Consider the following 72,089-nt stretch of genomic DNA (forward strand, 5'->3'; position numbering starts at 1 on the left):
CCTGGGCGATGATGCACTGCTGGATAGATACCATGTGGATGACATCATAGATACGACAAATTGTGAGCTACACTTTAAAATGAAGAACATATCCATGAAGGTGGCGGACGGCATTGCTCATACAAATCCCCTTGAAACAACCTTCCACTGCAATCCGATTCCAGCTGGCTATGCTCGTGTCGTGGTTGATGAAGTGGTGGCACAATATTCGGGGCTAGAGCTTGACATTTCTGGAGGTGACGACGAGCGCACACTGGGAGAGGCCATACATCGTATCATTCTATGAAGAACGGCTTGCATCATCTTTCCAAGATCACTAACACCGCGTCAGCCGACTCCTCCTCCAAGTCCACCATCGCATCAGTAGACTCCAGCTCCTCCAAGTCAGCCACCGCCTCAGCAGACTCCTGCTCCTCCAAGTCCGCCAATGCGTCAGCCCACTCCTCCTCCAAGTCCAGCACCGCGTCAGCCCACTCCTCCTCCTCCAAGTCCGGCACCGCATTAGCCCAGTCCTCCTCCTCCAAGTCGGGCACCGCGCCAGCCGTCTCCGCCGCCTAAGCAACAGCGGAAGAGAGGCGCCGCATCTACGGCGGCTAGCGGTACAACATGAGGCAAGAAATACAGATTTGGTCCAAGCCTCAAGCCTCTTCCGAGGTTGCGTTAGGCCTTGTACAATGCAAGGTGCTTAGGGGGAGTGCTTAGCATAATAAACCAAGCTTTTTGTAAATACCAGTGCTTATCTCTATATGAGGGGTGCTTATTTAAGCGTCTATCCTATGCAAATAGGCACCGGTGCTTCAGAAAGGCCCGTTTATTTCTCTAAGCATCTCCCCTAAGCACGTTGCATTGTACAAGGCCTTACAACCTGACTGGGGAGGAAAACGAAGACGAATGTAGGGCCCAAGTGAAGGCCCATTTTCAACCGAAACCACCATCGTCGCCAAAGGAGATAGTACCTGAGCATGTCATTGACCACTTTATTCGTATGGCTCAACCACCAGCTCCCAAGCATATTGACTCAGACTATGAGCACCAAATCAAGAAGTCATATCAAGCACAAAAAAGGAGTCGAGCTCGAGCTCCAGCCAAGCAGCTGCCAAAAAAGCGAGAAAACGGTTCCCCAGCTGGGAGAACAGGCGGTGCAATCGATCGCCTCGCTCATTGTACCAACACATGTGAGTAGCGACGCCGATCAGCTGGTAATAACTAACGATCTTAGAAGGATGGCTGAAGAGGCCGGTGTCACTGTTTATCAACTCCTAGAGATCGAGCCCATGGAAAAGTTTAAAAAGTAGGAACTAAAACGGAAATATGCCCGCGGCGAACCTCTGGTCATGCCTGAGGAGATCAAGCTTCTATCAACGAGAATGTATGAATTGCATGAATGGTACATGAAAAAAGCCAAGACTACCGATCGAGAGTCCCTCATGGTGAAAATTGAGGCAGAGCATTACTTCCATGAAAAAGCTCTGTGGGTTGAGTTTCAAGAACTGTTTTAGTTATTCAATCAAGACGCACTCGACAAAGCTATCGTCAGTTGCTATTGTGTGTAAGTGATTTCTTTCTGGAATTTAAGTCTCTAGCTAGCTGTAGTGCTCGTTGATCATTACCTGTAATTATCCTTATGCAGAATGAAGATCTATGAAATGAAAAAAATGGACGCTATGGCATTGGGTTCATTGACCCAGATACCATTAATGAAGAGACATGGTCACGTGAATATAATCGACCATACACAGAGAAAGCCTTGCTAGAGTTCTTGGTGTGACTAAAAACCCAACGAGACATACTACTTCCTTACGACTTCGGGTGAGTGACACTGTCTTGTACTACAAATTCTGTTTTTGCTTACTAGATGTTAATAAGTGTAGTTGATGAGTTATGCACATGCCCGCTTAATTATACAAACGTGTGCGCATGCAGTTATCACTGGATCCTGCTAATCATTGAAGTTGACGAGGGAAAGTTCAAGTACTGGACTCACTACTTAAAGAGGTTAATGACTACGCAATCGTGAGGGGGATGGTCGACGGGTAATTTCAATCATTGTCGAACTATATGTCGGCCTCTTTAGTTTGTCATTTCCTGATATCAACTAATTAATAACTCCTTCACTACAAGAAATATGTCAGCTTGTGACCTTCTATTAGTGAACCTGGAAGAATTGGTCATAAATCTACGACCATTTGAGACCATTTGGTCAAAAGTTGTTCGGGGGGCTCCAAACCCTAAACCATAACGACTATTTTGGTCAGAAATGTCGTAATTTCCTTACATGAAAAGGTCGTAAAGAAAACAACACTAGTCAGTTGCCTTATTTCTAGCTGATAACGACCAATATAGATGGTCATAGCCTTGTAAATTCTGGTGCATTGCTATGACTAGGCACCACCTCATCAGTTTTGCCTATGTGTCATGTCTATGTGTCAATTTTTGACCTAGGTTGTGAAGCAGTCTATATTTCTGTCATTCCCAAAATTCCCCCAAAAAATGGGCATTCTTTACTATCCAAATCATTGCCTCGTGACAATATTCAGCTCCATTTTCCTAGTAAATCTTCCTCGGCAAATTTCCAAAGTTTCTGTTTAGCTAGAACCGTTGTGAAGGAAGTACTAGCTAGGCATATCCTAATGAGCTGAATTTTTGTCACGTCTTCTATATTCCCAAATCATAGCTCTCCACAAAATTTGAGCCCCACCTAATAATCCATGTGATCTCACCATCCAATCTTTTTTCTGATAATATTTTCAGTATGTGAAGCAACTATATTTTATGTTAATTTATAATTGCTGAAAATTTACCACGACATGACCCTGCTCATAGAACCTCCCTCCACCAAATTTTAGCTCATTTAATCTAGCCAATTTCCCTTAGCATTTTTCCCAATTTTTTGTTCGGTGGAGAGCACCGTGAAGGAAGTACCATTTTTATTCATCCAAATGGTATGAAATTTTTACAGTGCCTTCATATGCCTAAATTATCCCCCTCCTCCAAATTCCAGATCAATCCATTAATTCATTTGAGTCTAGCTTCAACATTTATATTTCTGTCCATTGTGGTACTTTGCAAAGCAAGTAACACCTAGGCTCCTCCATTTGAGCTGCAAATTTTCCAAGACAGTGTCCTTAGTAGATGATCATCCTCGGCCAAAACTCAGGCGAATTGGCCATGTGCATTTTCCACACCACTAATCAAACACTTGGATGCTAATTCATGTTTGAGCTCAGTTCAGTCTACTCGTGAGATTCTTCTATTTCCTTCTTCTTCCTCACACCTACCGAGGGAGTGCCCAACCAAATAGACATGCCTAGGCCGCCCAGAATGCGTGGCAAAGCCACAATGACGCGGTGACCGCGCGGCGGGCATGCGAGTTTACGCGCTCTAGAGTTGGGGCCCTCGTCCACCGTACAACCTCGACGTATCGCCACCAAACCATGTATTTCTGATTAAATAGTACTTATGTAGCTAGAAATGTTTTTTGGAAAAAATAAAGAGCAAACTATAAGGCAGCTGCAGTTAAAACTTGACCCGCTTCCAACTAGATCGGCAGAAATTTGTCTTTTTCACGAGAGGTGAACGAAAACTTTTGACACCCAACTATTTGGTCAATTGTACATTAAATATGTCTTAATATTTTATAAAATTGATTTGGTCCAATTTTGCAACAAATATATGGTAGCTCCTTCACAAATAAACTCATTTTGGGCATTCAAAAAATGGAAAATCAATTTTTTGTCCAAAGAAAATGAAAACTTCCTTAGCCAACATTGTTTGTCATTCCAAGATGCACCCTTGTGCACAATATGAGATCATTTGGACAAACTATGCCATGAACGTGGCCATAAGATTGACCATTTGGCTTGAAAGCCATGAATCTTCACACATAATAGCTCATTTCTGAGAACACTTTTTTAAAATAATTACCGAAATACAAGTTTATTCTTTTTCTTGGTAACTTGGTCAGATATAATGACACAATGCAAAGGTTTTCCAAATTTTTGATTTTTTTGAATTTTTCATGCCCATTTCAAAATGCGGTCAAAACGGCGAGCATGACCGTTCTGAGCTAGTGGTTGAATCATGAAAACAAATTTGGTGTTTCTCTGATTAAATAGATACTTATTGACCTAAAAATGATTTTTGGAAAAAATAAATAACAAACTATAAGGCAGCTGCAGTTCAAATTCGACCCACTTTCAGTTGGATCGGCGGGAATTTATCCTTTTCATGAGAGGTGGATCAAAGCTTCTGACACCCAACCATTTGGTCAATTGTACATTAAATATGGCCTAATATTTTAGAAAAATTATCTGGGCAAATTTTTGCAACAAATATATTGTAGGTCCTTCACAAAAAACTCATTTTGGGCACTCGTAAAATGGAAAATGAAATTTTCGTTCAAAGAAAATGAAAACTTCCTTAGCCAACATTATTTGCCATTACAAGATGCACCTTATGAGATCATTTTAACAAACAATGTCATGAATGCTACCATAACATTGATCATTTGGCTTGAAAGCCATTGATCTTCATACATGATAGTTCGTTTCTGAGAACACTTTTTTAAAATAATTACCATATTATAAGTTTATTATTTTTCCTGGTAACTATGTCACATATAAAGACACAATGTGAAGGTTTTACATTTTTCTGATTTCTTTTGAATTTTCTATGCCCGTCCCAAAATGCGGTCAAAACGGCGGGCATGCCCGTTCGTAGCTAGGGGTTGAATCTTGCAAATTTTTCGAAGTATCTCTGATGAAATAGATAATTATGTACCTAGGAATGATTTTTGGAAAAATTAAATAGCAATCTATCAAACAGCTGTAGTACAAATTTGACCTGCCTCCAGCTGAATCAAAGGAAATTTGTCTTTTTGTCTAGAGGTGAATGAAAAGATTTTGTTAACCAACCGTTTGATCAATTGGACATAAAATGTGGTCTAATAATAATTTCTAAAAATGGTGTGGTGCCATTTTGCAACTAATATTTGGTAGGTCGTTTAAGAAAAACCATCTTTGACACTTGGAAAATAGGAAATGTTTTTCATGTAAAAAACTTATCTTTAATAGATTACGACCAATTTAGATGGTCATAAGGTCTTCAAATTGTTTACTGCCTTCTAATTGGTCCATGGGCATCCCGGATCCAACGGCAGCCCTCACCCCTCACGGTCTCACCCACTTAACCCTAACACAACCCGTCTCACCCCTCACCCTCTCGCCCCCCTCTCTCCTACGCACCCACAGCCGCAGCCCCCAACCATCTCCCTCACTCAGATCTCGATCCGCCGCCGCCCCCAACCCCACCTCCACCGCCACCGTCGACGACCATCACAGTAGACGAGGTCGAGGCTGACCCAAGATCGAGCCATGCACAGACTCGCGATGGGCGCAGCGGGGATTCTCAGGCAACCCCACGCCAATCGAGACCTCGATCTGAATCGAGCAGGCGCTCTCCACCGGCGGGGCTTGGGCTGGCCGGTGTCCCCCGTCGACGTCCTCCTCCCTACCGCTCCCGACAACTAGTTCCCCTGCCACCTCCCTTTCCCGCCGACCCGTGCTCGGCCACCACAGCCGCGGCCTGCTCTGGAACCGCTCCATGAGCCACGTCGCATCGCGGCTCAGCTCCGCCACCGTCGGGGGCCCCGCCCCTGACCACGACCACCACCCCATCCATCCACCCATCTTCCCCCAAGTTTCCTTTCGGGAAGTAGTAGCAGGGGAGCAGGAGCAGAAGGCGATGGCGGACGTGCAGATGGGCAGCGGCACGGAGACGGAGACCTTCGCGTTCCAGGCGGAGATCAACCAGCTGCTCTTGCTCATCATCAACACCTTCTACTCCAACAAGGAGATCTTCCTCCGCGATCTCATCTCCAACTCATCAGATGTACTTATGTTCCTTCCTCCTCCTCTGTTCCTTCCTATGTTTCCTTTGCTTCTCCACATTGTTTGTTCGTCGGATCAGAGATAGATGATTTGGTTGCTTGATTCTCTCACACGTGAATGCTGCTTGCTTTGCTTGCAGGCGCTTGACAAGATCTGGTTCGAGAGCCTCACGGACAAGAGTCAGGTATCTATCTATCTATGCCGCCTCCCCTCATCTTGTTCGCTGAATCTTCACGTGCAATCATTGCAAACATTTCTGAATGTGTGAATTTTGATTTCGTTGCTGAATCCCTGAATGAATGTCTGAATTTTCAACGACAACTAATCCAGAGTTTCAGACTGAATCTCCATTTGCCTCTGCTCTGATGACAACATATCTCTGATGATTGTTTTGAAGTGGCAGACCATGCGAACAACCTGGGCACCATCGTGGGCTCGGGCACCAAGGAGTTCATGGAGGCTCTGCAGGGCCGGGGCCGTGGCTGCGCCAGCAGGTAACCAAATTGGCTTCCCTATGATTATTATTGTTGTAGCACCGGTTTTAGTGTAAATAGGTTGTTGGACTGATGAACAAAAGTCACGAGACCCTACAGCCTGATGACTATGTAGAAGCAGAGTGGTTGGATTCATGTGTACTAGTAGTATCTAAACCCTGCAGACTAAATCATTAGGCACATTGTACTACACACACTAGTTAATGTTATGTCTTTTTGAGAACATTTTGTATCTATTGTCTAGTTCTATCGGGTGATACTCGATTAGGGCCCCATGTGTTTGAACAACTAGTCAAGTAACATGGGTCCCCAGAACTGTATATTCTCTTCATTTAACTTTATCTTGCTTGTAACACTCGAAATGCTTGAAGCGTAACTAATCGTAAGTTCCTACATCAACAGGAGTGAAGCAAGCGCTGATATCTTTGTCGGATACAACAGACTTGGCTAATCTCGGAAACAACCTTCAGAGCTTGGGGTAACTCTTTCGTGCATCACCATTGGGAATCATCACCATTCTCCAGCTCAGATTAACCATTGTTTTTCTTCCTCTGTTCTAGTTACTTATGTAGGGTCTGATGAAGATTTTTGCACCTGTAGGTTCTCTATCATCTCCACTGGTGGTACAGCGTCAAGCTTGGAAGCAGCTGGAGTGAATGTGAGAAAAGTTGAATAGCTTACACATTTTCCTGAAATGGTATGGCTTAATTTGTTTTTTAGCTGGTGCAGCATTTCTTGAAATGATTTTTATTCTAAGCATTTTTGTCATAGTCAATAAGCTAGTTCATGAATCAAATTTGTTAATGAAATGTTGCTGTAGCATGCTATAGTTAATTACTCATGGGCGAATAGGGCCACACGCACGGCCACGCCACTGCTGGAATCATCTCATTTTCGTCCCTCAAATTATTTGGTAGCAGAGTTTGAAATCCAGGGCGGGCTGGCTGGCTGGATTTGAGTTGTAACCGTAACCGTAGCAGAATTTAGCAACGTTAGCTTAGGTAAAGATTTGGTTGATGAATGCCTGGGAGTATCACTGCTTGTTCCATGCTGCATTTCAGAATTGTTCATTTTTGTGTTATGACAACTTTATTGCATCCTGCCGAAGCCTTTTAAAATCATGTACCACACAATTAGATCGGTATTTGATTACTGTTACAAGAGTATTCTTGCCACTGATTGACTACTCCAGCTACTTTTGGTCTAGTTGGGCATTATTTAGAGTTCATATATGTGCTTGTCACTCCATTGGTTATAGTGATTCCCTCTGTTTCCTTATATGTTCTTGTAGTTTGGTTGCTTTCCTGTTCATGCATGTTTGTACATCTATATATAGTTTTGCTGTGAATTTGTCGTGCATGTATTGAAATGCAGAAAGTGTTGAATACATGTTCGCTCTCAGCTGGGATATTGAATTGTACATAATTATGTGATTTATTCATGTCTACTTCTTATCTTATTAAGTGATTATCTTTATGTCCTTGCTACCAGTAGGATGGTCAATAGCTTGTTTTGTAGTTTATATATTCCTGTACAGTTTGCTTTGCCCTTCATATCTGACTACGTATTGTAGAATCTCTACTTTATGCAAATAGCTTCCTGTAGCATTGTTCTACTATCTGTGTGATGCTGAACATTATGCTCTTAATCTGTTGCCATATCCTCACCAAATGCACAGTTTATTTCATTAGACCTACTCTTAAACAAAGTCTTAACTTGTATCAATTTTTCTTAACAATAAGCATAGAAATCCCGACTCTTATGTTATATGATCAGCTTACTCCTGCTTCAACAACTGTACTAATTCCTGACTGTTGTATGTAAGGAGTAAAATAGTTTACTTGAGTGATATCCACTGGTTCACCATCTTAAAGCACCTTTTTAGCATTATGGGCTGCTAATAGTATTTTAGACTTACCATATCCTCTCTGGCGCGATGGCAAGAGCGCATGATAGACTACTAATAGGACAAGTATCTGCAACGTTTAGCGTCAAAGATGATGCTTACCAGATGTTCTACTGCAGCCCCATCAATATCATCGACATGAAGTTAGGTATCTACTAGTCCTGAAATTGATGGCCTGAAGCTTGATGCATGTATGATGTGACACACACATCAGGATATCTGAATAACTTTGACATGTTTGCTCTGTTATCTAGCACTGGGTTGATACTTGTCATTTGCCCTTTCCAAATATATCTCAGTTTTGCTGTTATGAGAATGTTATATGCATGGTTTCTTATTAGATTTCAAATTCTGCAGCTATGTTTCATGGTTAGGAGAATGTTATATGCATGGCTTCACTTGATTATGTTCCCTAACTTTTCTGATTTATAATCCGCAGATTTTGGCCTTCATTCATCAAAAGTTGGTGTACAAGGAACTCCAGGAGAAGAATCTTGAAGTAAATAATTTATATAGATAAGGATCTTATGTTGTCGTGGTGGCTGCTGCTGTGACCGAAGATCAAAAGAAGCCTGGAGATGTGCATCATAGTTTTAGTTGATGTTGCCACCATGTTTTGGTGCATGTGTATTTGATTGTATGTACACTTGATGGATCGTGCAGTCGTGTATGTGTTGTTGTGAGTTTCATTTAGTGATTTCTGGATTTGATCATTTAATTGAGAGAAGTATTGATTGTTTGCTGTTGAAATGTGTAAAATTGAAATATGTGATTGAAAATGACTGAATGTTCTATTGGATCGAATAATATTTGGGATCTAAAAAGGCAATGGCCCAAACAATAGTGCGGGGAATATTGTGCAATGATGAAAAAATGGTACAAAAAGGCTTAATGAAATGGACTGCAAAATGGATGAGGCCTAGAAATAAAGAGGCTGAATTGTTGGGCCAGACCCATGTAGGTGATCATAATTGATAGGAAAAATAATAATAAATGGGCTGAATTGTTGGGTTGGCCCATGTAAAACACCCAATTGGACCGGGCTGATTCTAATCCACCACCTTTACATTTGGTCGCAAATTTGTCACGTCGGCTTGTCATGTCGGATCCGACGTGGCCTGAGCAGACAGCCAACGACCAAAACAAAAGATCGTTGAACCAACGACCTTTTGTTTTGGTCGTTGCCTTCTACGACAATATCACAGAGAAGGTCGTTAATTTCATTAAAGACGCTTAGTTTTTGACCATCTATTTTTTGTCACAAAAAGGTCGCAAATAAAAAACAACAACCATTCAGCGACCAATAGTGATGGTCGCAAGTTGACATATTTCTTGTAGTGCTTTATTCATTTTCTTTGCCGGCGGGCAGGGCTTGGGAAAAGTTCATCAAAAAGGTTCCAGGCCAATGGAAACAAAAGCTAAAATGGGTGCGACCAAAGGTAATTAATTAAGTAGCTAGTACTAGCTAGCTACCATCTCTTTAATTCTAGTTTCAATATATACCATTATCATGTTTGATTAATTATTATGTAATTGAATTCTATTCTCGTAAAGGCCCTGAAGTAGGCGCCGGGGAGTGATTTATGTGCATACTACGTTTGCGAGAACATTCACATGATGACGTCCGAAAAGAGCAGAACTGATAAAGAGCAATGGGTACGTTTGCCAGAACACTATTCACAATTTTTACATCATTATCTAATATATATACACACAACTAATACATGCATATTGATCTCCTTCAAAGATGAAGGAGATGCGGGATAAGCGCCTACCAACGAATCGCGTACGAGCAATTCAAGAGGAAATAGTGGGATTTTTGCTCGACCAGGTCATAGATCCCATAGGAGAATTCCATTACCCGTTGTAATGCCTCCATGTAATGATCTGCAAATTGTAGGAGAAATTGTATGTGTGTGTGTGTGTGCGCGCGCGCGTGAATGGTCGTGAGAGAAATTCGATGATATATATATGATCGGTTCTACGAGAAATTCTATTTATATATATATGCATAACATGTACAATATGTAGTACCGTAAAATATGTTTGAAATGAAAAAAAAACACAAAATTAGAAGGAAAAATCAAATCATAATAACATAAACCCTAAACCTTTTAGTCCCGGTTGGTGTTACCAACCGAGACTAAAAGTCTCCCAGCCCCCGGCGCGGGCTCTCGTGCCACGTGGTGTGCCTTTGGTCCCGGTTTGTGTTGAACCGGGACTAAAGGGGGGGATCTTTAGTCCCCACCCTTTAGTGCCGGTTCCAGAACCGGCACTAAAGGGCCTTACGAACCGGGACTATAGCCCGTTTATGCACTACTGCCCGCAGTCCTGCTTATAGCGAGGATTCGGGTTCATCGATGTTGCCCTCTGGTCCCGACACTTTTGACGACCCCGACTTCATCGAGTTCATGAAAGGGCCCAACGAGCCCGTGAAGACTCCTGAGCCGGAGGTGGAGGAGGACGGCGACGACAAAGACGAGGACGAAGGTGATGGCAACGACCAACCAACGGTCAGCCGCAAGCATCCTTACCCAGACAATGGCCCAGAGGAGGCATCAAAGAAGAAATGCCGAGTACCCTAGGTAGCCTAAATTTGAGGGTCCGGTTTCTGGTACCCTAGTTTAGACATCACTATTTTTGTTGTAGTATGACATAATTGTTATTCATATATCAACGAATGCATACAATGGTTCTATGTTTATATCTGTGGCTAGTACTTTTGAGGAAAAGCTACGAGTATAAGTTGTAGGGCCCTCCGAAGAACCGAGTTGTGAGCGCAGAAGATATAACATAGACATAAAAACTCAATAGTAACTTATCGAAACACTTAAGATTTAACGGTGAGATAAACAGACCACATGTCCACCATACGCATATCAAACAAACAGGTCACGTCGTCTTTGCAGCTCGAGCTTGTCGGCAATGCTTTGTGGCCTGCTTCAGTTTGGAGTTCCCTATCGATGGAGACGGGCTTATTCTCAGCTCGCCTTCCAAAAGGGAAGGGTTCTTCGCATCTTGCTCTCCTCGCGGGTTGGAAAGGGTCATATCTAGAAACATAAAACAAACAAAAGAAGATTTGCCGAGATCTAAATCACAGGGGCTGGGAAAGATTGTCTTTGACGAGCTTGTGGCTATCAAGCTCGCCAAAGCAATGTTTTCTACGTGTTTTATTGTTCTTTGTTCTTTCTTTCCTTTTTATTTCTCCTTTTATTTTCTAATATGTTATAGGCAATGTGTTTGCTACCCTCTTATTTCTCTTTTATTTTCTATTAAACCACATGTCAAATTCATGCAATTATTTTTTTCCAGGACGACAGAGGATACACATAGTTTGTTGACTGTCAAGAGTATATTTTCCTTTACTCACGTTAAAATGTTGTGACTATAGGTAATCTATGAACCTTGCGATAGCAAGCTACATTTTCGGTATGACTATAAGTTCTTTTAGGTTTTGTTTATTTATGTTTTACATGCCTAATTCCTTGATCTGACTTTGTAGTGCATTTGTGAACACATAAATGCGGGTGAGGTTTTATGGTCGATAAACCAACTGGACCATAGGTAAAAATATCTCCAACGTTAAGTTCTGATGTACTGTGTCAAATTTTTATTGTGGTTGAGATGCTTTTTACTTTCAGTGAACTTTTATAATAGATTTGAGCATTTTCACAAAAAGAAGTATTGTACGTGTTTTGTTCCAAGTCCTAAGAGCATCTCCAGCCGCGTCCCCAACAGGCCCCCCAAGGCGATTTTTTTGCGCCGGCGGACGAAAATCGGCCCAGTCGCGCCCTTAGGAGTCCGTTTTTCGCCGGGTTGGGCCGAAATAACAGCCGGCACACCCGAGCCGAACCTGGCGCGCTGGGGGCGCCGGCACAAGCGAAAAGGGGCGTGGGGCCGCTCCATCGGCGAGAGGAGAGCCTTTTCCCGCCGTTTCCCCCCCCGGCTTCCCTCTCATTCTCTCCATTCCTCCCGCCAATCTCCTCCTCCCCTCCCAGCCGGCCGCCATGCCGCCGAAGAAGTACGTGGCCCCTCGCGCCGCGACGCGTGCGACCGCCGCCATCACCTAGTCGAAGCAGAGGAAGCCGAGGGCGCCGCCGTCCAAGCCCCCGGGCATGTCCAACGCCGACTGGAGAGCGGAAGTTCGGTGCCGGGAGGCTGTCACCACCGACAGGCGGAACAGGGCGAACGCCAAGAAGGCCCGGCAGATCGCGGCGCGGCTCGCGGCTGCGGCGGCGGCGGAGCAGGCGGAGCGCTCGGCCGAACAAGCCGAGGCGGCTCGCGTGGGGATGATGAATCCACCCGGCGGCCACGCCCCGTACGCGCCCTGGAGCCAGCAAAGCGTCGGTTCTCCGGCCGGCTTCTCATCGTCGCCGCAACCCTGGGGCTGCACGCCGTCGCCGGGCTATGCCGACGGTGACGCGCACGGCGGGTTCAACCCAAACATCACCTTCCCCCATGGTCACCCGGCCCAGCGGACGCCCTCGCCCGCCTTCGCCGGCGTGCAGTACCCTCCGTACACCTACTCCCCACCGGCCTACGCATCCTCCCCGACGCCCCCTCTCCTCCGTGGCGCACTGCCCTTCTTCCAAGGCTCCACGTCGAATCTCGGCGACACCGACGCGACCGAGGCCGACATGGACGACATCATCACGGCCGTCTCGGCCGCCACCGCCGCGTCCCCCGGGTTTACTACCCAGGACGACACAATGGACCTCAACGGCGACATGGACGGCGAGCTCGACTAGGACGAGGAGGAGCCGGAGCTGGAGGAGGAGGAGGAGCCAGCGGCTGCTCCGGCGAGGAAATGGCCAGGACCGGCAAGCCGCGCATCAAGTGGGCGTCCAAGGAGGACGAGTGCCTCGCCGAAGCGTGGAAAGTCGTCTGCCTCGACCCGATCACTGGCACAAACCAGAGCTCGACCTACTCCGGACCAACGTCGTCGCGAAGAAGAGGAACACTGACCTGGCTTTCCTCATGGGCGAGGCGGACATGCTCCAGAGCAACGACGAGAAGCTCAAGGCGTGGTGCTTGGCGGAGCGCTGCCTCATCCTGAACCAGCTGTCGTCGACGGCGCCGCCAACTCTCACGCCCACGCCGACGCCGCTGACAAGCCCGAGCGATGATGCCTCCACGATGCCCAGCAGCACAGAAGCCGTGCCAACGCCGCCCAGCACAGAAGCAGCTCCGATACCGCCAAGCCCGCACACGCCGACTCCACCGTGTGATGCCGTCCCCGCCGTGTTATGTGTTGCCCACGCGCCCTTTCTTTTTTGTACGCCGAACTGTGGCAAGGTGATGATCGCCGAACTGGGCCGCTGATCGTCGGAACTTATGGCTTTTTTTGTGAGCGGGAATGACCAAGTTTGAATTTGCCGCGACTTGGGGGGCGGCGCCTGGGGCCGTGGCTGGGAGCTAGATCGCCCCCAGGGGCCAATCTAGCGCCGGTTTGCCCCTAGGCGGCTCTTTTTCGGCACCCTGGGGGGCCAACGGCTGGAGATGCTCTAATATCCTATCTCATTTCCATTCTGCTTCATAACGTGCTTTTTCTATAAACAATTTACTCCGTACTGCCCGATAACAAGACCAATCTTTCGTTCCTCTTTGCTCACAAGCTCTTGCAGATCCGCCGTTTAAATATGCTAGAAATTGAGATATTGGGCAGGCATGTTGAGAACGAGGCTGAGGAGATGTTGGAACTGCGCTGCAGTCTCAAGCGCATAGCCACCATGGTCAGAATAGTGCTGGTCTGGACGCTGGAGGTCACGCGGATGTGTCGTGGATTAGAGATGGTGCCGAGGCTGCGACACAATTAACCACAAAGTTGGTATGTGTTTGGGTCTGATTTGATCTGCAATGGTGCAGAACCTGGAGTATTTTATCCCGTGTGGCTGTGTGTTTGTCAGATAATGTGTTAAGAGCTTTAACGACTGTTTAGTTTTGACGAAATGGTATTAGAGGTTAACTAAGAAGACCCAGGGTGTGATCTTCTTGTGTGGAGAAAATTATCCTGCCGTTGTTATCACGATATTTTCTGTGTTGTGCATCTGCCCATGGTTGTACTTGTACCTATTGCTACACCCTATGTTACAGCAAGTGTGTGGAAGTAGCCTCTGCTACAACTTACAAGTTGACTTGCAGTACTGATCTACTCTAGTGCTTACATTCAGTTCGGATTTGTTGGGGTGTATATCGCTGAAGTCAGTTCGTTTCTGAAAAGAAAACAGATGGTGATAATAATCCTCTCATGTTACATATGGAGTATATGACCATCAGAATTCAGAGCCATGAGCCAGAAGGATATAACCATCAGAACCATGAGCAAAAAGATCTTGAACTGTTTACTGTTTCTTTTCCCAACCATTTGCATGCAGTACTTGTGACCAAGGAACTGTATTTGCATGCAGTACTTGTGACCAAGGAACTGTTTACTGTTTGGTATGTAGTATGGTCATCCTGAAGGATGGAATGGAGCTTGATTGTGTTTATCTTGTGTTCCTTGGTCTGACAGTGATTGCTGCAGCTGTTTGTTGGATAAGGTGACGAGATCCTAAAAAAACAGCTCAGTTGATAAGCACTTGTTTACTTCCTCGAAATTGCTGTGCAGACGAAACTGCACACACGATGTGTAGCCGACAGTCAAGTCCAACCGTAGAACAGTGCTGCTGCTGTGCATCACATGGCTTGAATTTAGCATCGTCCACAAATCGTCTGCGTGGCATCGTGTGTATAGCAGCGTTCTTACTTCCTTGCTACTCCCTCCATGTACTAACAAGGCCACCTCGTATTTTTATGTCTAACTAGTAGTGTGACCTATGTGCGGCTAGTATAAAGATATCCCCTCTGATTTTGACTCGCTCTTGGGCACATTATTTCAAGGACTTTCTACTTTATGGATTTGTTTGGACAAAATTATAAATAATATGGTCACAGAAAATAATCCGTGAGGAAAATGAAATGTACATTTTATTTGGACAATCGAAATAATCTATGGTAACGCTAATGTCAGAGTTGTTTGAAAGCACCCATTGTTGTCGGTGTATGCATTTATGTTTCGTCACCAATATGTCGTTAGATAACTAAAGCATGAACAAAATTCCAATGCTTTCAAAATAGAATTTTCCACCCAGGATTATATTAGTTTAAACCTTGTGTTTCTTTCATCCACTGCCACATCATTTGTGATATTAATTAGAGAATGCCTATTTAGATTTGTGTGTTCTTCATGTATCTCAATGCTTCACACAGGATCATCTTTCCCGAATGTATGGGGAAATACAAAAAAAGTTCACGAAATTTAAAAAAAATGTTCCTCAAATTTGGAAAATATTCTCAGATTCAAAATTTGTTCATCTTTTCAAATAAATGTTCATTGAGTTTAAATTTTCTTCATCAAATACAAAAAAGTTTCATCAAAATTCAAAGTGTTCATAAAAAATTAAAATTTTCTCATCAAAATCCAAAAAAAATTACAAATTGTGAACATTTTATGAATTTGTGAACATTTTTAAAATTTGTGAAGAATTGTCTGGCATTTAGTGAACATTTTCGAAATTCTCAACTTTCTTAAAATTCCAAACTAAAATAAAGAAGCAAGCTAAAACCGAAAGGAAACAAAAAAATAAAAATAAACGAAAAAAAGGAGCCACGCCCCATGCCTGGGCCGGCGCAAGGTCGCCCCTGGGAGCGAGGGGCTGCGCGCAGGTTACTATATGGGAGGTCCCAATATTTTGATAGGCGTCAAGCCATAAAAGGAAATTCACCACGCCTTTTTTACCAACGAATGGACAAGAACTAAAATATTTATATTTTTAATTCGAATAATCAATCTCAACAGACTGCCATGTAGAGTTTTTGTCAGTGGAAGACGTCGCAGCTGAGGGAAATTGGCTGTATGTTCCTCTCAGGCTGGCAGTATGCTTCTGTCAGGTTATATAAGTACCTAACGCTCATTTTATTTGCCGCTCCAAGTACTGGAGTACTTGACAGAAGCTCAGTCTCAAAGGCATTTTCCTAAGTATGTCTTTAACAAATAGAATTGACAATGTTGTTTCACCAACAAATGTAGAACTGGAAGACCGGCGTTTGGCACAGCGAGAAATAACCTGAGCAGGCTACTGTTGAGGTTGGTTATTCAGAAATAAAATGAAAGAATTCTTGTGGACATATTCAGAAGGTAGAATAAAAATGATATGTAGTTTTGGAACACCGCATTAGATCTAGGTAACAATTAAATATATGAATCACAAACAACACTGAAGCATGCTACTATATGTTCTTCTGTGCAAAAGCTTAACTGATTGTACAGAATTAGCTCACACAGAAAGCAAGATAGCAACAACAGAGTACAACTGTATCGCGTGCAACAACCCAAAGGAGTACAAAACATTTCTGGGTGGTTTGATCCCACATCTCATTCTCCTACAAAAGTAGCTCACAAAAAAATGCCAGCAAAGGAAATATAATCCGACATCTCATTCCCCTGAGACAGTTGATCTTGTACAACAACAGTAACAAAAATGAGTAACTTATAAGGAAACAAACAATTTATTAGTAAAATATAATCTGACATCTCATTCCCCTGAGACATTTGAACAAACATGTGATGGATAACCTTACTCTCCAGATGGCAACCTCCTCGGAACATCAATCTCTGACAGGAAGCAAGCTACCTCAACCCTGTGAGTATTTAACATTCCCAACATATGTAAGATTGCTTGGCAAGGACTAACTAATGTTCTGCAAAAATAATATAATCATCTTCTTAAAAAGGCACTGTACACAGTATTGATTGAAGGAACTCATGACAGCAAATTTTAACTACACTTGAGTACTAGTTTAGTCAAACACCAATCATTTTCCCAGGAATATTGAAAAAACAAAGGCAAGAACCACCAGCTTTGGAAATGAAATTGTTGAAACTAAATTTAAAAAGAAAAGATAAAGGCATATAGCTATCCGCAAGCAGGATATGAATAAACAGTACAGTCAAGAAAAGGGAAATAAATCACTGGCCTTAGAATGAGAACTTGGTGAACTCTGGTATGAATTTGTAGGTCTCTTTGCGTCGTTTTCTTTAGCACAATCTGAGCACAGGAAATTATCTAACTTTTTGGCCTACTCAATGATCATTCCCATACAGGTTGGATGGAACCTGCACATGTTCAAAGGTACAAACTAAATAAACATGTGAATTAAGAAGGTCAACAGTAGCAGAAATACTGAGAATTTGAAAAGAGGGAACGACTCGCTAATTTTACCAACAGTTACCACCATCTTATTAACTTAGTAATCTTTAGAAATGTAAAACATTCTTTTGTGAAAGAACAATAAGCATGCAATGAAGGGAAACATATTACCAATTGAAAGATTTTATCAGCAAGCAAAAGTCTCATTTAAATTTTGAAGCAAGCAGACAAACTCTGTGAATATTAAAGTTTAAAGCAGCCTTTGTTGGGTTGTTAGTGCTTGGAACCTCATTATTAGATCTCTGAAAGAACTTGGAAAATAATGTATCCAATAAGCAAAAATATCATATTTGCGCTTTACCAGAAGTCGTTTTCGATATAGAAAATTAAGCGCCTCTAGAAGATTTTGTAAAAAATATCTATCCACTGGCCAGTGCACTTTGGGATTACAGGGAGCCCATTAGTATCTTATGATCTTACTACCTACAACAAAATACAACAATCCGTAAGAAATTGCAACCAGCATGAAACTGAACCTCAAATATGATACAACAAAATGTAGCAGAGGTGGCTGCAAACACATAACTAGTGGTGTTTTCTTTGACATGGCCTCGCCTCAATGTAGATCTGACCGTGGAAACCTCTTGTGCCTCGCCAGCGATGGTTGTCTGCAGCTTCTACCACTGACTCTCAGGTCTGCAGCGGGGTAATTTATTAGACCAAATCTCATAGAAGAAAACCAATAATTCATTTATAGATCCCGCTGACTAGATATCATTGATCAATATGAAAAATATAGGGAAGTAAATTAGGAGCACATTATAACAATCTATATACTATAACATGAAGAATCATAGATAGGGGGAGCAAGAAGGCTGCATTTCTTCCAAAAGTAGTAGAACAAAACAAAAGAAACGTTATGAAGGTGAGTTTTACCTTTAATTGATTCGAACCATGCTACAGGAACGAAGGTCAGATGAACTTCTATTGCTTCTTCCACTCCCTATTCCAGAAACTGCAAGGAGAGAGAGAGAGAGAGAGAGAGAGAGAGAGAGAGAGAGCAACGAGGCTACCTAGTGACCCTCTCATACTGTAGGAGTTAAATTTCTTTCCTTACTTTTCCCAATAACACCAATCACCCATGTATTGTCCTCCACGACCCATCCCACCATGTCTTCCCATACTAATGTTGTAGACCCTAGGCCGTCGTCACCTGCAGTTTCAGGAGGTCGCGCCTCATTACCATGTACGGGAGGCCAGCGCCCCGCAGCTCCAGGAGGCGCAATATTTGAGACGTCCGCTGTTGCGGGTCATGGTCTCCGCACCTTTTGCTACATACAGGACCTCATCGCCGGACTTCACCGCGGAACCTTAGCCCCGGCAACCCGTTCCACCGACTGGCTTCTCTAGGGCACCATGCGTGCCCTATACACTGCTCTTCCATGCTCTGCTGCTCTCTAAGACTGTTCTGTAAAAGAAAAGAGTAGAACAAAGAAACAGGTACAATGACTTCATTGGACATAGTATCTTGTTGTCCGGTGATTTCTTAGGGTGTTACCTACACTGACCCTACCTCATACATGTGTCGTTTGCTGGTGCAGTGTTCCTCCACCTGAGGTTGCTCCCCCAATTGTTTTTACAGGCAGTGGTGGTGGCTCCATAGTGACAACTTGCACGATCTTTATAGATGGTGATGGTCGCTGTACACAGACTCGCCTCATGGCTTTCATCGATAGTGTTGGTGCACATCACTCCCACGCGGTTGGTGTTTGTGTGCTTACGACGTTGTCTCCTCTATCGACTTCTACCACTGGTATTTGTCGTGCTACACCGCCGCCTCTTTGGGGCTCACATAGGTGGTGGTGGTGGCGGCCACTCCTCTTTTGGTGATTCTACGTCGACCACTTCAGCGGTATCCTTCACCGCGCAAGAGCTTGGACAACTTCGACACCTACTTAAGCTTTTGGTTTTTCATCGCCCGGTGCTTTTGTACAGTCGGGTATATTTCCATGGATCCTTTGAATTGGAGCATATTTTCATATAACTCATGATTCTTCCAGTTTGTCCTCTATTCAAACCTCTAGCTTCTCCTGTTCATGTTCTTACTGTTGATGGTACTTCCCTCCCATTCGATAGTTGAGACACTTTGTCTTGTCATGTTCTTTCTTTTGCTCACCTTCCTTGACTTACCATGTAACTCATTTTAGGTGGTTAGATTGTTGACTGGTTGTAGATTAGGACCGTCACACGGGTGCTCTACTTGGTGCCAATCTCTTCGCCTTTGTTACCTCGACTACCAGCTCTCTATCGCATCATTGTCTTGGTCACTTCTGTCTCTCGTCCCTCATCCTTTGGTTCAACGTGGATATGTCTCCGGCATTGGGTCTTTAGACTGCCAGGTTGTCTGCTTGGTAAACAGTTCCGTTATTGCATCCTCATAGCAAGACGGTTTCTCAACACCCGTTCGATCTTGTTCACTCTGATGTTTGGGATCCAACTCCATTTGCCTCGAAAAGAGGCCATTCTTTACTATAATATCTTTATAGATGATTCCTCCGTAAGTTTGCCGCCATGACTGCCCATGATTGTGTCTTCCCTGCCATGCCACCATGCTTGACCCAGTTTTCCACTCATATTTGTGTCTTCCATGTAGATTCTGCTCATAACTGTACCTCTCATTTGTTGCGTGGATTCCTTGTTGAGCAGGACAAACTTGCTCTGCTGTGCTCATGCTCAGAATGGTGTTGACGAGCACAAGCATCATCACTTTCTTGAGGCAGCTCGTGAATTGATGATCGTCGCGGCTCTTCCGCCTCACTTTTGGGTTGAGGTTGTTCCTACTTCCACCTATCTCATCAAAATTCAACCTTCCTCTGCTTTGCAGGGTGACATTTCTATCGAGCATCATTTTGGTTGTTCTCATGACTCGGTGCTTCGTTTGTTTGGTTGTCGTTGCTATGTTTTGCCACCCCCCCCCCCCCCCCCCCCCCCGAACGCACCAAACTGACTGCTCAGTCAGTTGAATGTCTTCACAATGACGAGCACAACGGCTATCAATGTTGGGATTCTGTGGGTCGTCGAATACGCATTTCTCGGGATGTGACTTTTGATGAGTCTCGTCCTTCTCTATCCACGCCCATCCTCCCATTTAGGATATTCCTTTCCTCACTTTTCCTGATACAACTATCACTCATGTGTTGCCCTCGTCCACCCATCCCATCATGTCGTCCCATACTACTCTTGTAGACGCCATGCCATCGTCACATGTGGCTTCCGCACCTCATTTGTTACCTTAGGCAACCTCACCACGCTCATCCCATGTGGCTCCTCCGGTGATTCCCCCTCGTCCTCTTATATTTACCACATTGGTCGTCCACTTGTTGTGGATTCTTCTGATGCACCATCTCCCTTGACAACCATGCCTCCTATTGGCCACGCATCGCCTCCAGCTCAACCTACTATGGCTTCTGCACTCACCCGCTTCCCCCTATTGTATACTATGGTTATTCTGGCATCATTCTTCTCGAGATGAATGCTCATGACGGTGTTGTTCACCTCGAACTGCAACATGCGATGGCATAAGAGATTGCTGCTCGTGAGTGCATCAATACATGGGATCTCATTTCGCTTCCTCCTCATGCTCGTCTGTCACTTGTAAGTGGGTCTACAATGTTAAGGCTGGTGGTTCTCCCAAACATTACATGGCTCGTTGTGTGGCCCGTGGTTTTCAACAAAAATATGGCCATGACTACGATGGCAGAGTGCCATGCCATGCCATGGTCGTGACTACGATGGCACCTCACTCCACAACAACCATGCCATGCCATCACAAGTAGCAGATCCATGTGTAGACATCGGATCTACCCACAATCGTCCACTGTCATGGCCAACACACGGGCATATGCCCTCTTCCTGTCTTCCTCGCTTCCTTATCGCCATCCCTTCTTCGCTCGGCTCTAGGTCCAAAGACTGACGGCAATGACAGTCCACTCTCGGCAGTGTTTTCACCCTTCCCCCACACCTCCCGCGTACTCTCCATTGCCTGCCAGAACGGCAAGGCATCCTTCACATGTTTGCAAGTTGCTTTGTGTGCTGCCTTGTTCCTACATCCTGTGCTCCCATGCAGGTTGCCCAAATAGCCACAAGCTCAGGCACCACCACTGGCGGAGCAAGAGCACAAGCAGTCGGCACCATCTCCGTCTTACGCGAGGACGCATAGCGCCCAGGAGCACGACGCTACCTGTCGCCAAGGCCAGGGACGACCAACAAGGGAACATGAAATGCGGAACCAAGTCCGTGACACAAAACCCATAAACAGGGGAAGAACGCTATGTCAGATCGACTAGAAATGGAGAGTGCATGAGAGTTACGGGGATGCAATGAAAACACTGTCAAGAGCAACACGCACTTGCCATCCTGTCTTTTCTTCACATGAACTTGCAAATAGGGAGGTATGAGGAAGCAATGAAAATGATGTCAGGAGCAGCACGCCCTCGTCATCCTCTGTCTTTTTCACTTGAACTTGCAAATAGGAACCCTGAGCTGAGATGCTCGTCCTAGTTTTCCCTCGTAGTATTCTATATAAGACTTGTCACTTTCTTTCCCCTGGCGCCAAGGGCAGGTCCTTGACTGACGCGGGGTTGCCTGGAATCATAACATCTTGCGAGGTGGCTTCGTACCAAAGTCATAACCAAGGAAGGGTCAAAATCATCTTTCGTTCCACGACCACCTTGGCACCTACTAGCCCAGCTACCTCAGGCCAAAATGCCAAAATAAGAGTAAGGCTTCTTGTTATTAGAAATGTCCAAAAATTATCATATAAGTGTGCTGCCATGAGGTTGAGCACTGAACTCATTTCTAGGCTGGAAGCACATCTTTCCATGGATCCTTGATATTGGAGAGTCTTTTCATATGACTCATGCTTCTTCCAGTTTGTCCTCCACTCAAACCTTTAGACTCTCATGTTCATGTTCTTATTGTTGATGGTACTTCCCCTCCCATTCGATAGTCTAGGCACTATTAGCACTTCGTTGTCATGTTCCTTGACTTACCATGTAGCTCATTTCAAGTGTAAGATTGTTGACTCAGGAGTAGTCATCCTCATCTTTGGCTCTTGTTTAGATTAGGATCGTCACACGTGTGCTCTACTTTGTGTTGGCCCTCAGCGCAGTGACTCCCAGGTCCTCCAGGAGCTTGAATGGCTTCACCTGCCTTGCTGCCACCACCGCTACTCTCTTCACCTATGTTTCCTCGGTTGTCGGCTCTATGTGGCATCATTGTGGGTCACTTGTATGGCTCTCATCCCTCGTCCTTAGTTCAATGTGGTTTTCTTGGATCTATCTCAGGTGTTGTGTCTTTAAACTATCGGGTTTGTCAGCTTGGTAAACAGGTTCGGTTACTTTATACTCATAGCGAGGCGGTGTCTCAACATCCTTTCAATCTTGTTCACTCTGATGTTTGGGGTCCAGCTTCCTTCGCCTCGAAAGGAGGCCATCGCTACTATATTATGTTTATAGATGATTACTCTTGACACACATGGATATATTTCGTATCTTCTTGTAGTGAGATCTTATCGGTGAGAAGTTTATCACCATGGTTCATACCCAGTTTTCCACTCCCATCAATGTCTTCCGTGTAGATCCTGCTCGTGAGTATATCTCTCATTTGTTGTGGGATTCCTCGCTGAGCAGGGCGCACTTGGTCAGTTCTCTTCTCCTAGTGCTCATGCTCAAAATGGTGTTGATGAGCGCAACCATCGTCACTTTCTTGAGGTAGCTCGTGCGTCGATGATCGCCGCCTCTCTTCCACCTCACTTTTGGGTTGAGATTGTTCCTACTTCCACCCATCTCATCAATATTCACCCTTCCTCTGCTCTGCAAGGTGACATTTCTCTCGAGTGTCTTTTTAGTTGTTCTTGTGACTACTCAACGCTTCATTTGTTTGGTTGCGGTTGCTACCTTTTCTTCGTCTGTTTCCTTGGCTACCGACTCTCTGTGGCATCATCGTCGGTCAATTGTATGGCTCTCGTCCCTCACCTCTCAACGTGATTTTCTTGTATCTATCTCGGGTGTTGTCTTTAAACTGTCAAGTTTGTCGGCTTGGTAAACACGATTACTTCATCCTCATAGTGAGACGATCTCTCAACGTCCTTTTGATCTTGTGAACCTTTTGATCTTGTTCTCTCAAGCGTCTTTTTAGTCATTCTCATGGCTACTCAACGCTTCTTTTGTTTGGTTGCAGTTGCTACCTTTTCTTTTTGCCCCCCCCCCCTCCCGTGAACGCACCAAACTGGTTGCTCAGTCTATTGAATATCACTTGTTAGGATCCTTCTCATGGGATGCTCATTTCTCAGGATGTGGCTTTTGATGAGTCTCATCCTTTCCATCCATGTCCATCCTCCCATTGACGATATTTCTTTCCTCACTTTTGCAGATACGACTATCACCCACGCATTGTCCTTATCCACCCATCCCACCGTGTCTTCCCGTACTAATATTCTAGACTCCATACCATTATCACATGTGGCTTCCTCACCTCGTTCTAACCCTGAGGCTACCTCAAACCTCGCTCATCCTGTGAGGCTTCTCCGGTAATTCCCCCTCATCCTCTTCTTACCACATTGGTTGTCCACATGTTGTGGATTCCTCTAATTCGCCATCTCCCTCAACTACCAAACCTCCTTCTATTGGTAACGCATTGCCTCCAACTCAACCTACTATGGCTTCCGTGCTCGCCCGCTTTCCTCTATTGAACGCTATGGTTATTCTGGCACCACTCTTCTCGAACGACTTCTTACTTTGACGCTGTCAAAAATGCCTTTCTTAATTGAATGAAGTGACATAAAATGAGTGTCCACAGCACCCGCACCGGCCCTCCATGTAGTATGAATAATTTGTATATTTGGAATTTCATCATCATGGAAACAAGGCCACACAACAACTAAACTAGCAGGAGTAGGAAGGCATCCTTGGTATAAAACAATACCAACATGAATTGAGGATGGAAGTGCATATCATGGATGGTACACAGACCACATATATGCAGTCAGAATATCATGGAGGCAGGCCGGGAATAAATAAAGTGGTGATACTACATCTTGAAACGAACAAGACTGCTCCATGTGTGTAGTGGGAAACTACATACATATATATGCATATATATTTGGGTGTGCTGCCTAGTTGTTGAGTGCGAAGAAGAAGAAGTGTTTCAGACTTTGAGTGGGATGGGAATCAACATGAACATGAGCTATATATATTCTATCAATTCCTGCTCAAAGACATATATATTCAGCAAGTTTCTATCAGGCAGGCTAGTGGCAGCAAGGCAGAGAAACAAACAAACAGTAGCACCATCGTTATGCGAGGGCGTACTGTAGCAGCCTAACCAGATATAGCCATGGCACGATGGCCACACCGAACTCAGAGCAACCACTGGAGGTGAGGAGAGGAACTCACCGTAGCTGTTTCTGTAGCCGCGGCCACCATCTCACGGAAGCAACGCCAAGGTGCCTGGTGCGATGAACCCCTTATCGTCTGCATCGGTGATGGTGTTATACCGAATCGAATCCTGCTGCACAAGAAGGGCAAGAGAAATAACAAATAATCTTGAGGTCAAATCGAAAAACAAAACAAGAAGTGATGAACTTGAGCTTGAAGAAAACATGGGGTGACCTAGTTCCGCACACGCACACGCGCGCACACACACAGGGCTAGAGGTGAACACAGACCACCTACATCGGAAGAGAATTGCTAATAATCTGAGAGATGCGGTGTATTCAATTATTTATTATTTATTTATAGAAGCAAGCTCAAACTGGGCTTGTAGTCAGTGGCGCACCTGCATGTAGAAGATACTATGGGCATGGCGGCCAGAGTTGTGGATGTGGAACGAGTTGTCGCCATGGCCTGTCGCAAGTGGCCGAGGAGTCATTACAACAATATTGAAAAAACAAAACAGTATGGGGCACGCTATTAACAACTAAAGTCAGAAGAAAGTTTGTTTGTTGAATCTAATGATATGTTCATTTTTCTTGTAGGGTATGGAATTTGCGACTACTTTTGACTAAACATTTCATAACTTGACGGGCAAAGCATTAATGACCCATCGGCGAACAGGAAAATATAGCAACATATATTCATTATTCACCTTCAGGATCAGCAAAGTTTCCAGATGTTTTCTCGAAATAATCACAACAAAATCAAACCCGCGAACACCAATAGATCTAAATCATCTCTATTCTCAAGCAATGCTGCAAAGGTCTCTAATTTTTCTCTCCCAAGTAACGACCGAATAGATAGAAACCCACAAGACGTAGAGTTTCCAATTCACCTCTCAAACACATTACTATTATAACTAGGAAATTCCCCCTGTGTTGCAACGGGGGCATAAATATTCTAGCGGTGCAACATTGACTGTGTCAAACATATATCTTTGGGAGGATCAACATGCACATCAGATGACTAATTTTAAAGAAACGAACCAGCCTTTTTGTAATTTCAGTACAAACAAGGTAAATTTCAGTACAACACTAACAGGGTACATTCAAGTCCAAGAAGTCCAAGTATCTTGACAAAATTTCAGTAGTAGTCAAATTTCAGTGCAAGGGGATGTTTCAATAGCTCCAGAAAAGTTCAGTACAGGTGAAAAATTCAATATCCTCAGAGAAGTGCTTGCATGAATATGAACCAAAAATAGTCCTAGATCAGGAAAGGTACATCATGTTATAATCCACATTAAAGGTTATATGTCATGAACTCATGATTCCACGGTCACACAAGAAAGTAAACAAACCATTTCTTTGTCACCATTTGTAAAACTGTTTAGAAACTATTCCTAGCCAGGAACAAAGTATGCCTAGCAAGCCAGGAGCAAAAACATTTATTATGCAGACAAATGAAATTCAGAGAACGTCAAAGAATCTAGCTTAGAGTACAGCAGCAAAGACTTGTGTCAAATGCCTCCAACACAAGGCGAACATTCTGTATAACTCAAGAAATTTACCTTTCTGGCTTCATCTCTTTGTCCAAATAAAATCTGCAATTCCTTTCTTTCAAAATCTACCAGACTGCAGAAGAGGCAAGATCAATCTTCTTATATGCAATAATCTCAAACTAATAAGTTCTTGCTCAAGACATATAAATCTTGCCAATAAAGCATGCGGCATCAGTATAATTCTCCAGGAGCTGATAAAAGGAGAAGCATACACATAGAAAATAATTTATCTATTTGTGTGGGGCACTGTGGTATAATTATTCAGGAACTGATAGCAGGAGAAGCATACTTGGAGAAATTAATTTATCTATTTGTGTGGAGCATGCTAAAACATACAGGATAGGCAGGTTCTTGTGGATACCATGATATGAAAAGGCAGTCAGAGAGTTTTTAATATTCCATGGCAAGGCAATGATTTATGATGTACTCTCTCGGTCTCCTCTCCCCACGGATATATGCTACTGTGACAACAAGCATTGCATAAAACAGCTCTGCCTAGTGCATACACAGTCGGTGTCTAATTGCTTCTCTCATATTCTTCAATTACACAAGACAGCAAATCGAAAAGATAACTTTAGCAGAGTCTAGCTACACATATTTGAAGTAGAACATATAGAACAATGACAAATGATGGTGTGCACAACAGAAGACCAAATTACCTGTATTAGATCGAACAGAGCACGCTGAACACTGGCTTCTTTCTCTGGCCAGAGTAATTATTTTGGGACTGGTACTGCTTAATTTGGATGCAGCTTATGCAGATATGTTGGCAGTGAGACAAATCTGCAGTTCAGAAGAGCAAGGTAAATTCTGAAGTTCAGTGCCCTGTTCAGAACAGAAAGACAAATCAAATCTGCTTAATTTGGATGTTCCTCCTTTCCAAATCTGCAATTTCTTTCTTTCAAATCTACCAGACTGCTTAATTAATTTACAAACAAAGACACTTCCGGATGTCTCAAAAGCTTACAGATTTATAGGGAAGAATGCACCTGGCAAGTTGTTGGCAATGCCGTTGATGTGCCACTGCGAAGAAAGGAGGCGGGGAAACAAAACCCTAGAAAACATGTTGCTTGTGCCGCTTGTCGTGGAAGAGATGTGAAGCTCAAGGTGCGGCCTGTGCCGCTGCCGTCGAAGAGACGGGGGCTCACCGGCTGAGGAACAGAGCACCCTGAGCGAGCGTTGGACGAGGAAAGGGGCTTGCGCCATTGGTGGCCGTGGAAGAGGAGCGACGAATCCACTGGAGGGGCGACAGATCAGGCCTACTGCCGTCGATCTCTACCCGTGGCAGCGTTGTCGATCCTTTGAAGCCGCCATCGGCCTTGGACACCCGGCCAGATCAACCGCCTGGGCGCGTCGAGCTCTGTCGCAGCCACGCGCCGAAGATCACCGACGCGCCCCTTGTTGCTGGAATCCGAAATTCCTCGCCGGCAGATTGAGGTGGAGTAGGAGGCTGAGAGGGGAGGCGGGACGGCGGGAGCAGCGGCGTTCATCTCTGCTCGCTCGCCAGCCGCCGGAGGAGTTGCTAGGGCGGGCGGCCGAAGGGGGGAGCGGCGCCGCGGCGGTGGATTCGATTTGGGGTCGGTTTCGTTGCGCGTTTCGGCCTGCCGTCGGGTGACTCCTGGGCCGTCGGTGACTCTTGGGCCGTCGTTTCTCCGGGTTTTTTTTTTAAATCGTTTCTCCGTTTCTAGTGGTTGCCTGGTTGGGGCCCGCTGTTGCAGGGGCTCAAAAGTAAGTTGTGCGCACCCCCTAAAAAAAAGTAAGTTGTGTGCGTGTTTTCCATCTTAAAGAATACTATAGCAAATCATAATTATATTTTGTCATCTTCAACAACATAATCATATATTCATAGTAATAGGGGTTAGAATTCCACCTACAGAAAATATTAATGTCTAAAATATTGTATTATACAATGAAGAGTGTCAATAGGAGTAACAACATGTCTACATAAAATAAAATAAATATTTATAATGCTTTTACGTTAAAAATGGCGCCTTCACAAAATATACAAATGTTAATAGGAAAGGTTATATCATCCACTCTATTTCAGTAATATTTATTTCTTAAAGCATGATATATGAAGTTTATTTGATGAAAATGTTCACTCATATATAGAATAATGCTAAATTACTATATGGCATTACAATTTTATATTAGAAAAAAATAAGCCAATAAGGATGATGCTAAATTTTCTTCATACAAATCAAATAATATGTGTCGTTATTAAACTATCTAAAGTTCTGGCACGTGCATCGAGCGGGTCACTTTGCTAGTAATTATATAATAGTGCAATTGTTGCACATATTGTATAGGATTTATGTACACACTTTTACACTTGCATAACATCCTAAGAATACTCATTTTAAAAAAAAAACTAATAATCAAAAAGAAAAAGCAAAAGCAAAAACGAATTAGAACAGAAAAAATGATAGACAAAAAAGAAAGATAGGGGAAGGCTGGGTCGTCAGATGGGTTGATGGGCTTCAGCCTATTAAGGATTGACTGACCCAAAAGAGAGGTCAGTCAAATTCCTAGCCCAGATCAGACACACCACAAATATAGAAAAAAGAAGTTCCTCAAAAAATAGAAAAAAGAAAGCACAAATCTTCAAGCAACAATCAATGTCGATATGCTGGCTTGTTAAGTGTGGAAACTGCGACACCTCTCTACTCACATCGATATGCGTGTGGCTGCTTTTACTGGATGTCATATTTTATGTACGGAACTAAAATGTTGGTGCTCGACACCCATAGAATGGAGTTCTCCATTGCTAAAACCGCACCTGATGGTTTTGCTATGGCCATGGTGGAGGCTGGGCAAGGCGGGCCTGGGGTGTTCATGCTTCATTATGGGGGATCCAAGCTCAATTATAGCATTAGGCAAAACGATGGTGCGAGTTTGAGCCAGTGGCTAGAGGAGAAAACAATCTCATTGGGTTATGGGTGCTACATCATAGGTTCAACGGAGAGGTACTTCCTCTTGTATCAGCTGCGAAGCCCGTTGCCCCGATCGAGGCGTTTTCATGCTGGACGTCCGAACATTTCAGCTTGAGAGACTGTCTGGTCAACGGTTGGGCCGCACATATAGTAACTTCCCACTGTCGTTGTTGTCGTCACCGACAGTATCAGGCGGTAAGCTTTCTATCACATCCAGGTTATATGATTTTTATGACATGCTTGTTGATTCCTGACAGTGCATTATTGGGATTGCAACTTTTCTTTAAGCGACTTGGTACTTAACTTTTATGTGCTTTTGGCAAGGTTAGCTCAGTAGCATAATTGTTATTTGCTTGTTTGTCCATTCTAATTGCCATTTAAAACTTTTTAAACAAGTAAAAGAAAGGAAGGATCTTACACGCTATGATTAGCATTCTTGAGGGGTCGTGAAATCATAAAGAAAACTGGATTGTAGCAATTATTTTCGAGAAATGGTTTTTATGATTAATTTGATGGAGATGGTATAAAAGTGTAAAATCATTTTAACCTTTGGATTGTTTCACCTTTGAAACATTCATTCTAGTCAGCGGGACTTTACACCTACACATTTACCTTATGACGTTGGTTTGGAATAAATCCGCATAATTGGTATGTTTGCAGGTAAAATGCCGAGCCACACTGTTTTTGATCTCCTATATATGATGGTGATGATATGAGTAAAACTGGAATGATGTCGATTAGTTTATGAAGGAATTATTCCAAATTTGTTTGCTCAAGAGACACGGCATTCATATAGCAAGAAGAGCTTGCCATCTTATGCCAAAAAAGGGAACCAACCTGTGCTCAATATAAATTGGTAGCATTGCATCCACATTTTGTAGACAGTTCAAACTTTCACTTGTCTATTCTCAATCCTTCAAAGCACATGCCATATGCAACCAATCAATTTTGTAGGATGGCAGATGGCGCACATAGTTTGTTGATTGTTGCTACCGAGATCCCTGAGTTTTTTTTCCTTCACTGGCTGAAGCTAGGAATTTGTTATTCCATATTAGCTAATTTGTGTTGAAATGGGACACAGAGCTTATTGGAAAGTAGTTCATCACAGAAATCCGTTCATGTGACTCCTACACCAATTAGTGAGGAAGCTAATGATGATGATCATGTAACTTCAGATCAAGTTACTACCGAACCTCGTAGGTCAACCAGAGTGAGATCCGCACCAGAGTGGTATGGTAATCCTGTTCTGTAGGTCATGTTACTTGACCATGACGAACCTACGAACTATGAGGAAGCGATGATGAGCCCAGATTCCGCGAAATGGCTTGAGGCCATGAAATCTGAGATGGGATCCATGTATGAGAACAAAGTGTGGACTTTGGTTGACTTGCCCGATGATCGGCAAGCCATAGAAAATAAATGGATCTTCAAGAGGAAGACGGACGCTGATAGTAGTGTTACAATCTACAAAGCTAGACTTGTCGAAAAAGGTTTTTGACAAAGTTCAAGGTGTTGACTACGATGAGATTTTCTCACTCGTAGCGATGCTTAAGTCTGTCCGAATCATGTTAGCAAATTGCCACATTTTATGAAATCTGGCAAATGGATGTCAAAACTACATTCCTTAATGGATTTCTTAAAGAAGAGTTGTATATGATGCAACCAGAAGGTTTTGTCGATCCTAAAGGTGCTAACAAAATGTGCAAGCTCCAGCAATCCATCTATGGACTGGTGCAAGCATCTCGGAGTTGGACTATACGCTTTGATGAGTTGATCAAAGCATATAGTTTTATACAGACTTGCGGTGAAGCCTGTATTTACAAGAAAGTGAGTGGGAGCACTACAACATTTCTGATAAGTATATGTGAATGACATATTGTTGATCGGAAATAATGTAGAATTTTCTGAAAGCATAAAGGAGTATTTGAAAGGTGTTTTTCAGAGAAAGACCTCGGTGAAGCTGCTTACATATTGAGCATCAAGATCTATAGAGATAGATCAAGACGCTTGATAAGTTTTTTCAATGAGTACATACCTTGACAAGATTTTGAAGTAGTTCAAAATGGAACAGTCAAAGAAAGAGTTATTGCCTGTGTTGCAAGGTGTGAAATTGAGTAATACTCAAAGCCCGACCACGGCAGAAGATAGAAAGAGAATGAAAGTCATTCCCTATGCCTCAGCCATAGGTTCTATAAAGTATGCCATGCTGTGTACCAGATCTATTGTATACCCTACACTAAGTTTGGCAAGGGAGTATAATAGTGATCTAGTAGTAGATCACTGGACAACGGTCAAAATTATCCTTAGTGGAATAAGGATATGTTTCTCGATTATGGAGGTGACAAAAGGTTTGTCGTAAAGAGTTACGTCGATGCAAGCTTTGACACCGATCTAGATGACTCTAAGTCTCGATCTAGATACATATTGAAAGTGGGAGCAATTAGCTAGAGTAGCTCCGTGGAGAGCATTATTGACATAGAAATTTGCAAAATACATACGGATCTGAATATGGCAGACCCGTTGACTAAACTTCTCTCACAAGCAAAACATGATCACACCTTAGTACTCTTTGGGTGTTAATCACATGGCGATGTGAACTAAGATTACTGACTCTAGTAAACCCTTTGAGTGTTGGTCACATGGCGATGTGAACTATGGGTGTTAATCACATGGTGATATGAACTATTGGTGTTAAATCACATGGCGATGTGAACTAGATTATTGACTCTAGTGCAAGTGGGAGACTGAAGGAAATATGCCCTAGAGGCAATAATAAAGTTGTTATTTATATTTCCTTATATCATGATAAATGTTTATTATTCATGCTAGAATTGTATTAAACGGAAAAACTTAGTACATGTGTGAATACATAGACAAACAGAGTGTCACTAGTATGCCTCTACTTGACTAGCTCGTTGAATCAAAGATGGTTAAGTTTCCTAGCCATAGACATGAGTTGTCATTTGATTAACGGGATCACATCATTAGAGAATGATGTGATTGACTTGACCCATTCCGTTAGCTTAGCACTTGATCGTTTAGTATGTTGCTATTGCTTTCTTCATGACTTATACATGTTCCTATGACTATGAGATTATGCAACTCCCGAATACCGGAGGAACACTTTGTGTGCTACCAACAAACGTCACAACGCAACTTGGTGATTATAAAGGTGCTCTACAGGTGTCTCCGATGGTACTTGTTGAGTTGGCATAGATCGAGATTAGGATTTGTCACTCCGATTGTCGGAGAGGTATCTCTGGGCCCTCTCGGTAATGCACATCACTATAAGCCTTGCAAGCAATGCAACTAATGAGTTAGTTGCGGGATGATGCATTACGGAACGAGTAAAGAGACTTGCCAGCAACGATATTGAACTAGGTATTGAGATATCGATGATCGAATCTCGGGCAAGTAACATACCGATGACAAAGGGAACAACGTATGTTGTTATGCGGTTTGACCGATAAAGATCTTCGTAGAATATGTGGGCGCCAATATGAGCATCCAGGTTCCGTTATTGGTTATTGACCGGAGACGTGTCTCGGTCATGTCTACATAGTTCTCGAACCCGTAGGGTCCGCACGCTTAATGTTCGGTGACGATTGGTATTATGAGTTTATGTGTTTTGATGTACCGAAGGTAGTTTGGAGTCCCGGATATGATCACGGAGATGATGAGGAGTCTCGAAATGGTCGAGACATAAAGATCGATATATTGGAAGCCTATATTTGGACATCAGAATAGTTCCGGGTGAAATCGGGATTTTACCGGAGTACCGGGAGGTTACCGGAACCCCCCGGTAAGTGTATGGGCCTTATTGGGCCATAGTGGAGAGAGAGAGAGAGAGGACACCAGGGCAGGCCGCGCCCCCCTCTCCCTCTGGTCCGAATTGGATTAGGAGGGGGGCGCCCCCCATTCCTTCCTCCCTCTCTTCCTCTTCCTTCTCTCCTAGTCCAACTAGGGAAGGGGGGCAATCCTACTCCCGGTGGGAGTAGGACTCCTCCAGGGCGCGCCATAGGAGGGCCGACCCTCCCCCCTCCTCCACTCCTTTATATACGGGGGAGGGGGGCACCCCATGGACACACAAGTTGATCATTGATCTTTTAGCCGTGTGCGGTGCCCCCCTCCACCATAATCCACCTTGGTCATATCGTAGCGGTGCTTAGGCGAAGCCCTGCGTCGGTAGCTTCATCATCACCGTCATCATGCCGTCGTGCTGACGAAACTCTCCCTCGAAGCTCTACTAGATCGTGAGTTCATGGGACGTCACCAAGCTGAACGTGTGCAGATCGCGGAGGTGTCGTACGTTTGGTACTAGGATCGGTCGATCGTGAAGACGTACGACTACATCAACCGTGTTGTCATAACACTTCCGCTTACGGTCTACGACGGTACGTGGACGACACTCTCCCCTCTCGTTACTATGCATCACCATGATCTTGCGTGTGCGTAAGAAATTTTTGAAATTACTATGTTTCCCAACAGTGGCATCCGAGCCAGGTTTATGCGTAGATGTTATATGCACGAGTAGAACACAAGTGAGTTGTGGGAAATACAAGTCATACTGCTTACCAGCATGTCATACTTTGATTCAGCGGTATTGTTGGATGAAGCGGCCCGGACCGACATTACGCATACGCTTACGCGAGACTGGTTCTACAGACGTGCTTCGCACACGGGTGGCTGGCGGGTGTCATTTTCTCCAACTTTAGTTGAATCGAGTGTGGCTATGCCCGGTCCTTGTGAAGGTTAAAACAACACATACTTGACGAAATATCGTTGTGGTTTTGATGCGTAGGTAAGAACGGTTCTTGCTCAGCCCGTAGCAGCCACGTAAAACTTGCAACAACAAAGTAGATGACGTCTAACTTGTTTTTGCAGGGCATGTTGTGATGTGATATGGTCAAGACATGATGCTAAATTTTATTGTATGAAATGATCATGTTTTGTAACAGAGTTATCAGCGACTGGCAGGAGCCATATGGTTGTCGCTTTATTGTATGAAATGCAATCGCCATGTAATTGCTTTACTTTATCACTAAGCGGTAGCGATAGTCGTAAAAGCAATAGTTGGCGAGACGACAACGATGCTACGATGGAGATCAAGGTGTCACGCCGGTGACGATGGTGATCATGACGGTGCTTTGGAGATGGAGATCAAAGGCACAAGATGATGATGGCCATATCATATCACTTATATTGATTTCATGTGATGTTTATCCTTTATGCATCTTATTGTGCTTAGTTCGACGGTAGCATTATAAGATGATCTCTCACTAAATTTCAAGGTACAAGTGTTCTCCCTGAGTATGCACCGTTGCAAAAGTTCTTCGTGTTGAGACACCACGTGTTAATCGGGTGTGATAGGCTCTACGTTCAAATACAACGGGTGCAAAACAGTTGCACACGCGGAATACTCAGGTTAAACTTGACGAGCCTAGCATATAACAGATATGGCCTCGGAACACGGAGACCGAAAGGTCAAGCGTGAATCATATAGAAGATATGATCAACATAGTGATGTTCACCATTGAAAAACTACTCCATCTCACGTGATGATCGGACATGGTTTAGTTGATATGGATCACGTGATCACTTAGATGATTAGAGAGATGTCTATCTAAGTGGGAGTTCTTTAGTATATGATTAATTGAACTTTAATTTATCATGAACTTAGTCCTGGTAGTATTAGCACATCTATGTTGTAGATCAATAGCTCGCGTTTAGCTCCCCTGTTTTATTTTTGAAATGTTCCTAGAGAAAACTAAGTTGAAAGATGTTAGTAGCAATGATGTGGATTGGATCCGTGATCTGAGGATTATCCTCATTGTTGCACAGAAGATTTATGTCCTTGATGCACCCCTAGGTGACAGACCGATTGCAGGAGCAAATGCAGACGTTATGAACGTTTGGCAAGCTCGATATGATGACTACTTGATAGTTTAGTGCACCATGCTTTACGGCTTAGAATCGGGGCTTCAAAGATGTTTTTGAAACACCATAGAGCATATGAGATGGTCCAAGAGTTGAAATTAGTATTTCAGACTCATGCCCATGTCGAAAGGTATGAGACCTTTGACAAGTACTTTGCCTACAAGATGGAGGAGAATAGCTCAGCTAGTGAGCATGTGCTCAGAATGTCTGAGTACTACAATTACTTGAATCAAGTGGGAGTTAAACTTCCAGATAAGATAGTGATTGACAGAGTTCTCTAGTCACTATCACCAAGTTACTAGAACTTCGTGATGAACTATAATATGCAAGGGATAACGGAAACGATTCCCAAGCTCTTCGTGATGCTGAAATCGACGAAGGTAGAAATCAAGAAAAGCATCAAGTGTTGATGGTTGACAAGACCACTAGTTTCAAGAAAAGGGCAAAGGGAAGAAGGGGAACTTCAAAAAGAACGGCAAGCAAGTTGCTGCTCCATGAAGAAGCCCAAAGGTAGACCCAAGCCTGAAACTGAGTGCTTCTACTACAAAGGAAATGGTCACTGGAAGTGGAACTGCCCTAGATACTTGGTGGATAAGAAGGATGCACTACAACAAAAATACACTTCCGTGATGATACGTGTTTGTCACAGTAGGTCACGCTTTCTGTCATGCATGTACATCCATGACAAATTTATGACAGAATCAAGATAGTCATACCCGTGCTGTCATAGAAGTGTTCCATGACATTACCAAAATTATCATCACGGAAGTGTCCACTTCCATGACGATAAATCGCGCGTCACAGAAGTGCTTTCGTCAAGGGTGACCAACACGTGGCATCCACCATAACGGAACGACGTTAAGCTATCGGGTCCGGTTTTGGATCCGATAACCCGTTAACAGCCCGGACCAATGGGGATTTTCCACGTGTAAAATCATCATTGGCTGTAGGAAACACGTGTCAGCTCCGTGTTGGCACAGCTGTCACTCATCCAATGGGCGAGATGCGCCTATGATATGTTAACACATGGACCGGCCCAAAAGTGGCCCATGAAGTTTAAGTGGGCGGGCCCAACTAAAGGCCCACAAGATTTTGCGGACCATAATGGGCCGGCCCAGCTAAAGGCCCACAAGATTTTGTGGGCCATAATGGGCCAGCCCAGGTAAAGGCCCACAAGATTTTTGCGGGCCATAATGGGCCGGCCCAGCTAAAGGCCCACGAGATTTCGCCGACATTAATGGGCCGGCCCAACTATAGGCCCACAAGATTTTGAGGACCCTAGTAGGCCGGCCCATTAACTGGCTGCCATGTTTTAGGCCAAATGCCGGCCCATATTTGATCTGGTCCATTATTGGTCTGCCACGTTCCGGGCCTAATAATGGCCCATATGAGATCCGGGCCGTTAAAAGCCTACCAAGTTTTGGGCCAAATTACGGCCTAGATCAGGTCCGGCCCTTTAAGAGGCTTTGGGCTAAATTATGGCCCATATTAGATTCGGCCCGTCAACTGGACGCTATGCTTTTGGGCCCACTTGCTAAAGGCCCATTTAGTAATTCGGCCTGTTAAGGGCTCGTTTAACATTTCGGCCCTATATTAATTTCGGCCTGTTAAAAGCCCGTCATATAGTTGGGCCTAACTACGGCCCGATTTGCATCCGGCCTGCTCGCAGCCGATAATCTGATTGGGCCAAACAAGACCGAGACAATTTTTGGCCTCTTATAAGCCCATGATTTGATTGGCACATTCATGGGACGGGGTCTATTTCGGCCTGCTGCCAGCCCTTGAGCTGTTCGGCACGTTTCAGGCCAACCTACTTTTCAGCCTCCTAAAGGCCCATTGAGTTTTCTTGGGAAAATAGGGCCGGCGGTTTACTCGGCCTATTAAAGGCCCGAATCTACTAGTGGGCCAGTTTACATTTAGGCCTGTTAACGGACCAAGATGACGGGGCCCATGATGCGGATCATACATGGTGTCGTGGAATTGTCACGACAGATGTCCTCGTGAAAGGACTTAGTCGTGGAACCATCGCAGCTAGGAAGCTTAAAGGGGTTAAAATGGGACAAGGGACACGAGGGTTTATACTGGTTCGGCCCCTTGTGGTGAAGGTAAAATCCTAATCCAGTTGAGGTGGAATTACTGGGGTTTCGATGACCAGGGAGCAAATCTGCTATGCCTGGCTCTCGACTTGATGTTACTTGCCCTAAGCCGCCGGCGGGTCGTCCCCTTATATACACGGGTTGACGCCCCGTGGCCTACAGAGTCCGGGCCGGCTCATAAACAGTGTCCGGCTCGGTGACTAGTTAATCTTGCCTTACAGTACAAGTCATGCCATGACGGCGGTTTATCACTACGGGCCTTAAGTCGCGTGCGGGCTATGGGCCCTTAACTGAACCGCCATCTTCAAGCTTGATATTGGGCTTCATATGATAAATCGTCATAGCCTAACCCGGCCCCTCCTGGGCGGGTTACACTAGTAGTTATATCCCCAACATTAGGCCCCAGATTGATTTGAACCGGTTCATGTCAATCTTCAATACCTTAGGAAAAAGCCTTCTGTCTTCTGCTTGTGCAAAAGTTATAATCCGCCATGACGTCATCTTCTGGATTCATGATAACCTGCCATGACGTCATCTTCCATTAAATTTATATATTATTCCGTCATATCCCAACGGATCCTTATCTTAATGACCATCCCAATAATCGAGGCGCCCGAGTAGCTGGATAACCAAGTTTAGCCTCCTCGTTTTTTGCGCCCACTTTATCAGTCCTCCTTTATAAATAGGCATGACCTTCGGTCTTTCCTCAGTCTCCCCCTTTCGTCGTCTTCTTCCTCTCGCTACTCCACTACCACTCGAGCTCCGCCGCCGCCGCCGCAAAACACCTCGTCTTCATCAATCTTGGCCGCTGCATCAACCTGAATCGATCAGAGAACGGTGGCGACCCTCTGCAGTAGATCTGCAGCTGTAAGTTCTTGCCGTCCCGCACCCCAGATCCACATTTTAGGGTTTGCAAGTTCCTCTGCGTGTTTTTGCTGTTCTTCATAGTTTCTTCAGAGTTCCTCCACCGCAGCCTCTTCTGATTTAAAAAGCAACATATCCTCCTGCGATAATCGTTTTATATCCATTTTGGCCACTAGCAGATCCCTTTTCTTTATACAAAGGCCTCATTAGAACTCCCGAACTCATCTGTACCAGTTTTTAGGTCTAGAATATTTTCTGTTCTGTACGACCGTTTGATCCAAAATAATAGCTGCAACCTGCGAAACTTGTTTGTGCAACACTTAGGCAAAAAACGTATCTGTTAGACCCACTTAGCCATGGCGATTCTTATCGCCGGCTTAAAAAGGCAATGCTCAATCAATAATTCTGACCACTCACGGTGGTTTAAATAACTTAACTGCTTTTGATGCCCATGGCGGCTTGAATAATCTGATATAGTTAGCCATATGTCATTAGGCCCCTTCATAAGCCGCCATCTTGAATATGAATTGAAATATTTTCTCCGGCTTAAATTTGAGCCCGAAGTTTTTATTTTGTCATAGGCTTCCATCTCCATAATGCCGCCCAAGGCTACCAAAGCACCCGTTACATGCAACTGGGTTAGATCCATCATCACAGATAACACCTTTAATGAGTTTGTGAAGACTGGTTATCTGCCAAAGAAGGAAATCATGTCCTATCGTGCTCCTGATCCGACAGAAGAAAAACCTCAACCCAAGGAAGGGGAAGTTATCGTCTTTACTGATCACATGAACCGGGGCTTTTCTCCACCCGGCTCAAAGTTTTTCAGAGACGTTTTGCACTTTTTTGACATGCGACCTCAAGACATCGGGCCCAATTCCGTGTCAAATATCTGCAATTTTCAAGTGTTCTGTGAGGTGTACCTTGGAGAAGAACCCAACTTGCTACTCTTTAGAGAGTTATTTTATTTGAACCGTCAGAATGAACGTGCCAATGGGCCCAGCTTGGAACTTGGTGGAATCTCAATCCAGCGACGGAGAGACTGTCTCTTCCCATATGCCGAACCACCGAGTCACCCTAAAGATTGGAACCAGACATGGTTCTACTGTCAAGACACTTCTCCGGCTAATGAAAACCCTCTGCCCGGCTTTCGCGCCCTGCGCCTGGAGTCAACTCACCCCTTGCCAGATAAACTGTCTCTGGCTGAACGTCAAACACTTGCCCCCACCATGAGCAAGGTCAAGGCTCTTCTAGGGAATGGCCTAAACGGCATTGATCTGGTCCGGGTTTGGCTTGCCTGGCGGGTTATTCCTTTGAGCCGCCGCCCCGGCTTGGTGTGCGATTACATAGGCCAAAAGAATGATCCTCTACGGCATAGCCCTGATGACTTACCTGAGGACGTCGTTGATGATATGACCAAGTCTCTTCTGAATGAAAGCCTGGCAGATTGTGGGAGAGTGGGTTTAAGTCCTTTCTGCAAAGCTAACCCGGCTCCAGCGGTAAGCCATTGACTTGAGCATTTTGACCTTCAACTTTAACAATTTTCATTTTTACTCAAAAACCTTTGTTGTAATTCACAGGCTGATGACAAATTTTGGAAGGTCAAGTATGACCATGAAGCTGCCAAGAAAGCCAGAAAAACCAAGAAAGCCGCCAGGAAAGCTGCTGCCCGGAAGAAGGGGAAAACCTAGCGCCTCGGATATGCTTCATTTGGAAGAGACCTCCGAGTCAGAGGTAGCTCTTGACTCCTTAGGCTCCTTTTTTTAACCATCTTATTGACACTGATTATCATCAGGAGGATACAGGAGCGAGTCATGTAGCGATTGAAGAGGTAACTATAATTTCCTCCGACTCCGAGCCTTTGCCGAGACAGAAAGTCCGAAGAGTAACCCGGAAAGTAAGATTTCACATCCTTTAGCTTACCAAGATCCTCAATCTCTTTTGAAGCGACAGTTTCATGAGAGCCGGAGGCAGACCCGGACCAGTAAAGATGCGGAACTCTCCTCCGGCTTACCCGATGTAACAAGAAAACGCCAGACTGAGGTCATCTCCGATTTACATTATTTTTATCCTTTGGCGGGTTTCACTTGTCAACCACTCAATTCTTCTGACTCAAACTATCAGGGAACTTCACCTTCCTCCGGCGAGTCAATGCAGTCCAATATGCCGGCTTTCAAAACCGCTCCAGGGTAATGATAATCTGTTTATCTTGTGCTTATCTTACTCATGTTTTTTGCACTAACCTTTTGATTTTTACCCAGCGTACAAGTAAAGCCCAGCAAGAGGGCAAAGAAGAACAAGCCGGCTGAAGAGCCGCTATTGAATGAACCGGAGCTCAGAACGGCTGCTCCTAACACCTCCGCTCATGAGCCGCCGCCTGAAACAACCCAAGATATTCCAGTGCCTACTGCTGACCCGCCTGTCGAGCAAGCCATTGACGGTTCTGAGAATCCGGAGGCCCCTAGCCCGGCGAAGATAGATGACCTGGATGTCGAAATCATCAAAACTAACTTTGTTGAGCTGGGGAGACCCACCGTGCTGGCCAAGTGCTCCGCCAAAGAAGAATTTTGGAACGCCACAAAACTAAGCTGGATGTCACTGATTATACTCATCTGAGTATTGGAGAAATCATCTCCGGTTATATAAATCAAGTGCACAACAGCTGTGACATGGAAATTGACATGGTGAAATAGATACACCAAAAATCTGAGGCATAACTCTTGTTGCTGTACTTTATTTATCCTTACTATACTAGCCCCCAAGTCTATTGCTTATGATGAAATATGTTGTAGACTTAAGACCAACTTAGTAATAGATGTAAGAAGTCTGGCTTATCCTGTAGCCCCCAAGGGCTGGCTGAAACAACATGTTTGAACCGGTCCTTATTACGTTTAAATTAAGAAGTACTTAGAACAGCAATATGCATTAGCCCCCAAGTGCCAAGTACCTTTGCCTGCAAAGTGCTTGGGACTTACTTCCATGAACCGCCACTGTAAACAGAGTTCTTCAGCATACACTAGCCCCCAAGTGCCAAGTACCTTTGCCTGCAAAGTGCTGGGCACTTAATGTTGCATTATGATAACCCTGATTGTGACCCGGCATTTGTACAGGCCACCATTAATAAATTTGAATCAGAAATATCTGACTTGAAGAATCGCCTGGAAGCATAGGAGATTGAAACCCAAAAAGCCAACTCCGAGTTTGAATTCAGTGTATCTGAACAAGAGAAACTGAAGAAAGACTTTGAAACAGAGAAGAAAGCCTAGGCTGATGAAAAGATCACCTTGATCAACCGGGCTGAGAAGGCTGAGGCGGCTCTTACAGAAACAACCGCCGAATTATCCGGCTTAAAACGCCATGTATCTCAGATGGTCTCAGCAATCTTTGGTAAGTTATTCTGCAAGTGTTAAATATTTGAATCTTTTCTAACAAGTTTATCAATTGTCATCAACTTACCTGATTTTGCAATGCAGGCGCCAGGAGTTCCAATCTTGACCAAAGCATGCTGGTAAAATTGAAGGCGGTTTATACACTGGTAGAACAACTCTACACCGGGTCACAACGTGCTTTAGCCGCCGTGGCCCTGTCGAATGAAGTTCCCACCCTCCTGTCAGATGTACTCAAGCGGCTTGCCGTGCTACCTCAGCGTTTCAAAGAATTAAGGCGATCTTCTGCGAGAGCCGGAGCCATAGCTGCATTAAGCCAGGACAAAGCGTGGCTACCTGAGCTAGACCCGGCCGACATCACCATTGGGTATCCAAGCCTGAAGGAGGATGGCACCCCATTTGACCAGAAGGATTTCACCGCTTGTGTGAAAGAAATACGGCCTGTGGCCACTCTGATTCGCAACGACACGGATCTTACCAAGTATCAACCGGGTTATGACGCCAAGAATCAGAGAATTCCAACCCCTCACTATGAAGAGATCAGCCTGATCCCTCCACTTCGTAAGCATACATTCGCCCCTGAAGTTGACCCGGCCGGATTAATTGATGATGAAGCTGAATTTGAAGCTTTGAGTGGCATTGACTGGTCATCATCAACCTTCCAGGACAGGGAACAAGACGGAGGATCGGAAAGGGATGATCCGGAAGCTTCAGGCCAACAACGCATTTGATCCATCAGGCGGCCCATATTTATGCTTCGCTGAAAAACAATGCTTCATCATTTGGACTCAGGGAGTCATGTAATAGGGTAGAAAAACACTTAATTTTGTCGTGCCATTGCGCACGTGTCTGGCGCTTCAACACTATTTAAGCCGCCATCTTATATTCCTCCGTATTATGCTGATCCTCTGCTTTCCTTATATTTAAAGAGCTGCTTTAATTGTCCTGCATAGAGAAACAAATCACAAGTCCCTTGGCGGCTTACCGCATGGCGGGTCATATATCTTACATATAACCCAGAATATGAACAAAAAATCATGAAGAAGCCAGTTCTCAATTATATCTTTGAGACATAACCATAACAGCATACCTGTGATCCTTTGATTACGCTGCCGGTTTATGTGATCCGAACAGTGAGGGTGAGAACCCAATTCTGTAAAAAAAAGGCACATATGATGTTTGTTATGTGCTGACAACTTTATTGATCAAGGTTAAACTGGTGGAATAGAAACCACCCCATAAATGCTTTCAAATATGATAAAAAAGGTCTCAAGACAATCAAATAATTGTGATTGCAAAACTTTTACAAGAAACAGACAAAATTTTGAGGTTTATGATTCGAATACAATCAGTAAACCGTTCCAAAGGGGTTAAGCTAAGATTCGAATATGATCATATAGCCCCCAGTGGCTTTGGCGTTGCCGATCAAGAGGGTATCAGCAGCTATGTTCTCTTTGGTTCGAATACGACCTATGTTTGAACAGGAAGCCCCCAAATGACCTTGAGAATTGTTTAATGACGTTGATTCGAATACGATCCACGTCAGACCCAAAAGGGGTTGGGCTATGATTCAGATACGATCAAGAAGCCCCCTAGTGGGTTTGGCAGTATGTCAATCAAAAGGGTATCGACAGCTATGTTCTCTTTGGTTCGAATACGACCTATGTTTGAACAGGAAGCCCCCTAGTGATCATGATATTTAACGGCCAGATGCAAATATGATCATAAGCCGGACCAAGAGGAGACCTGGATTCAAATATGATCAGGTCCCTGTTGGTCGGTTTTAACGATATAACAATGAAGACATAAACTTTCGAGGATGAAAAGGACAGAGGTCCTGCTTTATTACTTTTCATAATATATACATCGTCAAAATATGTACATCATGAGGGCCGGCGGCTCAAGTATAGTAAGGCCGCAGATGAGCGATATTCCACGGCCGGCGGGTCTCCTCCTCTGACTTATGTGAGTCTTTGTGCTCTCGAACATCGATGAGGTAATATGACCCGTTATTCAGGTTCTTGCTGACCACAAAGGGTCCTTCCCAAGGTGGGGATAGCTTGTGCATATCGGACTGATCCTGGATGAGCCGGAGCACCAAGTCACCTTCTTGAAAGGTTCTGGACTTAACCCGGCGGCTGTGATAATGACACAGATCCTGCTGGTAAATCGCCGAGCGGGCTATTGCTAAGTCACGCGTCTCATCCAACAAATCAAGTGCCTCCTGACGAGCTTGTTCATTATTAGCTTCAACATAAGCCGCCACTCGGGGCGAGTCATGACGGATGTCACTCGGTAGGACCGCCTCTGCTCCGTAAACCATGAAGAAAGGCGTATAACCCGTCGATCTGTTAGGTGTAGTATTGATGCTCCAAATCACAGAAGGCAACTCCTCCACCCAACAACCAGGCATCCGTTGTAAAGGGACCATGAGCCGGGGCTTTATACCTTTCAAGATCTCTTGATTGGCTCTTTCAGCTTGACCATTGGATTGAGGATGAGCTACTGATGAAACATCGAGCCGGATATGTTCACGTTGACAGAACTCTTCCATAGCACCTTTGGACAGATTAGTACCATTGTCAGTTATGATGCTGTGTGGAAAACCAAAACAAAAGATCACCTTTTTCATGAACTGAACCGCCGTGGCTGCATCACACTTACTGACTGGCTCTGCCTCAACCCACTTCGTGAATTTATCAACCGCCACTAGGAGGTGTGTCTTTTTATCCTTGGACCTTTTGAAAGGCCCAACCATGTCAAGCCCCCAGACAACAAACGACCAAGTGATTGGAATCATCCTTAATTCTTGAGCTGGCACATGAGCCCGTCGTGAGAATTTCTGACAACCATCACATTTACTGACCAGATCCTCCGCATCAGCATGAGCCGTCAGCCAATAAAAACTATGACGGAAAGCATTGGCCTCAAGAGATTTTGAGCCGGCATGATGACCGCAATCCCTTTCATGGATCTCACGAAGTATTTCTTGACCTTCTTCAGGCGACACACAACGTTGAAACGCCCCAGTAACACTTCGATGATGCAACTCACCATGAATAATTGTCATGGACTTGGACCGCCGGACGATTTGTCTAGCTAAGGTCTCGTCCTTAGGTAACTCGCCCCAGTTCATGTAAGCCAAATATGGCACTGTCCAATTTGGGATGACGTGAAGAGCCGCCACCAGTTGCGCTTCTGGGTCTGGAACAGCTAAGTCTTCCTCTGTGGGCAACTTGACAGAAGGGTTATGCAAAACATACAAAAAGGTGTTAGGTGGTACCGGCTTACGCTGAGATCCCAGCCGCCTCATTCTTCCTTCGATCAATGTGCTCCACTTGATAACCCTTGAAATACCCAGCTACAGCGTCAACCTCACGGTGATAAGCCGCCATGAGAGGATCCTTAGAATCCCACTTGCCTGACACCTGTTGAGCCACCAAATCTGAGTCGCCTAAGCACCTTACCCGGTTTAAGTTCATCTCCTTAGCCATCCGAAGACCATGGAGCAAGGCCTCATACTCAGCTGCATTCTTAGTACAGGGAAACATCAACCGGAGCACATAACAAAATTTGTCACCTCGAGGGGAAGTTAAAACAACTCCAGCCCCCGAGCCCTCCAATTGCCTGGATCCATCAAAATGAATAGTCCAATATGTGTTGTCAGGCTTTTCCTCAGGCGTCTGTAGCTCTGTCCAATCATTGATGAAGTCCACCAGTGCTTGAGAGTTAATAGCAGTGCATGGCACATACTTCAATCCATGAGGCCCAAGCTCAATGGCCCACTTGGTGACTCGTCCTGTAGCCTCTCTATTCTGAATGATGTCTCCCAAAGGAGCAGAACTTACCACAGTGATGGGGTGACCCTGGAAGTATTGCTTAAGCTTCCGGCTCGCCATGAACACCCCATAAACGAGCTTCTGCCAATGTGGATATCTTTTCTTAGACTCAATAAGCACCTCACTGATGTAGTAAACCGGCCATTGAACCAGATGCTCCTTGCCAGCCTCCTTGCGCTCCACCACAATTGCAACACTAACAGCACGTGAGTTAGCAGCCACATACAACAATAGTGGCTCTTTATCAATGGGAGCCACAAGGACCGGCGGCTCAGATAACTGTCTCTTTAAATCTTCAAAGGCAGCATTAGCAGCATCACTCCAGACAAAATTGTCGGTTTTCTTCATCATCTGATACAACGGTATGGCCTTCTCACCTAACCGGCTTATGAACTGGCTTAAAGTAGCAATACGACCCGCCAGTCAATGAACATCATTAACACACGCCGGCTTAGCCAAAGAGGTGGTTGCCTTGATCTTCTCCGGGTTAGCTTCAATGCCTCTGTTAGAAACCAGAAAACCCAAAAGCTTGCCTGCTGGCACGCCAAACACACATTTGGCCGGGTTAAGCATCATCTTGTAAACCCGGAGATTATCAAAGGTTTCTTTCAGATCATCTATCAAGGTCTCCTTCTCTCTGGATTTTACCACAATATCATCCACATAAGCATGAACATTGCGCCCAATCTAATTGTGGAGACAGTTCTGTACACATCGCTGATAAGTCGCCTGGGCCCTCTTGAGCCCAAATGGCATAGATACATAACAGAAGGCTCCAAACGGAGTGATGAAAGCCGTCTTCTCCTGGTCCTTAACTGCCATTTTGATCTGATGATAACCAGAGTACGCATCCAAGAAGCTCAAACGCTCACAACCCGCCGTAGCATCAATAATTTGATCAATACGGGGAAGAGCAAAAGGATCAGCCGGACAAGCCTTATTTAAGTCCGTGTAATCCACATACATCCGCCAGGTGCCGTTCTTTTTAAGTACAAGCACCGGGTTAGCCAACCACTCCGGGTGAAAAACTTCAACAATAAACCCGGCCGCTAAGAGCCGGGCCACCTCCTCACCGATAGCTTTTCGTCTTTCCTCGTTAAACCGCCGAAGAAACTGCCTGACCGGCTTAAACTTCGGATCAATATTAAGAGTGTGCTCAGCGAGTTCTCTTGGTACACCCGGCATGTCAGAAGGTTTCCATGCAAAGATGTCCCGGTTCTCACGGATGAACTCGATGAGGGTGCTTTCCTATTTAGGATCCAAATTGGCACTGATACTAAATTGCTTAGATGAGTCGCCTGGAACAAAGTCAACAAGCTTGGTATCATCAGCCGACTTAAATTTCATCACTGGGTCATGCTCTGTAGTTGGTTTTTTCAGAGACGTCATGTCTGCCGGGTCAACGTTGTCCTTATAAAACTTCAGCTCCTCTACTGCACAAACAGATTCGGCATAAGCAGCGTCACCCTCCTCACATTCCAGGGCTATCTTCTGACTCCCATGTACTGTAATAGTGCCCTTGTGACCCGGCATCTTGAGCTGTAAGTAAACATAACATGGCCGCGCCATGAACTTGGCATAAGCTGGTCGTCCAAACAGAGCGTGATACGGGCTTTTGATCTTGACCACTTCAAACGTTAATTTCTCAGCCCTAGAATCATGCTCATCTCCGAAGGCTACCTCCAGCTCAATCTTACCAACTGGGTATGCCGACTTACTAGGCACCACTCCGTGAAAAACAGTATTGGATGTCTTTAGATTTTTGTCAGTCAACCCCATACGACGAAAGGTCTCATAATAGAGGATATTGATGCTGCTACCTCAATCCATGAGTACTTTAGTGAATTTATATCCACCAACCTGAGGTGCTACCACCAAGGCTAACTAACCCGGATTGTCAACCCGGGGAGGGTGATCCTCCCTGCTCCAAACAATAGGCTGCTCTGACCACCTTAAATAACGGGGAACCACCGGCTCAACAGCGTTCACAGCCCTTTTATGAAGCTTCTGGTCTCGTTTGCACAAGCTAGTGGTGAACACATGATATTGTCCACTATTCAGCTGCTTTGGATTGCTCTGATAACCCGACTGCTGCTGCTGCTGACCTCCCTGACCAGACTGTTGACTATAACCACCTTGATTTCCTTGAAAGCCGGAACTTGAGCCGCCGCCCGGGCCATGAAAACCGCCTCCACCTGAGCCGCCACCAGACCCATGGTTGCCGTCGAACATGTTAGAGTTTTTGAAAGCCTTCATGATCGCGCAATCTTTCCATAGGTGAGTGGCTGGCCTTTCCCGAGTGTCGTGTCTCGGACAGGGTTCATTGAGCAGTTGCTCAAGAGTAGGACCTGACCCGCCAGACCGAGGGGGTGGCCTCCCCTTGCGCCGTTGATTGTTACCTTGTGAATTGGTATTGGCCACAAACTCCGGGTTACCGTCGGCCTTATGTTTATTGCCTCCTTGACTCGCCGGGTTATGCTGCTGGCCCTTTCCATTGCCGTTCTTCTTTCGCTTCCCTGTCTTCTCTTCATCAGACGCGGGATCCTTGGTACTATCAGAATCGGCATATTTGACTAGAGCCGCCATCGGCTGGCCCATATCATTGCAATCACGCTTGAGCCGCCCCAGCTTCTGTTTCAGAGGCTCAAACCGGCAATTTTTCTCCAACATTAAGACTGCAGAACCGGCATCCATCTTGTCAGATGAATGTATTATCTCCTTGACCCGGCGCACCCAATGAGTGGTGGACTCACCTTCCTCTTGCTTGCAATTAGTCAAGTCCATAATTGACATGGGCTACTTGCGGGTGTCTTTGAAGTTCTGGATAAACCGGGCCTTTAACTCTGCCCATGAACCAATGGAATTAGGCGGCAGCCCCTTCAGCCAAGTGCGGGCCATTCCGTCCAGCATCATGGTGAAGTACTTGGCCATCGCCGCATCACTGACCTCCAATAGCTCCATGGCCATCTCATAGCTCTCAATCCATGCCCCGGGCTGTAAATCGGCTGTGTAATTCGGCACCTTTCAGGGTCCCTTGAAATCCTTGGGCAAACGCTCACTACGCAAAGCCGGCACCAAACAAGGAACGCCGCCGGTTCTTGTGGCCACACCTGCCTCAATAGAGGTCATTGGATAGTCCAGGAAGGTTTGGCGAGCCGCCTGGTGAGCCGCCTGCTGAGCCGCCCGCTCGTCCTCTCGACGTATCCTGTCCTGTACCGGATTATGCCCACCTGGCTGGTTACGACGCTGAGCGTTGGTTGACAAGGCCTCCGAATCCATATGTCTGATGTAACTTGGGCTCTGGCTTGGGCGAGGAGTCGAATGAATCCTGTCTCGACTATAGGAATAAGCCTCCTACTGAGCCAGAGCCGTCTGAAGAAGTTCTCTGACCCTTCGCGTCTCAACTGCTGTTGGAGAGTCACCATCCACCGGGAGAGCCGCCAAATGTGCCGATGCAGCAATTAGGTTCTCCAAGGGGTTGGAAAAATGACCCAGTGGTGTTGGTACGTAGCGAGGCGGGACCGTATTCATGTGAGGAGGTTCCATCACCCGGGGCTGAACGGTGCCCCCGCTCCGGATGTCACAAACTAGTTTGCCTCCGGCGGGTTACTAGGGCCGGCTCCGGGCGTGCAGAAGAGATTCCGAGGATCATAAACCGGAGGCAAACGGGATTGAGCCTTCTGGTGACTCCTCCTCATCACCTCGTTAGATGCGTTCAGGCTCATCGTAAGCTGGAAAGCCTCTGACTGGATCTGTTGAGCCCGAGCATCCAAAACCGCCCGCTCCGTGGCCAATCTAGTGTCCTCAACTGCTAGGGCCTCTTTGGCTTGGGCTATCTCCTCACATACTTGTGCTACCTCTGCATCATGCTCAGCTTGACTCGCTGGGATAATTGTGGCGGTTAACACGGCCGTCAATTTGTCCATGAGATCAATCAGCACCTGAGCCGGCGGGCGCGCAGGGCCTCCTGCCCCGGCCGCTCCTGACCCGGAAGTTATTGCTGCCACAACCATAGAGTTTTGACCGGGTTGAGTGCCAGCCATGAAAATCCCTACTCTGCTCGGCAGCTCAAAGGGGTCTAGAATACTACTGCCATCGGAGCAGCCCCCAAGCCCACCATCTTGCAATTGGTATTACGAATCCGTCTCACCAGTGGACGACTCACCATCGGAGTAGACGGCCGTCTCATCGCCGTCCACAGATCCTTCAGAAAGTTCTCCTCCATGGATGCAACCCACGAAGGCACGCCTTACGGCGGGCGGAGCCCGGGCGAGTCTCGCACGCTGAGCCGTCTCGGTGATGTCGGTGCAGATGTCCGGCTCAGGGCCCGGCTCGCCGATCCGGCCAATGAAGACGTGGATTCCGCCGAAGGGGACCCGGTACCCATACTCAATTGAGCCGGTGTCGGGACCCCAGCCAGCATCGTCAATGTAGAGCTTGCCGCGATGACTCTTGGTCATTCGGCCCACAGCGTATCCCTTGAGCCCTTCAAAGCTGCCCTTCAAGAACTCAAATCCACCGTGCGCTGGCCCCACGGTTGGCGCCAACTGTCGTGGAACTGTCATGGCAGATGTCCTCTTGAAAGGACTTAGTCGTGGAGCCATCGCAGCTATGAAGCTTAAAGGGGTTAAAGTGGGACAAGGGACACAAGGGTTTATACTGGTTCGGCCCCTTGCGGTGAAGGTAAATGCCTAATCCAGTTGAGGTGGAATTACTGGGGTTTCGATGACCAGGGAGCAAATCTGCTATGCCTGGCTCTCGACTTGATGTTACTTGCCCTAAGCCGCCGGCGGGTCGTCCCCTTATATACACGGGTTGATGCCCCGCGGCCTACAGAGTCCCGGCCGGCTCATAAACAGTGTCCGGCTCGGTGACTAGTTAATCTTGCCTTACAGTACAAGTCATGCCATGACGGCGGTTTATCACTACGGGCCTTAAGTCGCCTGCGGGCTTTGGGCCCTTAACTGAACCGCCATCTTCGAGCTTGATATTGGGCTTCATATGATAAATCGGCATAGCCTAACCCGGCCCCTCCTGGGCGGGTTACACTAGTAGTTATATCCCCAACACATGGTGATTTGCATGACGGCCCGATTACGTACCGTAATTTTATGGTTTGGCCGGTTTACTGCGAAAATAGGATATATATATACAGTAAAATAACTGCAGCATCATGATTAAGAAAAAAACCTAGACTATACAATAAAGAAATTACGGCATATTACATCCACTGGCATCAAAGTTCGCCACTATGATAATAAAGCACAAGCAAACAGCAGATTACATACACTGGGCATCAAATTTCGCCACCAGTGCAACTAAACACGCCGACAAAATAATATACAAAACCGACAGCACTTCAATAGAGTTCAAGAAAGGTTAGCCCTGCTCGGGAGCTGCAGCGCAAGCAGCTGAGCAAGCTGGTGAGACTGCACTTGTTTGACACTTATATCCTCCTCACTCTGAAAGATAAACAAGCAGACGGATGACAAGTTTTGCACATATAAGTATCAGTGCTGACAATTCATCACATTTCTTACTGACGACTAAAGTGACACAGTTTATGAAAGTGCTAGTTATCGACAAGAGGGGGGGTGAATAGGCGATTTTTATGAAAGTCTTCAAAAGATGAGAGTTTCAAAGACAAACAATAGAAATGAAACTATTGATATGCAGTGGAAGGTAGACTACACTAGGCAAGCCATAGTCAAGTATTCAATGAAGTGAAAGTGCAAAGACTAATAGCAACTAGGTAGTACGAATCAGGATGGAAGATGGTATGAAGCCAAACAATGATAGAAGTCACACAGTGAAGACAAATAGGTAAAGCAAACAAGCAATGACTTCACGAAGACAAACTGTAAGTAAAGAGAGGGAGAGGATAGAACCAGTCACTTGTTGAGGACACATGATTTGTTGGACCAGTTCCAGTTGCTGTGACAACTGTACATCTGGTTAGGGAGGCTGAGATTCAACTCAGAAGACCACGTCTTCACCTTATTCCCCTTGAGCTAAGGACACCCAGTCCTCGCCCAATTACTCTGGTAAGTCTTCAAGGTAGACTTCCAAACCTTCACAGACTTCGTTCACCGGCGATCCACAGTGACTCTTGGATGCTCACATCGCGACGCCTAACCGGCTGGAGGATTCACAGTCCTCAAGTGTAACAAGTCTTCAGGTCACGCGGATAGAAAGACTTCAGTGATGCCAAACACTCTTTGGCTCTCGGTGTTTGTGCTTTGTCCTCGCAAGGATTTCTCTCTCTCAAAAGCTTCGGAGGTGGGTTGCTCTCAAACGACAAAAGCCGTGCACTAACTCTGAGCAGCCACCAATTTATGGTGTAGGGGGTGGGCTATTTATAGCCACTAGGCAACCCGACCTGATTTGTCCGAAATGACCCTGGGTCACTAAGGAACTGACACGTGTTCCAGTCAGATTTCAAACACACGCGGCAACTTTACTTGGGCTACAAGTAAAGCTGACTCATCCAGCTCTGGATAAGATTTGCTCTCATTGTCTCGCTCGAAGACATAGGATTTTGGTTGAGCATCACTTCAGTCACTTTGACTTTGTTCACTGGGACCCCACTTAACAGTACGGTGGTTCCTACGACTCAACAAAGAAGAAAAGGAAACAACAAAACAACTAGGTCTTCGCGCTCCATAGTCTTCACGCAATGCCTTCTCTTGTCATAGTCTTCAATGTGAATATCTTCACATACTACCATCGTCTTCAATGTCTTCATACATTTTTAGGGGTCATCTCCGGTAGGTAAACCGAATCAATGAGGGACTACTACCGGTGTTATCCTGCAATTCTCACAAACACATTAGTCCCTCAACCAGGTTTGTCGTCAATACTCCAAAACCAACTAGGGGTGGCACTAGATGCACTTACAATCTCCCCCTTTTTGGTGATTGATGACAAACTGGTTGAAGTTTTCAACGGGGATAAAAGTATGTGAAATTGTAAAGGATAGAGGTATTGTCTTCGTAAGTAGCAAAAGGCTCCAACTGAAGATGTTCATATAAGTAACTTGCTTTTGGAATGCAAATGCACATGGCAGGTTGTACTTGTGGGGATCCTCTTCAACTTATGAAGACAATTCATCATGCATGATTTGATATAACAAGGATAATGACATGCATAATGAGAAATGGACGTCTGCAAAATGACTAAGTGCGGAATTTATCATAGCACATGCGGATTCTATCATCGCATCACATAATAGCAAACAAGTAGCAGACGACCATCAAGTTTAAGTGTTTACAACTCAAAGAACCAACTGTATCAAAAGCGAGAGTTGTAAACACTAGGCAAAATATAAAGCAACCGCCCATATGGACCCGCTTGAAGACTATCAACTCATATGCTTCTCCCCCTTTTGTCAGTAAGGACCAAAAAGGTTTGAAGACATAGAGCCTATACTCGTTCACAGAAGGAGTAGGAGAGGATGCAAGGTCGACGTCAGGGTTTGGCGGTGTAGACGAACTTGGTGCAGTGTCGATACGCGCTGAAGTTGGAGGAGGTGAAGTAGCATCATCTTGATCATCGATTACTCTGGCATTCACCGTTGCAGCGGAGGAGGAATAATCCGAGTCTTCAAGAGACGGAGTTCGACACAAGACATCATTCCTTGGAGGAGTGGAGTCAAACTTGAATCTTTCAGTGAAGCCATCGTCTTGAAGATCTGCTTCAGCACTGAGCAATGTCAAACTCTTCCATGACCTCTGACAGGTTTCATGTGTAACAAAGGCATTCTTGGTGGCAAGATTGCGAATGCGATTGACGTCCACCAAGAGGCTTTGCATCTGCCGCTTCAGCCAGAAGTGATGCTTATCCTGTTTCTGATGCAGGGCAACGAGAAGTTCTTGGTCATTGAGAACATGAGATCGCTTCCGAGGCCTTTGAGCAATAGTGCTTTCAGTGGCTTCAGTTTGAGCACGGTGAGGTAAGCGTGTATTGCCAGCCAAAGGATAAACACGAGTGACTGCCTGGACTCCTTCAATGGGTTGCGTGAAGCTTTGGTGATCAGCATTGTGAAGACAAACAGGCTCCTTGGCAGGCTCTGGGTATATGGCTTCAACTGACATATCAACCTCTGGCAGAAAGATCAGATGGTTGCGAGCAGAGGGCTGATAGTTGACAGCTGAGTGTAGCTTGATGAGGCACATGACCCACGAAGCGTAGAACTTCAGTCCAAAGAGATCAGAGCCTGATGCAGCCAACTGCCTGATAAAGAAGTCTTGAGCATCGAAGCTGATGCCGTTGAAGATATAAAAGACCAAAGTCTTCATTGCTCCTTCAAGTTTTGCTGCTGAAGAATATCCTTTGACAGGCCATAGAGTTCGCCTAATGATGTGATAAATAGTGCATGGCAGATACTCTAGATCTTCGACAAAGAACTCCTTTGGGTAATCAGTGCCATGTGGCAGAGGCTTCATCATGCTCAGCATTTGGCTCATGTTGGGCTCTGGCTTGTGGAAGATACTCTCCAGAGCATTGCGGTGAAGCTGACAACCATGTTCATATAATTCTCCTGGAGTGGGCAGTCCGGTTAGCTCAATGATGTCAAAAGCTTTGGCTTCATGATGGACATTGCCTGTCATCCACTCAAGGACCCAAGTCTTCGGATCCCTGTTGTATTCGCGAATGTGGAGGGTAGCATAAAATTGAAGCAGAAGTTCTTCATTCCAATGCTCCTTATCAGTCACAAAGTTTAGCAAGCCAGCATCACGGAAGCAGTCAAGGGCTTCTTCAAGGCATGGCAATCCAGCAATGGCTTCGCAGTCAAGACGCATATGAGGAAAGATGCGCCCTTGATCATAAAGAACACATGAATAATAATTGCATTGCTGATAGCTCCAGAACCGATATGATGAAATCCTTGGCTTGGAATAGGGGTTCTTGGAACTATCAAAGAAAGTGTTGTGCGCAATGAAGCCATTTGCATTGAAGGACCCTGGTGAAGTGGCAGTACATGGAAACCTGGGTAGTCTTGGCTTTGGCTTCTGGACCTGTGTCCTGTGCGCGACATGATAGTCAAATTGCGGACCAGCAGGAGGAGGAGGAACCAGAATAGGCCATCTGAGAGTGACCATCTGACCATAGTTGTATGCTTGCTCAATAGTATGTGGCCTGGGAGGCGGTACAGGAGCAGTGGCAGTGGCAGTGACTTCAGGCTGCAGATTGGCATCAGGTGCAGCATTGACTTCAGGTGCTATCACTTCGGGCACCACATTGACTTCAGGTGCCACATTAGCTTCATCCATGACAACGTCATTGGCTTCAGTGTTGGTGTTGGTGGACGCCTCAATGTTGTTAACCTCCACTTGATTAGCTGGAGGGTCAGACACGTTCTCCTCGAGAACAACTTGGTTGGTAGGGGATGTAGCAACACGTGCTTCTTCTTCTCTTGGTTCTTCGTGGTCATCGGCTGATGCAGCCGGAATATCTTCAGCCATATTGGCTTCAGTCTCGGGGTTGTTCACAGTTGGAGAGGCTTCAGGAAAGACTTGGCGTGAAACGGATTGACGCTCTTCTCCTTTTGGAACACTTGACAGAGTGACCTGAGGCCTTGGTCCTTTGCGAAGCCTGCGAAACGCTGGCGACGCTTGTGGAGATGGAGTTGGTTGGGCCACAAAGTCTTCATCTTCAATCACCGGAGTGGTGACTTGAGTTGGGGGAGTAATAGGTGTTTCTTCTTGACGGGGGGAGTCTTGTGGGTGATTGGCCCATGAGTCATCCTGAGCAGTTGGCGTCAATGGAAGTCCAATGCTGATGAGTTCGCTGTTCGTAAGAACAGGCGATGATACCATGTTGTGCTTGATCTGAGGAAGGACTTCATCATCTTCAACATTGTCATGATGACCAATGTCTTCATCTGCGGTGGGGTCAACAGCTGGAATGTCTTAAGCTTCAAGAGCTTCTGTGGAAGCAGGCTCATGAACGATCATTCGACGTTCTTGTTGTGCAGATTCAGGGCAAGCAACAGAAATCAGCTCGACTACAAGGGGCTCTGTGGGAGCAGCACGATCTCTCTTCTTCATCTTGCGCTTCTTGGTGGGTGGAGCATCATCAGTGGTGTTCTTGGTCTTGCGCTTTCTGGCCTTGGCTTCAGCTGCCCTTGTCTTCTGAAGCTCCGAAGCCACTGTGGGGACCTTAGACTTCACGCCTGTCATACTGGCTGGGAAGACAATGCGAGGTTCTTCCTACCTGAATGGTTCAGTTTGGTCCACAGATGGCTTGTTCTTCTGCTTGGCAGCCATCTTAGGGTCGATGCCAGGATGCCCAAGTGCCTTGCGCTTCTCAGCTTCATTGTAAGCTTGAACACACTTGGCAGCGAGAATCTTCATGCGCTCACGAGAACCTTTTGGCTTCATCACGTTTCTTGTGAAATACTTCGTTGAGCTCATGCAGCATGACCTTGAAGTTCTGGACGTCTGCCACGCTGAGCTTGGCCACATGCTTCTTGAACTGAGCCTTTTCATAATCGATCTTATGCTTCAGCCCAACAATTTTCTGAGCAAGAGCCAGCTCAGGAGCAATGGCTCCATGGAAGGAGACGCTTAGGCCAATTGGAAGTTGCAGATCATCAAAGCTGAGATTGGGGGTGTCAAACCACTCATCAATGAAGTTGCTCAATACTTCCACGTCAAAGAGAGGCAAATCATTGAAGATTTCCGCCTCTTGCTTGCTCTTTATCAGCTTCTCAAGAGCGTCATCAGCAAGATCGTCATCACTTGACAGATCAATGGCGTCATTCTCGTTCCTTAGAACAACAGCAGGGGTCAGAGCTGGACCAGTGGTGTGCATAGGCTTCTTTTTCTTCTTCCCAGACTTGGAGATGCGTGAGAGATCTTCAGACTGCACACTTGGTGCAGGAGGAGCAGTGGCTAGAGGCTTCACTCGTGAAGCTTTTGGTGCAGGGGAAGGCTTCGAAGCTTTAGGTTTCTTCAGCTTCTTCAGCTTCGATGGTGCAGGCGCTTCGTCAGAATCAGCATCGTTTGCAGGCTCATCCACGGCTGTCCCTTGAACCATAATATGAGTGATGAGACCTTCTAGGTTGTAGAAGGGCCCAACAAGATTGGGTTCAGCTTCGCGTGTGCCATCGGCACGAGGAGCAGAGGGGCCTGGATTGAAGTCTAATCCCCGCGACTTCTTGTTTTCTTTGGCCGAGTTCTTGGCAAACTGGAAGTTGCGCTTGAACAAATTATCGTCACGACACCATAGCAATGAAGATGGGTCGGCATCTGCAGGTTGTGGTCCACGGACCATGCAAGGGTAGAAGCCTTGTTCAATGGCTTCAGCTCTGGACCTGGGTGGAAGATTTTTGTACAAAATGTCTCCCCATGGTCGCTTGATGGCATTCTTCTCAGCATATTCTTGGGTCACGAACCTGTACTTGTACCAGTGTTCTGCCCAATATCTTCGAATCCATTGGATTCGGGTTTTTCGCTGATTGTAGTCCTCCTCTGGATCTGTCTTGTACAGCTCATAGAGGTCAGGAGGCAAATCTCTTGAGGTGTTCCCACGACGCTGTCTGCCACCCTTCCTTGCAGACTTCTCTATTGCCATGAAGTTCAGACTGAATGGCTTCAACACTATCAAAGGCTTCCGTCTGCTGGTCAGACAGGAACTGGCTTCGGGAGAGTTGATGCGATGTTGTAAGAATTCTGCAAATGAATGCAGACTATGAGAACCAAGAGATTCTCCCACGGACATGTACCTGTGACAGCATTAGAGATGCGAGGGAAGGGGAAGAGGTCATATGCATTCTCTGAAGATTTTGAAGATAAATTAGTTTAGAAGACATTGACCTCATAGCGCGAAGACATTCACTTATATGTTGAGAGTTGGTTCCAGATTTGTACGAATCCAAGAATAAGTACAAGTGAGGAATCTAACTATGTGTGAAGCATAAGTGAATATACTAGGCATTATATGAGATGCAGAAGGATAGATCCAAATTTGTGGAGGCAGAAACCACTTTTTGGTAAAAAGGATGAATATATAGGATCAAAAACACGGTAAAAAGAGGGTTTTAATTTACCACACGATGAACTGCTAGACAGAGTAGAACATGAGGCCGAGTAGTTCGATCTTCCGTGCCCTAACTTGGCAACGGAGGACACCTACGGCGGCGGCGGAGAAGACGATGTCCGCGGCCGGCGTGAAGACGGCGTCGGAGAGGTCGCGGCAGCTAAGCGCTTCGTCCCCGGCGTCGTCGAGAGCTAGCGATGGCGCTAGGGTTTGTCGAGGTGGAGAGGTGGAAGAAGGATTTTGACCGCGATTGGACGGGTATTTATAGGGAAAGGGACGGCACAACGCAATTACGCAGGTGCCCCTGGCGGTTCACATCTGAGGGACACGTGGCGAACATGCAACACATTGGAAGTTTTCCCACGTTCCCACGCCCGCCTGGTCTGTCGGATGGTCGTTCCGGCTTCTCTGAGTTTCAGGCAATAAGAATTGAGCATTTAAAATAGATTTAATGTTTGTCTCTGTATCTTCTGCTAACAAGGACGCAGAGAAGACATTCGACAGTTTCAACAGAATGCATATGATTTGGATAGATAGAGTTTGAGATAGGAAGCATAGAGAGGTTAGGGTCTGATCACATTCACTTAGTTCAAAAGATTCAAATGAGAAGACATAGCTATAAGTGAATGCTGTAGAGGACAGAACACTAATATATGTATATATCAGAATGCAACCAAATCAACATAGTGAAGATAATCATGAAGACAAGTTGAAATTGAAGACAAACGAAATGCGAAGACATAGCAAATGTAACGCCATGAGAAAAACACTTCAAAACAGAGAATTTGGTGGTGGCGTTACCCACCGTATAGGAAGTATTAGACCCAGACACGGCGCACAATTATCGTGGCGCTCCGAAGTCAAATTCCACGTTAATGTATTCACACTTAGAATGTAAGTCTTCATTGATTGAAGATATACTTTACTTCGTGTGTTGCACATCTAAGTCATCATCATGCATAAGTGTTAGGATGTGTGCCTGATCACAGGACATTTGAGGATTCCAAGATATTTAGCTCACACCGTAACTTGCAAAACCTTTTCTCATCCAAGGGCTTTGTGAAGATATCTGCCAGTTGCTCTTCAGTGTTGACGTGTATGATATCAATATCTTCCTTCATGACATGATCTCTGAGAAAGTGATGACGAATTTCAATATGCTTTGTCTTCGAGTGCTGAACTGGGTTGTTGGCAATCTTGATGGCGCTTTCGTTGTCACAGTAGAGTGGTACTTGTTTCAGATGGATGCCATAGTCCTTGAGTGTTTGCTTCATCCAAAGAAGCTGAGCGCAGCATGATCCAGCAGCAATGTATTCAGATTCAGCAGTGGAGAGTGATACACAGTTTTGCTTCTTTGAAGACCAATAGACAAGTGATCGTCCCAGAAAGTGACATGTGCCTGATGTAGACTTGCGATCCACCTTGTCACCACTATAATCAGCATCCGAGAATCCAACTAGATCAAATTCTGAGCCCTTTGGATACCATAATCCTAATGTTGTGGTGTAAGCCAAATAGCGAAGAATTCGCTTCACAGCTAAGTGATGCAATTCCTTTGGTGCCGCTTGGAATCGAGCACACATGCAAACACTAAGCATAATATCTGGCCTAGATGCACATAAATAAAGTAAAGAACCAATCATGGAGCGGTATACCTTTTGATCGAACTCTTTACCATTGGCGTCAGGACCTAGATGACTCTTGGTTGGCATTGGCGTCGTGTAACCTTTGCAGTCTTGCATTCCAAACTTCTTCAGACAATCTTTGAGGTATTTCTCTTGATATATGAAGATGCCATTTCTTTGCTGACGAATTTGAAGACCAAGGAAGAACTTCAGCTCACCCATCATGGACATCTGATATTGCTCTTGCATCATGTGTCCAAACTCATCACTGTATTTCTGGTTGGTGCAGCCGAAGATAATGCCATCCACATATATTTGGCACACAAACATTTCACCATCATATGTCTTCATGAAGAGTGTGGGATCCAGGGAGCCAGGTTTGAAGCCTTTGCTCTTCAGGAAGTCTGAGAGCATGTCATACCAAGCGCGAGGGGCTTGTTTGAGGCCATACAGTGCCTTGTTTAGCTTGTACACCATATCATGATGTTTTGGATCTTCAAAGCCAGGAGGTTGTGTGACATACACTTCTTCTTCAATCTTGCCATTGAGAAATGCACTCTTCACATCCATTTGATACAGCAAGATGTTGTGATGGTTAGCATAGGCTAGCAGTATACGAATAGCTTCAAGCCTAGCCACAGGAGCAAATGTTCCATCAAAGTCAATCCCTTCAATTTGAGTGTATCCTTGAGCAACGAGACGAGCTTTGTTTCTGACAACTTGACCATGCTCATCTTGTTTGTTGCGATATATCCATTTTGTGCCTATTATGTTGTGCTTGCGGGGGTCAGGACGCTTGACAAGTTCCCAGACATTGTTCAGCTTGAACTGTTGAAGCTCTTCTTGCATAGCTTGAATCCATTCAGGTTCCATGAAGGCTTTAGCAACTTTCTTAGGTTCAGATATTGAGACAAAAGCAAAGTGCCCACAGAAATTTGCTAGTTGTGTTGCTCTTGAATGAGTGAGTGGACCAGGCGCATTGATGCTATCAATTATCTTCTCAATCTGTACTTCATTTGCAACACGAGGGTGAACTGGACGAAGATTTTGCTCTTGCTGATCATTGTCATCGTTGGGAGGATTGTCTTCGGGCTGAGCATTGTCTTCAGGTTGATTAGGTGCAGAAATGATAAGTTCCTCTTCAGGTTGTGCTTCAGACGGTATGATTTCTCCAGTTCCCATTAGCTTGATGGATTCACTGGGTGGAACTTCATCTAGCACATTTGGCAGGTGCTCTCTTTGCGAGCCGTTAGTCTCATCGAACCGCACATCCATAGTTTCAACCACTTTATAGTGAAAGAGGTTGAAGACTCTGTAGGAGTGCGAGTCCTTTTTGTAACCGAGCATAAAACCTTCATGTGCTTCCGGCGCAAATTTTGAAGTGTGATGTGGATCCTTGATCCAGCACCTAGCACCAAATACTCTGAAGTAGCTGACATTTGGCTTCTTACCAGTGAGGAGTTCATAGGATGTTTTCTTCATAAGCTTGTGAAGATAAACACGGTTGATGACATGGCATGCAGTATCAATAGCTTCATGCCAGAACTTTCTGGGTGTCTTGTATTCATCGAGCATCGTCCGAGCCATCTCAATGAGTGTTCTGTTCTTGCGCTCCATGATGCCATTCTGCTAAGGGGTGTACGGAGCTAAGAACTCATGAGTGATGCCTAATGTATCCAAGTACAGATCGAGGCCGGTGTTCTTGAACTCTGTGCTGTTGTCACTCCTGATATGCTTGATCTTGACGCCATAGTTGTTCATGGCACGGTTGGCGAAGCATCTGAAGACATCCTGCACTTCAGTCTTGTAGAGAATTATGTGAACCCATGTATATCTTGAATAATCATCAACAATGACGAAGCCATAGAGACAAGCAGTTGTAGTGAGAGTAGAGTAGTGAGTAGGGCCAAATAAGTCCATGTGTAGCAGCTCGAAGGGTTGAGATGTCGTCATGATTGTCTTCGAGGCATGCTTGGCCCTAGTCATCTTTCCAGCTTCGCAGGCACCGCACAGGTGATCCTTCTTGAACTTGACGCCCTCGATGCCTATGACATGCTTCTTCTTTGCGAGAGTGTGTAAGTTCCTCATGCCAGCATGCCCTAGCCTCCAATGCCAGAGCCAGCACTCTGAAGCTTTTGCAAGAAGGCATACGGCCTGCTGAGAAATCTACCATGTATATATCATTTTTCCGGTACCCTTCAAAGACTAGAGACTTGTCAGATTCCATAAGTACAAGGCAACGATATTTTCCAAATATCACAATCATGTTCAAGTCACAAAGCACTGAGACAAACATTAAGTTGAAACCAAGGGATTCAACAAGCATCACTTTATCCATGTGCTGATCCTTTGAGATTGCAACTCTACCTAGACCCAATACCTTGCTTTTACCAGTGTCAGCAAATGTGATGTGACTCTTCTCAGATGGACGTAAGGTTGAGTCCATGAGAAGACTTCGATCACCAGTCATATGATTAGTGCATCCGCTGTCCATAATCCATTCTGAAGCATGAGGTGTCATACCCTACAGTACAGTTAGGGGGATAGGCTTCACCAAGAGTATTGTGAAGCATAAACATTTGACGGGCAAGAGGATTATCAAAGCTCAGATCAAGATTAGGACTGATAGGAAGATTGGCAAACGATTCAGGAACAAAAATACATAATGAGACCATTTGGGCATTTGATCTTGCGCCCTACAAGATGTTTTAGGTCCCCAGCAATAGCATCAGACGCCTTTGATTTCGGGCTGGAGACCTTTCCCTGCAAAAGAAAGTTAATTCTTCTTAACCACCCACATCTTCAGGGGTGGCTTAGAAGCAATGAGTCTAAGTGCAGCATCTGAGAACTTCGGCCTTGGAGCCCTAGCAAATAGCCTTGCAGGAGATGAATGATACTCATATGAATAAGCAGAAAAGTTCTTAGTCTTATGAACATAGCGGTTTGAAGAAACACGCTCATATTCATAAGTCTGAGTATGGTTTCCCTGCAAAACATTGGCGTTAGGGTGACTCAGGTGAGTCCTCTGTCTGTATGAAGCCTTTGGGCCATATGAAGCCTTTGGTCTGGGATTTGTCTTCTTCCCAGGTGATGTCATGATGACATTCACAGGAAGATTCTCAAGACAACTTTTGGGAACCCAGATCTTCTTCATTGGTGGCCCATTCCTGCAGTTAGTACCAATATACCTGGCAAACACTTCACCATTCTGATTCTTAAACAGTTTATAGTTTGCATCAAAGGATTCATCAATGATAATAGGGTTAGCACAGGTGAAGCCAGATAAGGTGGATGGATCCACTGAAGGTCCCTTTGCAGCAACCCATGTGTTTTTGGGGTACTGCTCAGGCTTCTAGTAGGAGCCATCAACATTCATTTTCCTCTCGAACCCAACACCCTCTTTCCTAGGGTTTCGGTTCAGAATCTGCTTTTTGAGGACATCGCACAGTGTCTGATGCCCTTTGAGACTTTTGTACATCCCTGTTTCAAGCAATATCTTCAACCTAGCATTTCCACAATAGTAGTGGTATCCTCAACAGAGGGGTTAGTTACCACATCAGCAGTTGAAGATATTGCAACAGTAGTAGCAGTAGAACATTCAGCAACAGAAGTAGCGTTATCACGCTCAAGGCATTTTAGACATGGTGGTTCAAATCCTTCCTGAGCGGAACTGATCTGTTGAGCGCGAAGTGACTCATTCTCTTTTTGAAGATCTTCATGAGTCGCTCTCAATTTCTCAAGCTCTTGCTTCCTTTGAAGATAATCATAGGAGAGATTTTCATGAGTTGTTGAGAGCGTTTCATGACGACTTTCAAGTTCCTGGTACTTAACATGAAGATTTTCTGTGTCTTCAATTAAGGACCGAGAACGGGTCATTTCAGCGTCCAACAGGTCATCGCTTTTTATCTAACAGTTTTTGAGTATGTTCCATAGCTTTCTGTTGTTCAGTTGCAATTTTAGCAAGTGTTTTGTAGCTGGGTTTGGATTCACAATCAGAGTCATCTTCACTAGATGTTTGAAAGTAAGCATCGCGTGATTTTACCTTGGCACCACGTGCCATGAAGCAGTAGGTGGGAGCAGAGTCGTCCTTGTCATTAGCTTCAGCGTTGGTGACGGAGCCATTGTCTTCAGTGTTGAAGATGGACTTGGCAACATAGGCTGTAGCTAGAGCCAGACTTGCAACGCCAGGGTCGGACTCCTCCTCAGACTCCACCTCCGCCTCCTCAGAAGCAGACTCCTTCTCTGAATCCATCTCCTTGCCGACAAAAGCACGAGCCTTGCCAAATGAGCTCTTCTTATGAGATGAAGACTTGGAAGAAGACTTTGAGGATTTCTTCTTCTTCTTGTCATCAGAATGACATTCCTTGCTCTTCTTCTTCTTCTTGTTCTCATTGTCCCACTGTGGACAGTCAGAGATGCAGTGTCTAGGTTTCTTGCACTTGTGACATGTTCTCTTCTTGTAGTCATGAGTGGAAGCTTCATCATTTCTTGAGCTGGATCGTGAAGACTTTCTGAAGCCCTTCTTCTTAGTGAACTTCTGGAACTTCTTCACAAGCATAGCAAGTTCCTTTCCAATGTCTTCAGGATCATCAGAACTGCAGTCAGATTCTTCTTCAGATGAGGAAACAGCTTTTGCCTTCAAAGCACGAGTTCGGCCATAGTTGGGACCATAGATATCTCTTTTCTCAGATAGCTGGAACTCATGTGTGTTGAGCCTCTCAAGTATATCAGACGGATCGAGTGTCTTGAAGTCAGGGCATTCTTGTATCATGAGGGCAAGGGTGTCGAACGAGCTGTCAACTGATCTCAGTAGTGTCTTGACGATTTCATGCTTGGTAATCTCAGTGGCGCCAAGAGCACGAAGCTCATTTGTGATGTCAGTGAGGCGATCAAACATGAGCTGGACATTCTCATTGTCGTTTCTCTTGAAGCGGTTGAAGAGGTTGCGAAGAACACTGATCCTTTGATCTCTCTGGGTTGAGACGCCTTCGTTGACCTTGGAGAGCCAGTCACAGACTAGCTTCGACGTTTCCAGATCACTCACACGGCCATACTGTCCTTTGGTCAGATGACCACAGATGATGTTCTTGGCAGTAGAATCCAGTTGAATGAACTTCTTGACATCAGCAGCGGTGACACCTTCACCAGTCTTGGGAACGCCATTCTTGACGACATACCAGAGGTCGACATCAATGGCTTCAAGATGCATGCGCATCTTATTCTTCCAGTAGGGATATTCAGCTCCATCGAAGACGGGGCAAGCAGCGGAGACTTTGATTATCCCTGCAGTCGACATAGCTAAAACTCCAGGTGGTTAAACCGAATCACACAGAACAAGGGAGTACATTGCTCTGATACCAATTGAAAGTGCTAGTTATCGACTAGAGGGGGGGGGTGAATAGGCAATTTTTATGAAAGTCTTCAAAAGATGAGAGTTTTGAAGACTAACAATAGAAATGAACCTATTGATATGCAGCGGAAGGTAGACTACACTAGGCAGCCATAGTCAAGTATTCAATGAAGTGAAAGTGCGAAGACTAATAGCAGCTAGGTAGTACGGATCAGGATGGAAGATGGTATGAAGCCAAACAACGATAGAAGTCACACAGTGAAGACAAATAGGTAAAGCAAACAAGCAATGACTTCACGAAGACAAACTGTAAGTAAAGAGAGGGAGAGGATAGAACCAGTCACTTGTTGAGGACACAGAATTTGTTGGACCAGTTCCAGTTGCTTTGACAACTGTACATCTGGTTAGGGAGGCTGAGATTCAACTCAGAAGACCGCGTCTTCACCTTATTCCCCTTGAGCTAAGGACACCCAGTCCTCGCCCAATTACTCTGGTAAGTCTTCAAGGTAGACTTCCAAACCTTCACAGACTTCGTTCACCGGCGATCCACAATGACTCTTGGATGCTCAGAACGCGACGCCTAACCGGCTGGAGGATTCACAATCCTCAAGTGTAACAAGTATTCAGGTCACGCGGACAGGAAGACTTCAGTGATGCGTAACACTCTTTGGCTCCGGGTGTTTGGGCTTTGTCCTCGCAGGATTTCTCTCTCTCAAAAGCTTCAGAGGTGGGTTGCTCTCAAACGACAAAAGCCGTGCACTAACTCTGAGCAGCCACCAATTTATCGTGTAGGGGGTGGGCTATTTATAGCCACTAGGCAACCCGACCTGATTTGTCCGAAATGACCCTGGGTCACTAAGGAACTGACACGTGTTCCAATGGTCATATTTCAAACACACGCGGCAACTTTACTTGGGCTACAAGTAAAGCTGACTCATCCAGCTCTAGATAAGATTTGCTCTCATTGTCTTTGCTCGAAGACATAGGATTTTGGTTGAGCATCACTTCAGTCACTCTGACTTTGTTCCTGGGACCCCACTTAACAGTACGGTGGTTCCTACGACTCAACAAAGAAGAAAAGGAAACAACGAAACAACTAGGTCTTCACGCTCCATAGTCTTCACGCAATGCCTTCTCTTGTCATAGTCTTAAGTGTGAATATCTTCACATACGATCATCGTCTTCAATGTCTTCATACATTTTTAGGGGTCATCTCTGGTAGGTAAACCGAATCAATGAGGGACTACTACCTGTGTTATCCTGCAATTCTCACAAACACATTAGTCCCTCAACCAGGTTTGTCGTCAATACTCCAAAACCAACTAGGGGTGGCACTAGATGCACTTACAGTTTAAAATAGCATTAACACAATATGGTATTGTTCAGGTCAAGACATGGCAGGAAATGACATTGTGAAGGAGTTGGCAGCTTCACGACACCACTGGATTACAGATCAAGAACTCATAAGTATCAATGGTTAGTGTGCTGTCAATTTATCCCATTTCAGATTGGCAAAATAAGATCACTTGCTCTGTATAGTTTAATTTACATGGTATGAAGAAGGAACTTGGTTGTACAACTGAAAACTTAAATTGAGAAGGACAAACTTTTGTTTATGAACTGGAGTACGTAATAAACTTTAAACATGCAATTTGATGCAAACACCAAAAATAAACAGCTGTTGCAGTCATGCCTAACAAAATATACACAACAAAGTTTGAAGGCTTGAGAAGGACAAACTTACATTATTGGTGAAGGTAGGCTCTATAAAGCCCTTGTCCATGCTGATGGGGGGGGGGGAATTCAAGAAGTTTACCATAGAATCTTCTTCATAAGCATTGCCTTTATTCTACATTTTGTTAAGAGTAAATATAGATGTGACAATATAAGAAAAAATGGAGAATATTTAAGATAAGATGAAGAGTGATGCTACATAACCAAGTAGCTATAAATGTAAGTACATCGATACAGGCAAAAGGTACAGCCAAGAGCAATGCAGAGCTAAACTTCTTCAGTACCATCGGTGTTATCCAACCTTATGGTAGGAGTAAATATAGATCTTATGTGTAGAAAATGGAGGACAAAGGAAAATAAGCTGTAGAGTGATGGTACATGAGCAACTACCTGTCTATATAAGTACACTGATAAAGGACAGCAGGTACTTACAAGAACAATGCAGAGCTAAAAAATTTCATTGGCATTGGATATATTCTACACTAATGTAACCATTCATACAGATCAGATAATTTGGAGCAAATAATTGATAAGCAAGCTATGATGCATACTGCTGTCACATAATGAACCAGGTATGTATGCAAGTACAGTGATATAGGACAATAGGTACTAACAAGAGCAAAGAAGTGGGCAGCATATTTGCGATATCCTGTCGTTCTTTTCAAACTGGAATTCTTTTTCAAGCAGATTTCCAGCAAAAAGGATCCGTAAGGCACATGCGGAAAAGTAGAAGTTCAAATTGTCATGCGATACATAAACAGTACCTCATCCTTGGAACGAGACCAGTGCATAACAAGGTTTTTCCATTCAATGTCTTCTAAATTTAGCACATGAGACTTCACCAGAAATTCGTTTATAGACTTGCCATCAAAGTGTGATTTCCTCAGGTAACACCAATACTGCTGCAATGCTTCCTTGAAAAGCGCAAGCAAGCTTTGCTCGTCATGACTATCCAGATTGACCCTCGCCTACTTACAACAATGTAATGTAAATCATTGATGTGTTCAATCAGAAGAAAACAGGAAAATAATCACCATGAATAATAGCACTTACACGTAAGTGGGACAGGAAGATGTGAAAATGGTGTTTGTCTTCACTATAATCTTCCAATGATAGGAATATATGCACGTGGTCCCTAACAATATTGAAAGCATTGTCTTATAAACTGGGAATAACTGGAATGGGGTTCCAATCTGCAGGAATTGGCCGTCTCTGCAGTTTGGATAGGTCTTCGGCTGGTGGACTTTTTGCTGGAGTGGGATTTTTCTGTGGTACGGCTGGTGCTATGGCAACTGAAATCGGCATACCTTTTGCTGGAGTGCAGGTCCTGTGTGGTGGGGCTAGTGGTGTGGCCAGTGAAGTATGGGTACAGTCTGCTGGAGTCGGTCCTACGTTTTGTGTCACTGGTTGTACAGCCAATATAAGTGGGGTGCTGTCTGATTTCTCCGCCACAACCACGTTTTTCAAGGACTTTGCTGGTGCTCCTTCAGGTTCGGCAATCACCCTCTTCCTTTTTGATGTCTGATGCACAAGAACAACATTTGAGTGGAAAAACATGGTATGATGACAGATGGAATATGTATTGATAATGAATGGGCATGGCATCTCGACATATATGATGAGTAAACTAAGCAGATGGCGGTGCAACAAAGTAGAAGAAATGCAAGACAACATATGCAAGATACGCGCAATCAATAAAACCTTGCCAAATTAGAGCAGGCACCTTGATGGGTGAACATGACAGGCCATCTGCCTTTGACTCCTCGAGGTTAGAATAGTCATTAGGATCATATTCTGAACAAGAATCTATAGGTGGGGAGCGTATGAGTTTCATTGCATCCAGAATGGCACTCAATGCCTTGGTGCCAATTTTGTAAGTCATTGCAGTGTTCCACAATATTCTTCTGATGCGCGGATTCTGATATTCACTGTAATTACGTATAATATATGAGAACCATGAAAACATAAATAGTTGTGAGATTATCTTTGTAATGTAGAGGATATTCTAATATAGGGGCGCCCCTGTAAACACTTGTGTGCTATCACTGGATTCTAATGAGAGAGCTCATGTGTGTTGTAATATGGTGCGTGCATTTATATAAAATCTGGCACAAGTACACAAAAAAATAGGCTCCAGAAGTAAGGATAGTTGGCAGATGATAGGTTCGAAATATACTGTATAGAGAGTTTATTGCCAAACCATGATAACAAGAGCACACAACAACTAGGCAGATCATAGTGTACATAAAAGGGGTACACCATAACCACGATATATAAATCGGGAAAGTGGAACTGGCTTGAAAATACGGTGTTGTATTGCCGCTAGTAATTGAAAGCCTATCGATCAAGTACATGCCAGCTCTATCAGCTGTTGACTGCAGATGTACCTGCTCCCCTTCCTGACAAGGAATATACTGTACGTACTAAATATAGAATAACAAAAGAGGAACATGTTAAAGAATAGAAGAGGAAGCATATTCTTGAGGTTCCGCGTAATTGCTTACAATGTTGGTTGCCCACTCATGATGAATCACAGCGCCTGTCGTGGAATTGTCATGTCAGATGTCCTAGTGTGAGGACTTAGTCGTGAGGCCAACGTGTCTATGCGGTAGCTTGAAGGGGTTGGTCAGAATCAAGAGATGCACGGCGGATCAACACACAAGACAAGGATTTAGACAGCTTCGGGCCCCGAGAAACATCATCCGGTAATAGCCCTACATGATGTTTGTGGCTAGATCTCATTATGCTCATGAGAGAGTCGCCGCATAAGCCGGCTCCCTCTTTGTGTCTATCCCTAGAGATTGTTTCTTCTTGCTTGTCCCCTTTGGGGTGCCCTGCCCCTCCTTATATATGTTGAAGGGGCGGGTTACATGACTAGTCCTAGTAGGATTAGGATTACTCTATTACAAGTGGAGTCCTAGTCTTGCTTCCTTTGTAGGAGAATATTCCTTGTGCTTTCCTCATAAACCGGCCCAACATAACATGAACCGGCCTTCCGGGCCTTGGGCCTTGTCGTCCGTCTGACCCGCACGCTGGGTCTCCGATGAATCGTAAACTGCCAGGTCCAAGCGGGTCGCCAAGCTCCAGCCGGGTCATACATCCGCCGGTTTATACCGCGGGGTATATCCCCGACATTAGCCCCCAGTTTAATTTGGATTTATCCATGTTAAACTGATCCTGCAACATAAACACAAGAACAAATTTGACGTTGTGCTCCGGGTTAAATATTCCTGTAAGCCGGCACCTGATCATCCTTAAGTCCTTGACATTTCTCCTGAAAAATACGGGTCAATAGGCCAGCTTCATAATCCATTTGCTAACATTGGCTCTTGTAAAGAATTATTATAAGAAATAATCCCTTTGAGTCGGCCTTCAATGCTCTGACTTGACAAAAATATTGGTCTTTGAAATATTCAACTGATATCCAGCCAGCTTGAAGATGTAGAACTTGCCGGTTTATGATTACTACCATTGCCGGGTTATAAAAACTGATAATTCCGGGTCATGATTGTTGCCAACGCCAGTTCATGATTGTTGCCAATGCCGGTTCATGATTATTGATGACGCCGGGTTGCAGCCACAGGGTCATAATGATTGGTGACGCCGGGTCAATCTGGTTTGCTCAAAACAGAGAATTTGAAAATATTTCTTTGATAATAATATAATACCTGTAGCCCGCAAGTCTTGAGCAGAACAAAGTGATGACTTTAAGACTAGCTTCAATATAAATACTGCCACTTTTGAAGAAATCCATGTTGTTCATCCCAGTCACTAGTAAAAATTGAATACTCCATATATGTAGCCCCCAAGTGCCGGGTTGTCATGCTTGCAGCAACCTGGGACTTGAAATTGCCTTATGCTCATAAAAACTTCAACCAGTGTAGCCCCCAAGGGTCGGGTCATTATGCAATAATGAGCAGGGACTTTGTAAATATAATCATGTAGATTTGAGCAGTGATGTGTAGCCCCCAAGGGCCGGCTCATTATAATGTGATGAGTCGGGTCTTCAATAAGATGAGCAAAAAATGACTTTGCATTAGCCCCCAAGTGTCATGGTGCATGCTTGCAGCGACATGAGACTTGCATATTTGATGTAATCTCAATTTGAATAATGTAGCCCCCAAGTGCCGGGTCGTAAGCCTGCAGCAACTCGGGACTATTCCTTCAATTGTAGAATAAATCATATCCATTGATAATATGATAGCCATTGCGCTAAAGCGACTTTGAAAACCTTAATCATAATACTGGTTATTGATAACCGTAGTAAAATCCAGCCATGTTGGCTATTTGAAGATTTGAATAATACAATCCAATGATTTATGAGCGCATGATTCTAATGGCGCAATCCAAATATATACAAGCGACTTATAGTCCCAAGCCAGGCCGGGTTAATAAGCACCGGATAATTTATCATCATACTGGCGACTTATAGTCCAAAGCTAGGCCAGGTTAATAAACACCAATGATTTATAATTATTCTTTATTCAACCTGTTTCTGCATACAACAAGTTTAAAGTGTCCTGGCGGTTTACCGCCGGACGGGTCATAATGCCCAACACATAACCCGGGTTTATAACCAAGGCTGCACTTAAGAATAATCAAATATGAAATATATCATACCTGTGACATTGAATCACATCGTTGGTTTACCAACTTTTTGTAGTAAGGGTGATAACCCTAATTATGAGTACTGATAACTCCTTCCATATTGTGCCGGTTTATGATAAACCGTATCGTGTTGTGATAAACACCAGATTATCCATATATAACACTGGCGACTTATAGTCCAAAGCCAGACCAGGTTAATAAGCGCCTGATTATAACTGATCATGTACTGACAACTTGTGGTTGAAAGCCGAGCCGGGTTAATGAACGCCGGTTTATCAAAAAAATTATAAATCTCATCAAAGGAGAAAAAACTTGGCAAATAAAAGCATATGAAAACTTGTAGTCGAGGCTTTTCACAGGCTGCCAGGCCCCAAATCGAGGCTTTTCATGGGCTGCCAGGCCATTGAGTTAAACCATTTTACAAAGCCTTTTAAGATGGACCTCAATCTTTAACCAATCGTCGTTTTAACTTTGACAAGTTCAGGGTCTATGAGATTGACTTGTCAAGAGTTCGGCGGGTCATACCAGGTTTACCTGGACGGAGTGGCTTACTTAAAAAGGCAGGATAACCCGGGGTTTTAGGTGAATACACCTGGCTTCCAAGCCGTGGCTTGATAGCCTATTACAAGTGTAGATTCTTTGTTCATTGCGAAGCAAAGAATCCCCAAGGAATATTTTGAGCTGTGCTCAGTGGGTGCCTATGTTTGAGTTGTGCTTTTGCAACACTCTCTTTGGCTCCTAAGTAATTTTCTTTTGGCCTTGAGCCAATCAAGAGGTGTAGCTATGGTTCGAATACGACCAAGCCCCCAAGTGATTTTCCTGGTGGCCTTGCGCCGATCAAGAGGTGTAGCTATGGTTCGAATACGACCAAGCCCCCAAGTGATTTTTTTTGAGAACTCGAACTTTGCGAGAGATATTTCTTCTTGAACCAGATGGTAAACCGGATTTGAGAGCTTCAAAGCTTTGTGGGAGACATCTTTCCCTTGAACCGGATTTTAAACCGGAATCTTCATTTTTTAGCCGGAAATTTTCTGACGGCCTTTAAACTCGAACTTTCGAGAAGTTAATTCTTTTTTGAACCGGAAATTCTTAAACCGGATTTGAGAGCTTCAGAGCTTTGTGTGAGATAGATTTCCCTTGAACCGAATTGTAAACCGGATGTTTGAGACCTACAATGAGACTGACTTCCCTTGAACCGGATTGTAAAC

At 44.9% G+C, this 72,089-nt stretch overlaps 1 protein-coding gene and 1 long non-coding RNA gene across 8 annotated transcripts; one reads left to right on the forward strand and one right to left on the reverse strand.

The window, feature by feature from the left end:
• The first annotated feature begins 5,206 nt into the window (after window positions 1–5,206).
• Window positions 5,207–9,038, forward strand: LOC123143175 (heat shock protein HSP 90-beta). 3 transcript variants are annotated; one of them, XR_006470704.1, is made up of 6 exons: window positions 5,207–5,889; window positions 6,028–6,072; window positions 6,286–6,382; window positions 6,785–6,860; window positions 6,983–8,436; window positions 8,728–9,038. XR_006470704.1 is itself a non-coding variant. In XM_044562020.1 (6 exons), exons 1-5 carry the CDS (start codon window positions 5,602–5,604, stop codon window positions 7,056–7,058), a joined length of 582 nt encoding a protein of 193 aa, XP_044417955.1. In that variant the 5' UTR covers window positions 5,207–5,601; the 3' UTR covers window positions 7,059–7,079; window positions 8,728–9,038. The 3 variants fall into 3 exon arrangements, 2 of the variants coding, with proteins under 2 accessions (XP_044417955.1, XP_044417956.1); XM_044562020.1 differs by having other exon boundaries at window positions 6,983–7,079; XM_044562021.1 differs by having other exon boundaries at window positions 6,292–6,382; window positions 6,983–7,079.
• Window positions 9,039–17,303: 8,265 nt separating this feature from the next.
• LOC123143176 (uncharacterized) lies at window positions 17,304–28,060 on the reverse strand. 5 transcript variants are annotated; one of them, XR_006470709.1, is made up of 9 exons: window positions 27,457–28,060; window positions 27,127–27,250; window positions 26,477–26,540; window positions 25,313–25,380; window positions 25,147–25,205; window positions 24,931–25,042; window positions 18,063–18,172; window positions 17,838–17,959; window positions 17,304–17,442 (listed from the first exon to the last, which is right to left on the reverse strand). It is a non-coding gene; the product is annotated as an uncharacterized lncRNA (long non-coding RNA). The 5 variants fall into 5 exon arrangements; XR_006470705.1 differs by having other exon boundaries at window positions 17,838–18,172; XR_006470707.1 differs by having other exon boundaries at window positions 17,838–18,172; window positions 24,931–25,045.
• Between the last annotated feature and the right edge of the window lie 44,029 nt (window positions 28,061–72,089).

Source organism: Triticum aestivum, chromosome 6D, assembly GCF_018294505.1.
Source record: "Triticum aestivum cultivar Chinese Spring chromosome 6D, IWGSC CS RefSeq v2.1, whole genome shotgun sequence".
In the NCBI taxonomy this organism is placed as follows: domain Eukaryota; kingdom Viridiplantae; phylum Streptophyta; class Magnoliopsida; order Poales; family Poaceae; genus Triticum; species Triticum aestivum.

Coding starts and splice junctions, on each gene's coding strand:
- LOC123143175 (XM_044562020.1), top strand. CDS start 5,602: ATGAGCCACGTCGCATCGCGGCTCAGCTCCGCCACCGTCGGGGGCCCC. Junction 5,890..6,027: donor TCATCTCCAACTCATCAGAT/GTACTTATGTTC, acceptor CTTTGCTTGCAG/GCGCTTGACAAGATCTGGTT. Junction 6,073..6,285: donor GCCTCACGGACAAGAGTCAG/GTATCTATCTAT, acceptor ATTGTTTTGAAG/TGGCAGACCATGCGAACAAC.